Raw genomic sequence first — 72,089 nt, forward strand, 5'->3', positions numbered from 1 at the left:
TCATTCTTCTGTCTCTCAATTTATAATAGAAATTTTTACCACATTGGAATGTTGTGAGAATAAATACATTAATGATTCTTTTTTATTTTATTTTATTTTATTTTATTTTATTTTATTTTATTTTATTTTATTTTATTTTAATTTTATTTATTTTTTTTATTTTGGTAGTATTGTGTATATAAATGCCTACGTAAATATAAATCTTCATGAGCCGATATGTTATTTTGTTTGTTTATTATCACTGTAAGGGTATTAGATTTCAGCAATATAGGACCTAAACCCTTAAAATCAAAACTGTGCATCACATCAGCATGGTCTTCAGATGTGCATTTGTGTGCAAGAGACAGTTTTGCCACACCCTATGCCTTTTCGAGAAGCAAAGCTCATTGAAGCAAAGACAGGGTTTTGAGAGTCGATTATGCTGAGGCAAAGGCTGTCATGAAAGTAAACATCTTCTCCTCAAATAACTGGTAGCTGATATGATTATACTAGCACTTAAAGTTGTCAGAGATATTCATTAACCTTTACAATGAAGAGTGAGCACTCTCCAAAATAGGTATGTATCCTTGTATAGACAAACAAGTTACATCCTATCTCTGTCTGGACATAACAAATCAACTTGTTTTCAAGTTTTATCTCTAGATCAACCTTCATAATATTGTTTTGAGGGCTCTTTTGAGAACATGTAGTGAGATATATGGTGAAAAATGTTGTATTTCTGCAAAACTGAGATAACTGTGTATCACTGACTTGTGGTTTGGTGCCATTTATTTGTGCTACAATATAAATAAAAAATTGTTAGATGGTTGTATAAATATAGTTGGGGAAAGGAACGTGGCTTTTATAAAGGGAAGTCCTTCCTCGCAAGTCTCGGGCTTTCTAGAATGGGACACCAAGTATGTAAGTAAGGATAATCTAGTTAATATAGTCTTCCGTGGTTTGCAAGCAGATTTTGGCAATATTTCTCAGCAAAGGCTTTTAGGAAGGTGGCCGAGGCATAAGAATAATGGTAATTGGTTGCTTAAATAGTTGATTAAAAAAAGCAGGATTTCAGTAAATGGTCAGTTTTTGCAGTGGATGGAGATTACCAGTCGAGTTCTGCAGCAAAGCGGGCTGCAATCTGTATCATTCAACATGTAAATGACATGAAACATGAAGTGAAAAGATTGCTGATGACAAGTAGGGATGAGAGCTGATTTTGAACAACTGCAGAAGGAGTAAGGACTGAGTGGCTGGGGTATAGAATTATATCTAGACAAATATAAAGTGACATTTTCAAAAAATAATCTCAAAAAATAATATGATGATCTCTGAAGTAGCTGTTATTGCTGAGAATTGAAATCTTAGTGGTATGAAACTGTCAATTCAGTATGAAATAGCAGTCAAAAAAGAAAGTAAATTTTCAAAATTGTTAGGAAAGGAATACTGAAAAAAATGGGAAATATTATGATGCAGTTTAACATATCCTTGGTTTATTCATATATTGAATATGGCCTGTAGTTCTGGCTCTCATATCAAAAAATGTATAGGAGAACTGGAAGAAAAGTAGTTGTGATGGTCACAGGTCTGAAACCTCTTCCATTTAAGAAACAATTGTGCAATATTCGTACTATAAAGTTGTTTCTAGTCTGGAAAACAGACAACAGAGGAGGATTATGACAGAGGTCTATAAAATCAGACACGGTAGGAAAAGAATAGATAGTGATTAAATCTTCACTATTTCTGCAAGTACAGGAACAAGGAGTGTTAAGTTGAAGGTAGTAGGATCCTGGTTTATGAAAGAAAAAAACAAATACTTCACACTACAGGTAGCTGTGCTTGGGAATTCCCAGCCTTGTGAGTGCTGAAGTATAGGCTCAAAGATCTCAAAGACCAGAGTCTTCCCTAGGTATTCATTTATGACCACTTTTCTGACTGGTTGTCACCTTAGGCATAATTCTGTACCTAACACAATTGAAGGGTCTTCCTGATGGGAGGAGCCATAAAGGTGATCTGGTTATAATGGGAAAAATACTGACAGAAAATGTCTGCTAAAACACTGACAGAAGAAGATGCTTGCCAGCCTGGGAACTGCTAGAGAGCTGCTAGCCTGGGAACCCAGCCTGTGAACTAGAAGCATCCTTAAAAGTGCAGCTGGCATCTTTGAAGTGCAGCTGGGTACCTAAAAAACTAGAGAAATCCTGAGATACCATGGTTAAGAGGAAATACAAGAAACTTCAACAGCAACTTATAGAATCATAGAATGGTTTGGGTTGGAAGGGACCTTTAAAGGCCATCTAGTCCAAACCCCCTGCAATAAAGAGGGATATCTTCAACTAGATCAGGTTGCTCAGAGCCCCATCCAGCCTGACCTTGAATGTTTCCAGGGATGGGGCATCTACCATCTCTCTGGGCAATCCATTCCAATCTTTCATCACCCTCATTGTAAAAAATTTCTTCCTTATAGCTAGTCTAAATCTACCCCCACTTAGTTTAAAACCATTACCCCTTGTCCTATCACAACAGGCCCTGCTAAAGAGTTATCACCTGGAAAGTTGAAAAATAGTCTGGAAAAGGGGGAAAACATCCTGAGAAAGTGGGAATCGACAACTGCTATTGGCTATTCTAGCAGAAAGAACAGAGAAACGGTCTTGAAAAATAAAAATTGGTCTGAGAGAATAGAAAACATCTTCTATTACCTGTCCCGAGTGAAAAGTATAAATTAGCAACATCTATTGACTGCTCCAGGTGCTAGTGTCCTACATTCCTTTATGTCTCTGTGATAGAAAAATTACTAATTTTCTACCCAAAGTGAAGCCTCTCTCTCTCTTCAAGAACTCCCTCTGCACCAGCTTTTCTATGAGATCTCCTAGACAGATTGGACCCTCACCAGGGACACGTGGCTGACTCTAGACTCCATGATGTGGATCATCTTTAAAGTGAGACTTTGTCCATCATTGATTGGCTCCTCTTCAGGGAGGCATTTCAAGGCCCTGCTTCGGAGAGTGATTTTGAGGCCCCGCTCCTGGGAGTGTTTTGATTAGCACTGTACCTGTACCACTTTGAATAATATGTATATAGGCATGCATGTAAGTAGTTAATCATATTTCCTGCTTTACTGATGGTTGTCTTGTAGTAATTTGTAATATTGAAATATATACTTGGCTGCTACTATTGATTGCTGCTACTACTGACTGCATTTGCTATTGAAATATATATATATATATATACCTGCTTATTAATCACAAGTGTATTTGCTTTGCTAATAGTAATTTGTAGTAATCCGTAATAAAGAAGCTTAGGAAATAAAACCTCCACGTCCTTCTGTATTAGGAAATCCTGCAAACCCACTGTTGCAATCTTTGCACATACACAGGTCAGATACCTTTTATAGGTCATGACACCTCCTAAAGGAGAGAATAACCATGGAAACACCAAGTGATGATGGGAGGACAGGGGTTAGCAGTTCACTTATGGCCACTCTTCTTTTGCCTGAAATACAGGCATTTTTTAGACTTAACTGCAGACTAATTTTTTTTTTTTTTTCATCTGTAGCACAATTTATAATTCTGTTATATACAATTTTATCAAATCATTTACAGTATCATTGTCTATCAGTAGCTCTGGATCTGTAACACGTTTATTCCTTGATCCAGTTTTTGTCTTTGCTTTGTGGTTCAGGTTAGGTTTCCCTGTGGTTCAGTTTAGGTTTCCCTGTTTTGATTCCTGCCATCAAGAAGTTAGGCCATTATAATGATAGTCTCAACATCAATGAAGTCAAATAGTCCAGTCTGATTTATTGTTTTCAAGAAAAATGAGAGGAGAGTAATGACTCCTTTCAATCAGAGTGGGAAAAAAAGTTAAAAAACTGGTCTCACATCTCAGCTTTCAGATAGAGATCAACATTTATTTAGTTACTTCCCCAAGACACATTACAATTTATAACTGTTCCTCTCCTTACAGTGATGTCTCTGAATAGAACAAATAAAGAAAGCCAGAATGGAAAAAATTCTCACCTATCATTGTCAGATGCTATATTAGATATTTTCATTTATAATGCTAAGTTAATTTTTAGTTGTCACAAATTTCTAGTTAAGAATCCTTATAAGAAGATCATAATAATTTATAAGCCAATTTTCTATTGGCTTCAGTGAAATTTAGAATAGGATTTTCGTGTTGATAAAAAAATCAGTTCATTTTGCAAATGAAAACTTATTTTTACAAGATTGGTAGGTGGTTTTTTTTTGTTTGGTTGGTTTGGTTTGGTTTGGTTTTTTTACTTTGGTCTGCAACTCTTGTTTTTTTGAAAATTTGATGCTCTCTATTCATCTGACAGTGAGAGTGTATTAATTACCAATGTTTTAGACATGAACTACTCTTCCATACACAGGTCCAATCAGAAAGTGACATTTGAGCTGTTAATAAATTGAAATAGCTGGCCTTCCTTGATAGATCAACCATTTGCACTATTGTCTGTTTTAAATTTGTTTCTTAGTGGAGATCTATTGCTCTTCATCTGATTTTTATTTTTTCCCCACAAAATATGAAAAGAAGTGGCCACAAATTAGTGAAGGAAAAATTACAAGACACTATGTCAATATCTATTCAAACTTCCTTTCCCTTGAAAATGAAGTACAAACTTAAAAGTGATGTCTCAGGTTTTGTTTTCTGGTTTAAAATAAAACAGTAAATAGTTAAAACCAAGAAACATTTCCCACTGAAAGAACATTCTGGCATTTCTATTTCTTGTAACTGCTAGAAATAACGGCTAGAGACTAGTATGTGGGGAAAGTAAATCTGGATTTGAAGTTAGACTAAGATGAACCCCAGTCAGCAGACTACAGAAAATATAGGTTATTTGTCTCAACTCACAGAGCGGAACAGAGGTGTGACTGATCTTGGTTATCAGAAGAAATATGAAGACTAGGTAAGGTGCTGTACAAGTAGAATCTCTTTCAGATTGTATTTTGTCCAAATAAGTGAAAGAATCAATAAATATTGCTTAGTTTTAATGAACTTGCTCTTGAATTATTTCAGTCTTGTTTCTTAAAGGGAAACTCTTACAGTATGGCACATAGTGGGCTATGATGGAAGCCCTCCCCTAAGAAGAGCAAACAGGAGACTGCTGCCTTTGTGAAGTGAGTCCATAAGGCCTCAACAGCCAGCAACGATACCTCTGTCTGGATAGCCATGAGACCTGTTCCATCTCCATTTTCACCGTTATTTTCCATTTTAACCACTATTTTCCATTTTATTGTCTTCTCAGTTATTTTTAATTATTCTGTTTAGTTTTCTTGTAATCTCTTTTTACCCATGATCCTTCTTTCTCTTTTTTTTTTCATTGCTGTTTTAGGTATCTGTCATAATAATTTCTAGAAGCACTACTTTGAAAAAAGAAAAACATAGTAATGTTGATTTATCTCAGCAGGTGAAAGTCCTGTTAACTTTTCACATTCAGTAGCATTTAAGCAGTGATATAAATTTCTCCCACAATACTCTGTTTTGTTCTTAATTCAAATTCAAGCGGCCATCTATCTTTCTGAAAATTGGATGTGTGCAGTCACCCTATCTACAAAAAATTTGTGTATCTAACTGAATGCCTTTGAAATTCTATGAAAAATGGTGCATCTCTATTCCTCAAAATACAATCAAGTAAGATATTTTATGTTAGGTTATGTGCCAAAAGCTCATCCACAAAAGAACACAGAGAGACAATGACAGATGAGGGAGTCCTGGCTACTTGCAAGCCCATCACAAGGGCTATCAGCCCAACTCCACAAACCCAGAAAAGCACAGGAGCAAAAAGGAAGGCAGAAAACCCAAACTAAGGACTCAGAGGAAGGTACACCCTATCCGGACCCCTCCCAAGGAGGGCCAAGAAGAGCCTCAGCCCTTTGTAAAACAGATGTAAAACAGACCAAGATGAATTAATGCTGTAGCACCTCTTGGCTTGAGGGAGATTGCTGCCTAGGGGTATGGGACACATTATGGGGTACAGGGGAAGAGCGTTTGGGGATTGCACGAGATTTATTATAGGATGTTTAGGAGAGGAACCACGACCAGGAAAAGGAAGGGATTTAGGTGATTTCTGAAGGAACAAGAGCCAGAAAGGCCTACATTTTCATTAGCCTTGCTTTTGTCACCTATGTACTTGTAGGAGCCCTTCTTGTTGTTTTTGACATCCCTTGCCAAATGCAGTTCCAGCTGGACTTCGGCTTTCTTCATCCCTGCATGCTTGGACATTGTCTCTGTATTCCTTCCAGGTTATCTGCCCGCGTTTCCATCTTCTGTATACTTTCTTTTTGTGTTTCAGCTTGGTCAGAAGCTCCTTGTTCATCCACACAGGCCTCCTGGAATTTTTTCCTGACTTCCTGCCTGTTGGGATGGACTGCTCCTGAGCTTGGAGGAGATGATCCTTGAACATCAACCAACTTTCTTGGGCCCTCCTTCCCTCCAGGGCCTTATCCCATGGGACCCTTTCAAGCAGATCCATGAAGAGGCCAAAGTCTGGTCTCCTGAAGTCCAGTGTTGCTGGTGTCTCTAAAGGTGACTTCATGATGAGGGGTCAGCTACCAAGGAAGTTCCATCCAGCTCTGTGTGTGTGAGCGTGTATGTGTGTCCATGCCTGTGTGTGTATGAGTGAGAGGGTCTATACTAGCAGCTGGATTGGGGCTGCAGTCTCAGGGGCTTGTATATCCAGGTGCCAGGAGCTGGGAAGACTGGGCTACAGGGGCAGCTATTGGAAAAACTGAGTGCCTGGGCCCAGCTGCTGAAGCGATCCACATTTTACATACGTGTATACGTAAAAAATGCATATGTAGTCTCACTAGTGGACCTCTATTCTGCTTAGCCAAAGAGGGGAGCAGGATGAGGCCATTGGTGCTGTCTGTGTTCATGTGAGTGCCCTGTGTGTCTGTGATCCGTGTGGCTGGCTGTGTGTATATGTGCATAGGTGGTGTATATGTGTGTTCTCTGTGTGTGCGCCTACTGGGAATACATTTTTAACCTCGTTAATAATTGGACCTGGTGGCAGGGAGCTGCAGCAGCCTCACTTCTCTCAGGTTGTCCAATCCAGCTCAATATTTTCCCCTAACATGTTATAAGTACAGAAGTCACATCCTGCAAACTACCAGGCACATGTGGCCTACAAGAAAAGTTAGATAATAAATATGTTCCAACACCATTTTTTTTTTTTGCTAAAAATGCCACACCTGAAATGGTGATTTAAGTAGCATAAACGCTGCAGGATGCTTGCGCCCTGTGGAAAAAGATCATCTGGCTTCCTCTTCCTCAGTTAGCTAACTCATTGTATAAGAAAGATGTTACTTAGAGCTGTCAAACCTTGTTCATTCCTTTTAGTTTCAAAAGGCTTCAGCAAGGTGCGTGAATTAACAAGCTTTAGTCCAATGAATCGTAACTTAGACAGTAGATGGCCAAACTGACAAGTTAAGTTAAAATGGATAGACTTATGACATAATCATGATTGATGTTAAAGGAATTTACACAAAAAATACAATTTCTAAGTGTAGCTATTATATCAAGGAGGATATAAGACTAGACAAAATAGTCACTTAAACTGGAAATAACTTTATAAATATGAAAAAGAATTTTGCACTCTCCCCTCCTGCAAAAAAAAAAAAGCCAAAACCAACAACCACCCATACATCATTGCGAAGGATCCCACAATTAGAGTGATAAGGCCCAACATTGATCTATGAAAAAACTTTTGGATAAGGCTTAGGGAGAAAGGGGTAAGACAGAGAAAGAGGTTCTAGGGAGATTTTTAATGGGACTGAAATATTCAGAAACAGTTGACAGCTAAGAAACTGTTGTGAGTCTAGTTAGAATGGAGTTAACTTTCTTCATAGCAGCCCATAGGATGCTGTGTTTTGGATTTGTGACGAAAACAGTGTTGATAACACACCAATGTTTTGGCTATTGTTGAACAGCACTTGTGCAGCATCAAGGCCTTCTCTGTTTCTTACTCTGCTGCCCCAGCAAGTAGGCTAGGGTTGCGCAAGAGTTTGGGAGGGGCCACAGCCAGGACAAGTGACCTGAACTGACCAAAAAGGTGTTCCACATCATCTAACTGGGGGTTTGGTCTTCCAAAGTAGCCTTATCTTGGAGACTCGCTAAGAATCCAGCTGCTGGTGGGAGCTGGTGATTGATTGCTTTTGCAGAGAGATCCCAGCTCTGTATGGTTACCTACTCTAATGAAAAAGAGTATGAGATGGAGCAGGGGAGAAAATTACTCTAACAATTTGGAAAAATAAATATATACTCACAAGTTTAGATTCTGAGAATGCTGTCTCAAGAGCTTGCCGATGTTATATTCTTTATAATTCCACGTTATTAGTGTAGTTGTCACACTGATAGTTTATGTAAGTTTATTCCTTGTCTGGTTGAAGGAAATGTATTCTTTCTAAAATATATTTGAAAAACCTTCTGGTGATTTGATAGCATTATTAAAATAAAATAAACTACATTAGGAAAATATATGTCCTTTCCAGTTAGAATAGAATAGAATAGAATAGAATGGAATGGAATGGAATGGAATGGAATGGAATGGAATGGAATAGATTAGATTAGATTAGATTAGATTAGATTAGATTAGATTAGATTATTTCAGTTGGAAGGGACCTACAACAATAATCTAGTCCAACTGCCTGACCAATTCAGAGCTGACCAAAAGTTAAAGCATGTTAATAAGGGCATTGTCCAAATGCCTCTTAAACACTGACAGGCTTGGGACATCGACCACCTCTCTAGGAAGCCTGTTCCAGTGTTTGACCACCCTCTTGGTAAAGAAATGCTTCCTAATGTCCAGTCTAAACCTCCTCTGGCATAGCTTTGAAACATTACCATGTGTCTTATCACTGGATACCAGGGAGAAGAGCTCAGCACCTCCCTCTCCACTTCCCCTCCTCAGGAAACTGTAGAGAGCAATGAGGTCACCCGTCAACCTCTTTTTCTCCAAACTAGACAAGACCAAAGTCCTTAGCTGCTCCTCATAAGACATTCCTTCCAGCCTTTCACCAGCTTTGTTGTGTTCCTCTGGATGCATTCAGGGACCTTAAGTTGTGGTGCCCAGAACTGCACACAGTATTCAAGGTGAGGATGCACCAATGCTGAATACAGTGGGATAATCACCTCTTTTGACCAGCTGGTTATACTGTGTTTGATGCACCCTAGATGCAGTTTGCCCTCTTGGCTGCCAAGGCACACTGTTGACTCATCTTGAGCCTGCTGCCAACCAGCACCCCCAGATCCCTTTCTGTAGGGCTGTTCACCAGCCACTCCTCTCCCTATTTATACTTGTGCTCGGCATTACTCTGTTCCAGGTGCAGAGTCCGATATTTGCTCTTGTTAAATTTCATTCCATTAACCATAGTCCATTGCTCCAATCTATCTAGTTCCCTCTGCAAGGCCTCCTGTCCCTCAAGAGAGTCAGGAGCGTCTCCCAGTTTGGTATCATCAGCAAACTTGCTAAAGGTCCATCCAACTCCTGCATCCAGATCATTGAAAAATATATTGAACAGCATTGGCCCTAGAAATGAACGCCACTGGTGACCGGTCACCAGCCAGATGTAGCCCCATTCACTACAACCCTTTGATCCCTGACATTTAGCCAGTTCCTCACCCAATGCACTGTAAACATGCTCATCCCACAGTTGGGCAACTTGTCCAGAAGGATGCTGTGAGGGACAGTATCAAAAGCATTAGTTATCTCCTGGGTGGTTTCTAGTCAGGCCAAAGTTTATAAATCCCTCCCTTCTCCCAAGGCACACAAGAAGACAGTGTTCAGAAACCCAGACCTGGAGAAAGGATTATACAAGGATGAGTGGATGGCTAGTTTTCTGTTGTCTTACATTTATAATGAGTTTTATAATACATAAACTTTATTTCAGAACACTGTATTTCCATGAAGCTTTAAACAACTTCCTCTAGTAATTTTAAATGTGATTCATGTGACAACAAACCAAGAAACAGTTTCTTATTTCAAATCTCTTAAATAATCTGGTCTTCACCATTTTAAAATAAAACAGTAATTGTACCTCCCAAATTTGTATCCCCCAGACTTACAGGTGTGGAAGACATAGGAAACAGCAGTAGTATCGACTGAATTGAATAATACCAAGAGTGAATATTATTAACTGAATAAAGCATTCAGTTATTCCAGTCTCAATCTGGAGCAAAACAAAAATATGGAGTGTGTGTTTCTTCATGAAATTTTACTAATATCTCATTACGAAAAAAAAAAAGTTTGACCATATACATCCTCAGTTCAGCTTATTAGACTGTGAGTCAGTAGATTGGAAAATTCAGTGATTTTACACTTGTTGCATGAAGATTCAAGAACAGCTTTACATAAGACAGACTAAAACTTGCAGAACAAAATCTTCACTGAAAAATTCTTCTAAGCCAAGAAATACTGCAAATGACACAACCTAAGCTTTAAAAAAAATTGTGTTTCTCTCTGACTCACAGCAGAAGATAAAGGATAAGCTCCTTTTCAAAACTTATTGTACTTTAGTCCATTATAAAAAGAAGTTGAACTATTTTCTTATTTAATGAATGAAAACTGTTATTTGCTAGTTCCTTGAAAATCACACCTTAGTTGAAGATTAAACCTAAAGAGTTTATGGAGCTGTGAATTCTAAAAGGAAGAAAGTTTTCTTTTGCTCTCTGCAATTTAGAAGTTCCACCAAAAAGAATCATTAAGAATTCTAACCTTGTTACAAAACGCGGGAGAAAAATGATTCTTCTAGGGCCTGATTAGGTTCAGCACTTCATGTACATCTCACAAAACTCTTCATTCGCACAGGGTCATCATCTAATTTAGCTGATAGAAAAAGATCGAATATCTTTTGCTGTACTTCTGCACTTCTGATTATTTATCTTATTAATCAGAAGACTATCCCATATAAATGATCATTCAAAAAATATAAAGCTTTTTCTTCTATTTAATTTTAATTTTATTGTGTAGTTTCAGTTGTATTCTTATTCTACATTTCTTTAACTCTTTTATCACTGAAAGAAAATGATGGGGTTATGGATGTGCATGTGCTTGTGAATAACACTGTACTGTTGTTATTCTGCTGTTGCATATGAATGAATTGGAGCAGGCCAATCTGTTTCATTAAAACAGTGTCATGCTGGACTGGAACTTAATGGAAGAATGGCCAATATTATTTATTGCTCATATAAAGACACTTTCAAACCTCTGATGACCCTCTGTACAAAAACAAGTTTTTATTCAAGGATTTCACCATCTAAAAGACCAGTGAATACAATGCTGAGGGAAAAAAAAAACCAAACAACTACAAAGGAAGTGAACTGTTTTGATGCTTGGAGTGGAACATTAAATCTGCAATCAATCAGAAATAAGATTAAATTTGTTATACCTTGATTGAACATTAATGCCTAAGTCACTATTCTATTTCTCCTGTCTCCAGCATGAAAGATGTGGAGGACATGCAGGTTATATGTCACTCCAGCAACCAGAAATGAATGATGCAGGACAGGTACAGTTCCCCTCTTCTCTTCCAGACAAAGGAAATATATTGTACTAACAAACCCAGGATATGCAGTATTTGAAAAGTTACAAAGAAGTGCCCTTTGTCATACCAGTATTCTCCATGATACAAAAGTAATTGTTTCCTTAGGTTCTGGAGGAAGGATAGGATCTAATGTGCATTAGATAAGTCAGTTCAATCTACTCTTTTACAAAGATCTGCCTACAGCAAAATGGCCAGCCTACTATTAACACAATTCTGTAACCAGCTACCTTTTCCACTCAATGGAAACGATCAACCACCCATTATCATTGGGTCACCCAATACTTACCTTCAGCAAGTATCTATTAATCTGAGACACTTCCTTTCACATCTTACCTACTTTCTGCATACCTCATTCACAGGTATTGATGTATTCTCACAAAGTGTTGACACTCAGTAAAACACAGCAAACAACCCAAAATCAGCCAACCCCACAATGCTATTGAGATTATTACAATAAAGGACATTGTTCACATGCATCTTCCACTAGCTGATAGACAGTTCAGATGAATTGTACTTGTTGGGGACATTATTTTATTTTAATAATTATGAGATTCCCTCAGCTCCCTGTCCATTTAATTGATTAACGCAGACAGGTACCTGCACCAGGATGCCCTCTGGTCCAGTATAAGAAGTTATTTTCTTTTCAATACAACCTTTCTAAACATTCACCAGACAAACTTAAATGAGGTTAGGAAAATCAAAATAAAATCATAAAAGAGGAATATTTTCATCCTTAACAGCTTGTCTAAGTACTTTATGAATCTTTGTGTCACCCCAAAATCTACAGAAATTCTTGCAGTACAAAAGCAAGAAGAAATATTTATTGGATAAGAGTATGCAAAGATCAGCAAGGTAAAATATACATTTTCAATAGAAAAGAAACATTAACTTTTCATCAGATATTGACTGGAAGAGACAATAATCCCATTTGTACTACCATAGTTCCAAAAGCCTTCTGTATCAACTCACATAATTTCAAATCATTTAAGTTCAGAGAGATATTTTTGTTTTATTTCATATGCTAGTACTTTAGAATTACCTACAACTTTTTTCTACTTCTGTCACAAAAAAAACCATAAATTTGAAAAATGATCAGTATAGAGATTTCTGTGACCTTTCTGATTTAGTATTGAACCTCTGGCACAGAAGGGAATTTTATGATGGTTAGGATGAACTTTTGGTTTCAGCTACGGTAATTCCCTAGGTCTAAAGAAATTGTCAGAATAGTGAGAACAATGATGCAGAGCCCTCTCTTTAACTGATTTTGGCCAGCTTTCTAGACAAAAGCAGAAGCTAGAGCAAAATAAGTGTTAATTATGACAATTTTTAAATGACAAGTATACCTTATATTTTTGAGTTTTCCATTATTCCCCTGCCTTTTTTTTTTATATATTCTAAATGTGACTCCTGAAAAAAGTCTGATGCCTTTAAGACCTCCAAAGAAGTATTTGCTTGAATTAATTTTTCCTTTCTAAAATTATTTTCCCACCAATTATATACATAGGAGTAAATTTACGTTCTGGCTGTCACAATTGAATATATTACATTATTACTATTTTTAAAATTAAACTTAAACTCTTCTATCTTGGTCCTTAAAGATATATTCTTAAATCCACAGATAACTATAAAAATAACTGATCAGGCTTCTAAGAAAAAGCTTATAATAACTTATGCATAAATCATGAGGACTCAAAAATTTACACTGGAACGAAATTCTGACTGACTTTAGGCACTCATTTCCAAAACTTTCGATTTTTAAGCTTGTTCTCCACCTCCCTTCTCCTCCAGTCCTGCTGCCCTTGATCAGTCACTATTTAACTGCAGAGGAAATGTGAAATTAACAATTGTTCAGACTGAACAGTGAGTGCTGTAAGACTTAAAATTTATAATGAATTTCAGGTCAAAATAAAGCATGCAGTGAGCTTTGACAGCTCCTAAGAGGAAGAAAAGTAAAGAAAGGAGAATTATAAACTTGAAGTTGGACTCTTAATGTTTACTTAAATTTTGGATTAGGTATCTAATCTTTCTTTGTAAATAACCCTTCATAAGTATTTGCAGTTTTTCAGATTATGACAACTTTTCAACCTAAGAGTTGTTTTCAAGGTTGTTCAGGTTTTGCTCATTTAGTTTTTCTACCTATTATATGGCATTTTCTTTCTCTCCAGCAATAAATCTTTATGGCTGTATAGCTCTCCAAAAGGATGATTCAACAGTGAAACTAGAAGTGCTGAGTTTTAAATGTATCAGTAGCACTATTTTAGTCAATGCATAAAATTCAGCCTGTTCTGAAATATTGTCCTCTAGACATTAGACTTAAATTTTTGCTTATACCTCTCTAGCAAAGCTCAAATGATGTAATAATTACACTAGTAATAGAAATGATGAATGATAAATGTAAAGAAAAATAAATTCTGAAAATTTACATAAGCGTGACTAAAAGTCACAATGACATCTTATTCATCAGATGAGCAATAAAGAAGTAAAAATTCTATAATATGTCTGAATAATTATGACAATAAATACATTGACATAAATTGGGTTGTAATGTTTGTATCAGATGATAATTTATCGTTTAAAGGTATGCAGCTAATATTTCAGATTTAAGTTGTCACCCAGTAACCCTGACTTGTTTAACTAACTGAAGTCCAGTAAGACTAATTTGAAAGAGAATCTCATGCTTACTCAGAGCCATCTTTCAAATGTGTCAGTCTTCTGAATACATCAAAATAAATATTTTTGTCTTGTCATATGTAATTTTCAAAGCTTTTTTTTACTCATAACAGGATCTACAGGTGACAGTTTATTTTTCAGATGCAAATTTTCCATGTGCTTAACAACCATGTCTGTATTTGCCAAGCAGCACATTTGTAATCCAACAGCTAGACATCCTAAATGCAGACCAGTAATTAAAGCCTCTTATACGTATATCAAATTGGCCTGATAATCACAGGTGGGATAATGTAGATTATTATTAATGCAGGGCTCCATTGAAAACTAATATAATATCCTATTTTACATTTCCATCCCTTCTGTTTCTTTCTTTTTTCTTCTGTTACTAAAAAGAAGTCATCTTCTAGTCTCAGCCAGTGTCCTCTCTTCTCTAGGTGACTTAGACTGTAGTGTATAAAGATGCACACTTTTGTTTCCTGAAATTGGTAAAATTGGATACAAGATTTTCTACACTCAGGACAAAAATTTTTCTTTACTAGCAAAATTTTAGTTGGCAGTACAGTAAATGTTACACCATAATATTTGAAATAATATTGAATAATATCTGTTAAGAATATTTTGAAAATACGTTAGAGAAGTAGGCTTAATCTTATATTTCCATGACTTAATTTTCAATACTCTAGTAAAGTTTTCTTATTCACTTTTGCTTTTCGTTGCCAGATAATCTATCTAATGATCTTCAGGAAAAGCAGCTACCTAATTTATAGTGTGGTCTCAGTCTAATTATTGGCATCTTCCATGGAAGAGTTTCAGTGGTTGTTTGGGAGGCTAGTAGGAGGCTCATTACTTTTAGAAACTGTGCAATGTGATAAAAAAAAAAAAATTTTCTCTTGCATGTGAGCTGTCGTAAGAATATGGGTGTAATGAACTGAAATGTAATTCAAAAAAAAGTCCCAGGAACTATATATAACCTCAGCTTCCATTCAGAAAAAAAATCTGGCTAGTTTCATCTTTATCTAAATGACTATCATTCAAATACAAAGACCCTTCAGGTTTTTTATAATATACCTCATTTACATTAGTGGATGTTTTCTAATCAAAGTAACATTTGGATTTACATACATGTTTTTAGAAGGACTGGTCACTAAACAACAATCTCCAGCTGCACATTTTCTTTCTTGTAGCAGTTCACTTGCTGAAGTGCTAGTATTAGCCCAGTGTAGGAGCAAGCTTACTTTCATTCATGTCCATTTAGAATTTCAACCCTGAGGTGATACCATGCTGTTTTCATTAATTTTCATATTAATTTATGTTTTCCTTTAAAAATTAACTGGAATATCAGATACTTTAGATTAGTGTATAGTAAAAATACATCCTGTTCATGGATGCCTGCTTACTGTTTTAAAATATGAACAAGGGCCATAGAGCTGTAAAATTACTTACAGGATTATGAGCAAGTTATGTGCACTTTTTTATCCCTAATGAAATGATCAAATTTCTCGCACAGTTTTTAGCAATAGGAGTATATTTACTAGAGCTATAAGACAAAGCAGTAATAGTCATCAACACAGTTGTCAAGAGCAGACTATGCTATTTTTTCCTGCCAGACTGGATACCATGGCAACACCTGGTTAGGAGAAGCTGAAGAAATATTTGAAGGTTTGCAGTTGTTAAAGCCATTGGACTGTAACAGACACATATTAATTGCAAGTGAATATGACAGCATGTACCAGATTTCTGAAAGGGAAGAAAACATCAACATCATTCCAGACTAAGGAACTGGACAAGAGATGAATCAAATACTGTGATGTCTTCACATCACACTTCAAACCTGGTGTCATGCTTGTGTACTGATCATTTACAAAGTCTGTGGAAAAGGTGGAATTTTATTACTGTGGAAATATTTCCCAGAAGAACTTTAAAGAGATGGAAAAAAACCCCATTGCTTGACAGCTTAAAAGGGCAAAAATTATACATTTAGAAGTATCTCTAAAAACATTTCAGAGTTCCAATCAAGTGCAATCACAGTGATTTCGTATGAAAAAAAATTGTGGCAGCATGAAAGTTTCCTTGGATACTGCTGGCAAATTAGCTTCCAGAAAGAAGCAGTACTTAAACCTAGTATGTACTTTTAGGGGAGTTATGACAGAAAGCTATTTTTGTTTTGTCTATGCATACACGATTGGAAAAGATGTTAAATATACTCAGATGGGCAGCAAATATTTTAATATAGATTTTAAATTCTGTAACTATTGTATATGCAGGCAGCAAATTATAATCTTCTTCAGACATGTAAGAATGCTTGTAGCTGCTTTTATTTCAGTATTTCAAAGTGTGAATGTTTTCATGCATTATTGAAATGACATTACACTGGAAACAGGTATCATTGACAACAGTTTGACTGCTTTTTCAAGTCAAAGAAAAATGGTTTCTGTTCTTGGATCGAGCTGTTTATACTATGCTACGCCTTCTGTTATATGACAAATGCCAAATTTACTTCTGATTACATAATAAACAGAATATGAACTAAATTAAGTAAAGTTAATCGTGGTGCAGTAAACCTCTGAATAACTTCTACGCTTCTTAATTCCATGTTAAGAGGGAATGTGCCTGCTTGAATTAGGCATTGTGTTAATAGCAGAGAAGGTGAATGTTACAGAGAGAGGGAAGCTAGGCTGGAATTTGAGAAACTGATATAGGTCCTGTCCTCTGCCATAGACTTCTTGTGGGAAACTGATAAATTCTCTAACGCTAAATCTGCCAATGCCAAATCCAAAGATTAGGCTCCTGGCCATCACAGCAGAATTGACAGCCCTGGGCTGCTCGGTATTTAGACAGAGTGAGGATCTGAAGAATTTCTTCCAAGATATCTGAGCAGTTGTTCAGAGGACCAGAATATAGTACCTGAGAATGACTGCAGACCACAGATCCAGTTTTAATTGAATTTTAAAGTACTAATGGAAAACACATCTTTTTGGTATTTTTTTTTTTATACAAACCAGTCCATAAGAAGTTTTTCTGACATATTATTTGAGATATTACTCTTACACATGTGATATTTTAAAAGGCAGTTACAGTTTTGAAGTAAAACTGATTTTTGCAGGTTAGAGATGTCACAGACAGGCCTCATGTATTTGAATAGCCTCTGCAACGGAATTGGATGGCCAGAATATGTCCACATATGAAGCATAAACCTCAAGTTTTCTGCTTCTTCAAAATACACATTTAATACCAGGCATTTTAGGCCAAGAAAGTTATTGTAATTTTTTATTTAAAACAGAAAGTGAAGTATTTGATTGCAAACCTAAAGAGACAAATAAAGCAATAAGAACAGTTCCAGATTATATTCAGTACTGAAACTTTCTCAGCTAAGTGTTAAGTGAGTCTACGCCCTTAATTTGGTTTTGTACTAGATATCATAATGATATGTGGATTACTTCTCCTTCTTGTCTTTGGAATGAACTCCTTTTAATTACAATTCAGTTGATCAGTTTGCTAAAATTAGATGCTCAAGGGTTACTTAGCAGCAGCCAGGTGCCATTACTGATCCTCTTCTGGGTCTGCTTCTTCAGAAATCTTTAACTGGGCATATGGAGACTCTGCAAGCAGTATACATACAACTTCAAAGTATAAAGTAACTGCTTCTCGGCTCAGGCAGACAAAAGACAGCTAGGGTTTAGCTGTCAGGCTAGGAGCCTGCACAGTCACCAGCCCTGAGGCAGCACCCAGAGAGTCATGGCTGGGCAGGCAGGGTGGGTCAACAGGGTTAGGATCAGCCTCTGCACCCCAGGAGCGGACCCTCCATCTCGCAGAGCTGCCTTTGCTGCCAGCTCCATTGACACCTATGGCTGTTGCTCAGCCAACGACTCCAAGTGAGCCCTGCACCACACTGACCAGCTCAGCAAACATCCCTATTTTTTTCTTATTTTTATTTTTCCTGTAGGATCTTATGCCTACCTTTGTTGTTGTTTCTTCTCTTGACTTCCTGAGCTACTAATAGCCTTGTCTCAAAAACATCCTACCTCTCTCTGTAATTCTACCTTTCTTATCTCTCTGTACACTTCTCTCAGAGCTCTTTTTCAGCAGTCTGAGTAAGGTTACATGGCTGAGCCATGGCAGAGCTGGGCCTGGATCCTGAGTAGATGGACCACTAAAGCCCTTGCAGGGGTAGGAAAGCTCACTGTAGGGACTAATGGCTACAAATGGAGGGTTATTCTGTGGAGTGTCCTGGTTTCAGCTGGGATAGAGTTAATTTTCTTCTTGGTAGCTGGTATGGGGCTGTGTTTTGAGTTTAGGATAAGAACAATATCGATGATACACTGATGTTTTGGCTCTTGCTAAGTAGTGCTAAGTTGTTGCTAAATAGGTGCTAAGTGGCACTCACACTGGCCAAGGACTTTTCCAGCTTCCCCTGCTCTGCCGGGTGCAGGAGGGGGCTGGGAGGGGGCACAGCCAGGGGGAGTGCTGACCCAGACTGGCCAAAGGGCTATTCCATACCATATGATGTCATGCTCAGTATATAAGCTGGGGGAAGAAGAAGAAGGAAGGGGGGACATTGGGTATGATGGCGTTTGTCTTCCCAAGTAACCGTTACGCGTAATGGAGCCCTGCTTTCCTGGGGATGGCTGAACACCTGCCTGCCGATGGGAAGTAGTGAATGAATTCCTTGTTCTGTTTTGTTTGCGTGCACGGTTTTTGTTTTGCCTGTTTAACTGTTCTAATTTATTTTACTTTAATTATTAAACTGTTCTTATCTCAACCCACGAGTTTTCTCCCTTTTACCCTTCTGATTCTCTCCCCCATCCCACTGGTGGGGAGTGAGCGAGCGGCTGCGTGGTGCTTAGTTGCTGGCTGGGGTTAAACCACGACAAGGAGGAAGTTATCTTTCTTATTCAGAGCTTCTCGAGGACAGTTAGGGCAGGTATATAATTCGATATCTCAAGACTGATGTTTGTAGGAAATATCTAACTCCTAGCTAGCTACTTTTAAGATTATTTTGATCATCTTTAAATCACATATAAGAAAAAGAACCTTTACCATATGTTCTAGTATATTCACAGCGTTTACCACATTCCTCTCTCTCCAAGGAGGCCATACACATCAGCTACTTTGGTAGTCATCTTGCTAGCCAGGCATATGACTATGTATGTTAGCAGAGTCCAAATTACAAGCTTTGTTTTGCTGGTTTCAGGACTCCTAGCATCACAGGTTTTTTCCTTTCACTTAGCTGTTTCTAACTTACAGTTATTACATTTTTATTTATTATTCTTTTACTCTTCTTAGCATAAACAACAAAATAGTGAAATATCCTGTTTTCTTATGAGGGGAAAATAACATTGCACCATAGAGTCAGTTAGAGTTGTACACACTGTAGATATTGATTTATTTACAAAGGATCTGAGTCATTTAAACTGCAATTACATCACATGAAATTGAGGTGGATAGAATTCAGATACTTATCCCTGAACAGAACTAATTCTTTAATCTCAAATGTCTGAGATATGTGAAACTATCTGCTAAATGAGTAGGCTTTACTTGTTTACATAAGTAAGTGGGTATAGCAAAAAACATTCCGAATATTTTATTTGCTGATGTTCCTAGAAAAAGCTCATTGTTGTCTTCTACTAATAGCAGATATAGCTGAGGATAACATTTCACAGTTTCAGAGAGGATAATAGGAATAACTTTATCACTGACAAATGTAAAAATTTTAAATTGGTTTGAGAATGTAGTCCAACTTCTTTGTATTTTCATGTTATTCATGTTATGCACACCTTATTGGTGAGACAAAGTTTGTATTCCAGTGCTGCCAAATTTCTGTATGCATAAAATCTAGTAGGAATAACATTTCAAATTGAAATAATTTTTAAAAAAATAAAACAAGAACAGTTTTTTAGAATGCACTTAAATTCAGTTGCGTACATTTATTCATATAAGTAACCATTGAAACAAACCATTGAATTTATAAAAATACAGTATGTTTGGTGCACAGAATGTTTTTTTTTAAGATCTTCTAAAATGTTGGGACTCTTTCTCGGTCATTTTTACAGGAAGAAGTAATAAATTCTGATCAGCTCATATAATCAGACAAGCTTTTAAATAAACAAACCTGAAGCTTCTCTGTTATTTCCAGATCTATTAGTTGGCCTAATAAGAAATTAGGAATATTAACTTGCTATGCCAACTTAATTTTTCTTATTATATGAAGAGCAACTCCTGGCTCTTTACTCGTGCCTGTAATAACCACTACTAAAAGATGTGTGGCAAATGTTGAAGCTATTTTTAAAAAGGGCAAGAAAGACAATTCAGGGAGTTACAATCCAGTCTGCTTCACTTCAGTCCCTGGGAAACACATAACATAAGTCCTCCTGCTAACCATTCCTGGGCCTATGAAAAAGAAGAAAGTGGTTGGGAGTAGCCAGCTCGAATTTGCCAAGGGTAAGACCAGCAGTTGTCATCTACCTTGACTATTTGCCGCCTTTGCCTTAGTTGTTAATAGTAAGACTAGTTGTTCTCTGAGTACCCAACTGACTGAGCTGGAAGACAGGGATGGGGAGCAGAATGAAGCCCCCATAATCCAATGGGAAATGGTTAGTGACCTGCTACATCACTTAGACACACACAAGTCTATGGGGTTTGATGAAATCCACCCAAGGGTATGGGGCGAGCTGACAGAAGTGCTCACCCACCGCTTTGAATCCTTTATCATCAGTCCTGGCTAACAGGGGAGGTCCCAGGTGACTGGAGGTTAGCAAATGTGACATCCCTCTACCAGAAGGGCTGGAAGGAGGATCCAGGGAACTGCAGGGCTGTCAGTCTGACCTCAGTGCCAGGGAACGTTATGGTTCAGATCATCCTGAGTGCCATCACATGGCATGTACAGGACAACCAGGTGATCAGGCCCAGTCAACATGGGTTTATGAAAGGCAGGTCCTGCTTGGCTAACCTGATATCCTTCTATGACAAGGTGACGATCTTAAAGGTCTTTTCCCACCTAAATGATTCAATGATTCTATGCAACAGAACTTTTGTCACAGTCTCCTGCAGCATTCCTGTTTCCAAGTTTTGACATTACAATCAAGATTAGATTAGATGGGAAAGAGGTAGATGGACTAGTAAATGGAATGAAACTGGCTGGATTGTCAGGCTCAAAGAATAGTGGTTAATTTTTCATATTTCACATGAAATTTGGTTACAAGTGTAGTTCCTCTATCCTGCAGGGTAGCAAGCGTCTATTCTGTAACATCCTTTTTATCAGTGACCTGGAAGATGAGACACAACATGCCCTCATGAAGACTGCAGATGATGTCAGACTGGGCAGGGAGACGGGTGCACTTAATACGCTGGAGGGCAGGGGGCCTTTCAGAGGATCCTAAACTTGGTACAGAAATGGTCCAACAGGAACCTCATGTAATTCAACAGATGTCAAGTACTACATGAAGAGCAGACTAACTGCTCTGCATCAGCATGGTCTAGGGATTGACTGGAGCATAGGCAACAGATTAAGAGAAGTTATTAGTCCCCTCTATTCTGCCCTCATTAGATGATATCTGGGACACAGTGACCAGCTCTGGGCCTCCCAGTACCAGAAAGATGCTGATAAACTTGAGTGAGTTCAGCAAAGGGCCACCAAGATGGTCAGAGGATGGAGCCCAAAACCTGTGTGAGGAGAAACTGAGGGAACTGGGATTATTAGTGTGGAGACAATAAAACTTCTTGGGGGAGACTTAAGAGCTAACTTCCAGTACCCAGGAGGAGGTTGCCACAAGAAGACACAGCCAGACTTTTTACTGAAGTTGTACAGCATGCAAACAAGACACAATCATCAACCTATCATAAATTGAAATGGGAGTTTCCAATGGGATATAAGGAGAAAAGAAAATAAAATTCACTGATGGGATAATTAAGCACTGAAACAGGATACCCAAAGAGGCTGTGAAATCTTCCTCCTGGAAGGTTTTCAACACCCAGCTAGACAAAAGCCTGAGCAACCTGATCTGAATGCATTTTAAACAGTGCTTTGAGAATTTGACTAGAGATGTCCTGGGGTCCCTTCCAACCTGAATAATCCTGCAGTTCTGCAGAGATATTGCAATTCAATGAACAATAATAAATTGGAAACTTAGCAGATAAAGGAAATACATATTCTATCTTTCTAGCTCATTTAAGTTTATTATCTGTTCTGAAATATGAAGTCGATTTTATTCCTATAGACATCAAAAACTCTTAGGAAAATCTTTAACATTTCTCCCTTTATTATATTATCTTCTATGTGTTGTCCCTAACATCTTCATTGCTTCTACTCAATCTATTTGAAACACAGCAGCTAGGTTCATTTTTATAATTTTTCAAATTGTCAAGCATGTATCTGTGAATTCTGCCACTAGTCCTCTTCCTTTTTCTTATGTTCATGTTTGTTCCAGACACTTTCAGAATGAAGTACAGCTTTTAACTAAAACTGCAAAAAGGTCAGATAACAAGAGAAATTAAATTACAACCTATGCCTTCTTGTAGTATTGTAAAAAAACCCCACCATATATACCAGGTAAGAATAATCTTCCAATCTCAACATCTAGTAAAAGGCAAGAGGGAAAGAGAAAGAGAGAGAGAGAGAGAGCTTTGCACTTATGGAAGAATTATCTAACAGCTTTGTAAATGAGATAACTGAAAGTAAAAGCTGGAAGGTCTTTGTGGCCCTATAAAAGAAAAAACAGCATTCGCCAGATGGCTTTACAACACATTTTAATAAAAATGTATATAAATGACTCTGGCAGCCCCTAACCAGCATATAAAAAGTCTCTGTACAATCTGGTTCCTCCTCATTAGACTTTAATCTGCCCCAGATTTAACTAATAAGTACTGCAGAAACTAAATCCACAAAAATGTTCCTTAAGAAGGTGAATAGTTATGCTTAATGATAACCTTAATAAGTAGTGAAAACAAGTTAATAAATTAATTTCTGATCAGCTGGCTATACTTTTAAAAATACATTTCCACTTTTTTTGGGCTGGAGTATTGAAGAAGGTCTTTATCTCCCAAGGAAAAAAAAAAAAAACAAACTTGTTCCAAATGTTTCTTGAGGTCCAAGCCAGATATTTTCTGATGAGTGGAATATATATATACACACATATATATAAACACATATATATATATATATTTGTTATACTTCCTGTTACCAAGTACCAAGAAATTTCTGCCACCCAGAACTGCACTCTGTATGAAACATATATGAAAACAGAAGTTACATATTATCAGAAAAAATTATGTACATTTATTTTGTTCTATTTTTTCCCCAACAATATTTCTTGTCTATGCTGAATGAATTGACCACATTCACGATCAAAGGAAAGAGGTATTTTAGAGTGAAAACCATAAATCTGTTCTGGAGTATCCAAAACAAAATCTTGTCATTTTATTTCTTAAATTATACCAATCAAGCACAAAATAAAATAAACAGAAAGGCCAAGCAACTAGCAACAAAAATCCAAACAAAAAATACCCACTCACTTTCTGTGGAATGACAGTCTTTATAACTGAAAAAATTACTTCTGTGGAAGAAAAGGACTTTTATCAATTGCGATGTTATTCATAATGCAGTTCAAGAATGACCAGGAATGTATACCGAAAAATCATTCCTCTAACACAATGAAAAATTAAAACAATTTTATCTTAGGGGGAAAAAAAAAAACAAACCACAAACTCAAAATCAACAACAAGAACAAAATTAAAAACTAAAATCATTAGGGCTTTTTTTTTTTTTTTTTGTGAAACCCTTGTGCTGTCCAAATATGAGGAAGCTAATATAATTTCTTTCTTACTAATATCAACGTGGTTTAGCTACTATCAACCACTCTTTAAAGTGTTAGTTGGGTTCCTGATATTTGGTGTGCTAAACTTCCCAAACAGAATACTTCAAAATACTGCTTTGTAGACTATCTATTATACTAAAAATTATCTTTCACATCAAGTTTGTTTCTGGAAGCTGCAAGTATAGTCAGACTCTCACTGAAGGCAATCTTTCATTGTCCTTAGGTGCATTAGCTCCCACTTAGTTAACTGAATAATTTTTGTTAGGTTTTTGCAGAATCTGCCATGTAGCATTGAATCCATTGCATTGACTAGAAATATCCCCAAACATTCCGGAGGCTTATTTGGGAACAAAGCTTCTTTTTGTGAGCCATTAATCCAGCAGAAACTGATTAGAGTGGTGTTAAATTATACCTTTTGCTACTTGGGAAAGTAGTGCAGCCATGCCACTGTCTGTAGTGACTTTCTAAATCTTTTAGCTCCCACTGCAAGAAGTTATCTTTTCAGTAAAGGTTGTTTAAAACAGTTATTCAAGTCATTATGTTTATTTTTAGTATTATTATTTGAGGAACACCTTTATTATACAGTAAAGTCAGCTATAAACTCTTAAGAAAGTTCTGCTTTTCCTTTCCTTTCCTTTTTCTTCCCTTCTCTTTCCTTTTTCTTCCCTTCCCTTTCCTTTTTCTTCCCTTCCCTTCCTTTCCCTTCAAAAAAAAAGATTCTCTTTCAGCCAACTGTTAATGCCAAATGCCATTTTTAGTTATTCTTTAGTTCTTTCAGCTTCTGTGGTATGTTCTGCAACCACATCAAATGCCAGAATTGTTAAACTTGCATCTTTCTCATTTGCAATGAGAAGAAAAGCAAACAAAACAATATGCATTTCATGACATGTACACTGCTGTATATGGAACTGTGGATGTAATTCCAAGAGCCCTAAATTACATGATTATTCTAAAGGCCTTTACTAAGCTCAGCCAGTCTGTATTAATTAATTTCGTCATGTTAAGGCTCTTGATGATATGTGTTACATAAGTAAGCATCACCGAACAAATGAGTCTGGTTTAAAACCCAAGCACACATATTTACATTATCACGTGGATACCTGCATTAAGACATCATAAAAAATTTGGCCTTACACCTGAGTTTTTCTGTGTTTCCCAATCAATCTTCTTCTAAATGCACAGCTTATACAAAACCTTAAAACAGTCTGTTGTTCTGCCCTTTTGCATCTTGTTGGTAATTTCCCATATAAGTAACCACTTAAACCCAACAATATTATTTCTGATCTTACTCATAGGATGAACAAGTTCTATTTTGAGGGTAGTAACACAGAACTTATAACTCAGATACACATGTTCCAAGAAGCCACAACTGATTAAGTGCTCTGAGCACCAGGGGAATGTGACAAAAATATGATATTTGCTATGCTGATATTTTTTAAATTGTGTGATGGTTTGGAATCTTAATACAACAGAGTATTTTCAGAAAAATAAGGAAGACTTTTGGGACATGAAGGGATGATGTTCACAATTTCTTAGCAATAAATAAGGAAGAGTCAAAAGCAATAACTCAGAAATGGTTTTAGGAAAGAGTGGAAAAAATAGTTATTACTATAGAGTTGTTCTGAAAAAAAATAATGCAATTCTTATGTGTGTATATAGATAAGCATGGGTTTAAGAAAGGCTGGTCCTGCTTGACTAACCTGGTCTCCTTCTATGACAAGGTGACCCGCTTAGTGGATGAGGGGAAGGCTGTGGATGTTGTCTACTTGGACTTTAGTAAGGCCTTTGACACTGTCTCCCACAGCATTCTCCTGGAGAAACTGGCTGGTCATGGCTTGGACGGGTGTACTCTTTGCTGGGTAAAAAACTGGCTGGATGGCCGAGCCCAGAGAGTGGTGGTGAATGGAGTCAAGTCCAGTTGGCAGCCAGTCAAAAGTGGTGTTCCCCAGGATTCAGTACTGGGGCCAGTTCTGTTTAATATCTTTATCAATGATCTGGATGAGGAAATCAAGTGCACCCTCAGTAAGTTTGCAGATGACACCAAGTTGGGTGGAAGTGTCTATCTGCTGGAGGGTAGGAAGGCCCTGCAGAGGGATCTGGACAGGCTGGATCGATGGGCCGGGGCCAATTGTATAAGGTTCAACAAGGCTAAGTGCCAGGTTCTGCACTTGGGTCACAACAACCCCATGCAACGCTACAGGCTTGGGGAGGAGTGGCTGGAGAGCTGTCTGGCGGAAAAGGACCTGGGGCTATTGTTTGATAGTCAGCTGAATATGAGCCAGCAGTGTGCTCAGGTGGCCAAGATGGCCAATGGCATCCTGGCTTGTATCAGGAATAGTGTGGCCAGCAGGACCAGGAAGGGGATCGTACCCCTGTACTTGGCACTGGTGAGGCCACACCTCGAATACTGTGTTCGGTTTTGGGCCCCTCACTACAAGAAGGACATTGAGGTTCAGGAGCGCATGCAAAGAAGGGCAAGGAAGCTGGTGAAGGGTCTAGAGCACAAGTCTTATGAGGAGTGGCTGAGGGAGCTGGGGTTGTTTAGTCTGGAGAAATGGAGGCTGAGGGGAGACCTTACTGCTCTCTACAACTACCTGAAAGGAGGTTGTAGCAAGGCGGGGGTCGGTCTCTTCTCCCAAGTTAGAAGGCATTGGACAAGGGACTGGAAATGGGCTCAAGTTGCACCAGGAGAGGTTTAGATTGGATATTAGGAAAAACTTCTTCACCGAAAGGGTAGTCAGGCACTGGAACAGCCTGCCCAGGGAAATGCTTAAGTCATCATCCGTGGAGGTATTTAAAAGACATGTAGATGTGGTGCTTAGGGACATGGTTTAATGTTGGACTTGGCAGTGCTAGGTTGACGGTTGGACTTGATGATCTTAAAGGACTTTTCCAACATAAACAGTTCTATGATTCTCTGTTACACACACATACCCATACATACATAATACACACGGATACATAACCTAATACAGGATGTCAGTCTGAATGCTATGGTCTAGTCCAGGATAAGCTGTTAGACTCAGTTGATACTTCTTGCTGAGCAGGAGAAGAAAGGTGATTATTAAGTTGGAATATTGCAGCTGTGAGACTGATACTCCCGAGAGTGCATCTTACACATAATGAATTTGCTCCTCCATAGAGATGACACTAAAGATGAAAGGAGAAAACATAACGAAAACGATTGCAGAAAAAGGCTTCTCAAAATTTTCTTAAAATAAGGCACAATAACAGGAACAGACAGAAGAAAGGAGAAGGAACAAATGGAAGTACAGGCCAAACCAAAATAAAAGAGGCAAAGAGGGATGAGGAAGGAGTTTATTGTTGATGGAAAAAAAACTTCTCCGTTAAAGTTAATTTACTTCTAGTTGAAGCTCTCAGTGAAGTTACTTAGGTCAGATCCTGGTCACTAATCTCTAGGAAAATCTTTATCCTTTTCTAACACAAGTGTGGTGCTGCATAACCAAAGCTTTACCTGTGGTTTACCTTACCTGGCCAACACAGCAAAGACTTGTCAGAAAGGGAACATAGGGGAATGCTTGTCAAATTCTGTCATGGCAACGTTTCCCTGGAATTACCCACAGTATGGTTTTAGAACAGCTAAAGATATTTACAAAATTATGTCAGACTCAGACAAATAATACGAATTTCAGCAATATGCTTCATGGCTGAATTCCCATCCTTTTCTTCAGTGTTTCAATGCTGGATGGAGGAAAAGTCTTGTCTGTAACTCCCTCTGATATTTTTATTCCCTTAATTCCTGTCATAAAATACAGGCATTTTAGAAAGAAAAGGATTATAAGCAAGCATCATCTATAAATAATTAATCATCCCGTATTATTATTTATATACATCAAGATTCCCAAGCTCTATCCTTCCTTTACTTACAAAAGCTTCATTTACTCTGGAGATCCCTTTCCTCAGTTTTAACACGTGTATTCTTGTATATAACCCTATCCTGTTTCATGGTGATAGTGCCTATATAACCATAACTCATTAAAGCAATGATCTTACTATTCCCAATAAAGCTGTAATGTTTCTTTCCTATCCTGTGAGGAAAGAAATCAGGCCTAATTTTGAAATGGCAATGTATGTCTTAACACCTCAATGTCTTCACTCAGGGTGTGCTTCCAAAATATCCTAAACTAATTGAATTGCTGTCAGTCTTGGTCCTATTATCTCACTGCCTACAGTTTCCTTTTCCTGTCCTCTTTGAACGTGCTCTGGCTTTTTCTTGATTCTTCCTTAAGGTATTTCAAAGTTATTTTTGCCACTTTGAGTTGGAAAAAAGCTTAGCAAGACAAAAGAAGTGCAAAGATTTCAGCAAATACTCCAGTGAAGGGAAAAGTTGTTGCAGTGAAGAAAATAATGGTGGGGAGAAAGATTGATTTTGTATTATGATACTGAATTGAGTCACACTCATGAACAAGGATAACTTAAATTTTCTCACAGCACAAATTGGGGTGCAGAATTTATTGTTACATTTATAATGAGTAAGGTAACAAAAGAGAGGAGATATTTCTGTAATATTTTTATAAGAACTATTTTAAAGAATATTTTTATAAGAACTATTTTAAAGAATATTTTTGCATGGGATATGCACTTTCATTCTTCAGTATGCATGTCAGCTTCTTAAGGAGTTGGACTTGGAAGACCATCTTATTTCCTAGCCTCTGATGACAGGAGTGCTTATCATTGTTTGATTTCTATTTTTCCTGCTCCCTCTGAAGCAATGAGCAATGACCTTTGACAGAGTACTCATCTAATTGGACTTGCTATATGATCCATTACAACTGCCTCTGTTTCCTGATCCTTTTCTCCCACTTCCCAATGAAGGTTTCTTAGATAGTGAGAAATAATCAAATACAACTATTAAGATATTAAAAGGCAGAGAAAAGTCCTTTATCTTTCCATTTTGTTTTCTCATATATGATCACATAAATGACCATGAAATAAAAATATTCACTTTAAATTTCTCAAACCTTTTGCTTTGCACCTTCTGCAATATTTTCATAATTTGCTGTCAATCATTTTCGTTTCAATCAAAGTTTATACTGAACTCAGAACAGAAGGAGATCCCTTTCATATATGGAAAACATTATAAGGGAGTCATATTAGTTTCTAAACATAATATTCTAAGTGCATAAGCTATTTCAGCAAGTCAGCTTCTACTGTTATGTATTAAATTAAATTTAAGGAAAAATAACAAGTAGTTACATGGTGTCTGGAGTTCTTCAGGTAGCACTTGCTGTAGAAAAAACTAAACAGAGATATTACATTGTTTAATTCAATGAATATTCATTGTTTCATTCAACAAATGTATTCAGTAGTAGATCTATCATGAAGTCAGAACGATTTACAATGAGCACATATTCTGATTTCTGTGTGTTTCATGACCTGAATTGGTTTTGCTTTGCAACAGAACAATAGTTTTCTGCACTTTAAATCATGAACAAATAAAACATTTCCATCAGAGTTGAGGTGCGTTTGGAAATAGTGCATTCATAAACTTATATAACATTTATAAACTTAATCATATCTCCTTTTGCAGTCCCCAGAAAAATGTTCCCAAATTCCAAAACTTTCGGTGGTCCGCTGACCATCGTTTTAATATTATTAGGCTATGATGTATAATTATAGTCTTCTATAGTAATCAATATCATTTGTTTCATTGATCCATTAATGAATTAAAATAAAATTAATGTTACTATAAAAATGTTATTAAAAATCAAACAGATGTCTTAACATTATTGAAATGCTGGCTGAAGTAAATAATAATTTAATTTCAATGGAACTGTCAAAATCTAATATCTGTCCTAATAATGCAATGTGTTATGAACTTATACATATATGCCCTCAGATCCACCGTTTTGCCCTTTCAAAATTGTTTTTGACTTTTAGAACTCTACTTAAATCTTAGGCTAAGATCTTAAGAAGATATCAATAAACACAAGACAGAGCTATTAGCTGGCAGGGAGAGTTTTTGTTGTTTGTTTTTTTTTTTTCTTTTATAAATTGTTTAGCTTCTGGTTTTGAGTCACCTTGTCCATTACCAAAACAGTAAAAATTCTGTTTATAAATATTACTAATTAATGGTATGTGCAAAACATGTCTCCTGTCAGTTTGAAAACTGGCCACATCCAGCTCAGTTTATCTTCCATAATGTTTTTTACTTTAGAATTTGTAGACTTCAGAATGTATCAGTGAATTTTTGTGGGTTTTGTTTTTTGGTTTTTTTTTTTTAAGAATGCTAAAACTTAAAGTAGCATGAAATTAGATCAGAGAGATAGAGTTTGTGTAGAAAAGAAGGAAGATTAAAAACATGTGACACATGGAAGTACCAGACCAATTTGAGGACTTCCATGTCTCTGGTGCACTCAGTCAGATACTAAACACGGGTTAAGGACAGATACAAGACAGGCCTGAGATTAGACGGAGTTCAGCTGGAAAAAAAAACATTAATCCCAGTAGAGAACTGCAAGTCTATTCCACTTTAATCTCTCTCTCCCCCTGCCCCCACACTATGGTAGATGTCTCTCTCTCATGATCTCTTTTTTATGATTTCTGTCAGAATCCTTGAGTCAGAGATCCATTTTTTCTTCTCTGTGGCAGTCAGTCTAATCTTTTCTCTTCAACATCAGCTGTTTTCCTTGGTGGACGGCAGAATAAATCACTCAGTGGATGGATTTGTGCAGGTACATGTAAAGGTCTGTATAACTGGTCCTGAAGCAGCTGGAGGAAAGTTAGTGAGAAAAATGATGAGAGACATGAGAAAAGAGATCAGGGGAACATAAGATTGAGAAGATTTGTCTTGAACCATAGGGCAATAAAAAGGCAGAGGAAAATTAATGGAAGAGATCCACAGACAAACATAACAAATATTTGGAGCTGTGGAACAGGTAGGAGGAGGGGAAATGGAAAGAAGGTACGTTTAAAAGGAATTGTTCATAACGGACGTACCTAAATGAGTAGTCGGTAATAAGTAAAGACTAATTAATAGAATTAATTTATGGCAATTCTACTATGTTATGTACTTTCAAACACAATAGAATACATCTTTTAAAAAAAAAAAAAATCCCACAGTAAAGGCATGGGAAGGTGTCTTCTAGACAAAGATACATGCTGTCTTATGATTAGCTTTTCTTTAGAGTGTGGATAGTATGTGTGTAGTTCTCAGAGAAATTCTGAATTTTCCATTTTAAGTATGAAATTGTTTCTGGAAGAAGAGTGGAAAATAGCAAGACTGAATAATGTCACCGGTAATTATTTAGAATACATTCATTCAAATGCTGTCTTAAAACTTTATCAAAAGAGACTGAAACATCAACCTATATCTCTAGCACATTTGCCAGGAGGGAACAGTAATGACCACATGCTTTTGGAGAGATATCTGTTTACCAAACTCTTAAAATGTATACTTAGTCACATTCGAGTCAGTCAGAGTGCTTAAACAGCTAATATCATTCAAGTTACTGAGACTTGAAATGAAGCGTGTGCTTAAGCAAATTGGTTAGTTGAGGCTATAGGACTAAATTAATTCCCTGGGAACCCCTATTCAGGGAATTCATATGGTAAAATATTATTAATTATTTTGAACTTCCATAACCTGATGGCCTCATGAGGTGCATTGTAATCCTCATTAGACAGATGAGAAAATGTCTTTTACCAGAGTAAACATCAACTACTTGATTGACCAAGATCACATCGTAAATTTGTAACTGTAACCTCATAAAATCAAATCATCCCTGTCCTGGTTTCAGCTGGGATAGAGTTAATTTTCTTCTTAGTAGCTGGTAGAGTGCTCTATTTTGGATTTAGGATGAGAATAATGTTGATAACACACTGATGTTTTGGTTCTGGCTAAGTAGTGCTAAGTTGTTGCTAAGTAGTTGCTAAGTAGTGCTTACACTAGTCGAGGACTTTTCAGCTTCCCATGCTCTGCCAGGTGCACAAGAAGCTGGGAGGGGGCACAGCCAGAAGAGCTGACCCAAACTGGCCAAAGGGCTATGCCATACCATATGATGTCATGCTCAGTATATAAGCTGGGGGAAGAAGGAAGGGGGGGATGTTTGGTGTGATGGTGTTTGTCTTCCCAAGTAATCATTACATGTGATAGAGCCCTGCTTTCCTGGGGATGGCTGAACACCTGCCTGCCAGTGGGAAGTAGTGAATGAATGGCTTGCCTTGCTTTGTTTTGCTTTGCTTGTGTGTGTGGTTTTTGCTTTACCTATTAAACTGTCTTTATCTCAGCCATGAGTTTTATCACTTTTACTCTTCTGATCTCTCCCCCATCCCACCGGGGGGGAGTGAGCGAGCGACTGGGTGGTGCTTGTTCACATGTGTCACAATATTAATTTCCTGCACCTCGTGCTCAAGGCATACAAAGGTGTGGTGGGTTGACTCTGGCTCTAGCACTTTCTCTCCTCAACTGGACAGGGGGTAGAAAATATAACAAAAAACTCATGGGTTGAGATAAGGACAGGGAAAGATCATTCACCAATTACCATCATGGGCAAAACAGACTCAACTTGGGGAAATTAGGTTAATTTGTTACCAATCAAATCAAAGTAGGATAATGAGGAATAAAAAACTAAATCTTAAAACACTTTCCTCCCACCCCTCCTTTTTTCCCCAGGCTCTTGATGTCTCTGCCTCCTCCCCCTGAGCAGCACAGGGGGATGGGGAATGGGGGTTGCGGTCAGTTCATCACACATTGTTTCTGCCTCTCCTTCCTTCTCAGAGGGAGAACAGCTCACACTCTTCCCCTGCTCCAGCTTTGGGTCCTTCCCATGGGAGACAGTCCTTCACAAACTTCTCCATTGTGAGTCCTTCCCATGGGCTGCAGTTCTTAACGAACTGCTCCAGTGTATGTCCTTTCCATGGGGTCCAGTCCTTCAGGAACAGACTGCTCCAGTGTAAGTCCCCCACAGGGTCACAAGTCCTGCCAGCAAACCTGCTCCAGCATGGGCTTCTCTCTCTACAGGTCCACAGATCCTGCCAGGAGCCTGCTCCAGTGCAGGTTCTTCCCATGGGGTCACAGCCTCCTTCAGGTGCATCCACCTGCTCTGGCATGGGGTCCTCCATGGGCTGCAGGTGGATATCTGCTCCACCATTAACCTCCATGGGCTGCAGGGGGACAGCCTGCCTCACCATGGTCTTCACCAGGGGCTGCAGGGGAATCTCTGCGCCAGCACCTGGAGCACCTCCTCCCTCTCCTTCTTCACTGACCTTGGTGTCTGCAGAGTTGTTCCTCTCACGTATTCTCACTTCTTTCTTCCGGCTGCAATTGCACAAGGTTTTTTTCCCCCCCTGCTTAAATATGTTATCACGGAGGTGCTACCACCATTGCTGATTGGCTTGGCCTTGGCCAGCGATGGGTCCGTCTTGGAGCTGGCTGGCATTGGCTCTATCGGACATAGAGGAAGCTTCTAGCAGCTTCTCACAGAAGCCACTCCTATAACCCCCCCGCTACCAAGAAATACCAATACAAAAGGCATTCAAGGACTACTGAGAAGAGTTAGAGAATATAGCTGTATAGATACAAGGATTTTTCCCAAGGTAAATATGGTTGGATTTCAATAGAATTTTGCTTTGAATTTTTTACTGTATTCTTATAAATTTGAGATATTCTTTTACCAGTTTTTCATAGTGTAATTTCTCTTTTCCTTTTTATAAACAGCTTTTTAACTTCAGTTTTATAATTTCTAGCATAGTACTTAAAAGTTCCAAAAATAAAAATTGAAGAGAATATTTAATCTTCAAAATTTTGTTTTATAAAATTATTTTTACCTTGAATTGTTTGCTTTATTTCTTCATCTTTTTTGAAAAGTGGAAAAATTCAGTTCACAGTATACGTAACTAAAAGAAGATTCACTAACTATTAGATTTAATTAAAAACATGAAGTTTTATTACCACAGAGTCTTTGGTATAATAGGCAAAATACTGCAAAAAGCAAATTCTCAATTGGAGATGTGGTCAGATATGATTGTATCTAGTGTGCCTATTTATTTAAATAGAATTTAATGTTCATCTTATAACATGTTTTGTTAGAATAGATTTTTTTTCATAGTTAACAACAAAGGATGATAAATGAATGACTGCATTTCTTTGGAAATGGAAGTGTCATTTCTTTAGAAATGGCCACAGAGTTATCTCTCAACACTCTGATAATAAACCTAACAGTATCTTGCAAATGTTTTGTACTTAACATAGTTACTTGTATCCCACTTCAAGACGAACCTAATATTCTCCAGTCACTACAGAGCATGAATATTAACAAACATTATTTCATTTGCAGTAATCATCTTTAAAAGAAAGCCCTAGGAATTATTTGTAGACTACCCACAAATATTCACTTTTTAGTATCAAGACTTACTCTTATAAATGCTTTCTGTCAAATAAGCTAATAGCCAATGTAATTACATGGAGTTGGTTAAACATTATTCAGGTTCTACTTTGAAAGACATCACTTAGGAGATAGATATCGTGTTTGAACATCTTGAAAAATTGTATGTCTAATGTTTATTCTGATTCAGTGTAAAATGCAAGTCCCCAGACAAAGGATTTATACATAATGCAGAGTAAGAGACTGAGTAACGAGGAAAGACTTCCGTAAACCTTAATCTGAACCCTTCTCAAAGATCAGGAAACAGTGGTAATAAATGGAGGATGACAAGTTTCTTTATCTTTTGTAGGCCTAGATCTTTCAGTTTATTTGGCTGCAAAAGGCCTTTATCAAACCAACAGAGTGGAATGTTCAGCTTGGTTTGCCATAGTAGAATGGCTGATTTTTGTTTTCAACTTTCCATCTTTTCTAGCATGTCCTTGAAGCTTGACAACAACATTAATTTCCCAGCTGACTTTCTACTCTGTTTCACTCCGTTTTGTTGCTGTTACTTTTTTCTTCTTTTTCTCTCCACAAAACAGGTTTTTTTTATGTGTCCACTTTACAGCAATGAGAATATATATTTGATTAAGCCAATGTTTTCTGGATGATCACAAAGGTTTCTGTTTACAGATCCTTACTTGAAAAAAGAGACTTTATTTCTGGTGTTGTTTTTGTTGTTTGTTTGTTTGGTTTTTTTTAATGTTAGTTGTACTAGTTAATTGCAATTTTAGGAAACAAAGCACATGTCCACAAGAAAATAGTGGCATCTAAAACTATTATTTAAAACTTTCATTTTAATCAAACACATTTTTTTTCAAGAACCACAGAGAAGGGAGAGATTTTTATAAAGTTCTTCTGAAGCTCTGTTCTGAATGATTATATGAGTTACCTTGACAATTAAAAAAAGAAGGTCAGTGTTTTCCCCTCTTTCTTTTTCTTTAGAAAATCAAATACTAAATCCATTTGCTGGGTTTCAAAATTTTGCAATGTCTGAAACATATATAGTTAGTAATAGTAGTGAGTCTTTCCATTTCTCTGTAGACTTTTTCCAATCATTTGTTCTCTACTGTCAAACATTATTTTAATAAATATCCTCACTAAAATATATTAATCACAAATATGATTATCAGTTTTTGTTTTGATTTTTTCAAGTAAACTGTTTTAAGTAAAAAATGCCAGTTCATTGCAACAAAACCTGTTTTCTGAAATGTGTATGTTTTGGTAAAATTTATTTAGTTTGTTTTTTTTTTTTTTTAATTTGATTTAGTATGGTTTGTACTTTGTTGAGGCTGGAGGCTGGGGCAGAGTAGAGGCAGGCAGAAGAAAACAAAGAGCCTGATGATTCAGAAAATATGTATGGAATACACGTGAGTTGAGCCTTGATGTTTTGAATCAAATAGGGTAGGTTATAAGTGGTGCATTTTTATTCCTGATTTATTTGGGAAGGAGAGAAAACAAACAAACAAACAAACAAACCAATGCTGGGTCTGAATCTAGAAAAAAAAATGCTGAAACCACAGTCATGTTTTCTTTTTTCCAGCCAATTCAAGTAATTAATTAAAGGACTTTGGATAAAACTAGTAAATATAGCAAATAATGCATCATAATTTTCAATGAAAAATATCAAAAGAGTGGGCAACAATGATTTTGAATGAATTGCAATAGATCTCATAGCTGGAGTTATTCAACTAGTGAGTGTCATGGTTCATTCACTGTCTTGCTGGTCACCTAGCTAAGCTGGTGAGATCAGAGGAGACAGACCTGTTTATTTTAGTGTCTGTGAATATTCTGTGATTATGATCTGCCCTGCTGTTTGATATTGGTGAATGGTTAATCTCTTTCTGTTTGTTCAGAGCTTAACGCACACATCAGTTGTGTACACAGCTCAGCAGCTTCTGTACTTTAGATCAAGAAGACAAAACAAGGCAGTTTTGAAATGACTATGAGAAACTTTCTCTCCAGATAGATTTATAAATACTGTGATGACCAGCAAGAGAGCAGTAGTTGAGACCTGAAACAAATGTGTTAAAAATTATTTCATTATTGTAATTAAAATGAAGTTTCTTTGTATGAAATAAAAAATGGTGAATTCTTCGGCCTGAAGAAAATAGTGTTTGGAAAGTCATATACTGAAACTGTGCAGTATAAGACACACTAAGCAGTACTGAGATGAGATCTGGAAATCAGTCACAAATTTAGAAAAAAAAAGTTCCTTGAGCTGCAATGGTAAAATGAGATAAAGAATCCATACAGTTTGATGGGACACATAAAGGTAACCACTAAGCTAAGAAAGATAAATCACCATTCTAGGTGAAGTCATGCTAAAAAGAATCAAAAGAAAGTTCAGCAAAGGACAGTGAGATGGACGTAAGTAGTGACCACAAAATGGAATAAGTTTATAGTGTTCCAATTACTGGAAACAGTGTCGCAATGAATATATCAAAGGTGATGATATGATGTACAGTAATGCTACCAATATTTTAAAATCACAAAATAATCTCAGGTTCCTAAACTGATTGCAAGGGTCTGAAATTAGGAGCAATTACACCCCCTTGTCAAAGAAAAAAAAAAAAAAAAGGGTACAAAAATCCCCATATTAAAAGCAAAATGAAACACAAGACATAGTGAAACATTTTAAATGTTTAATACTGATTCACCGTTTCTATAAGCATAGCTCATGAACAATATCACCATCAGCAGAATTTTCATCTATTTGAAGTCCTTACACCAAATTGAGAAATATAGCTTGTGAATATCCCATTTTAATACAAACTTTAGTGTGAGCTTTACAATTAGCAACATAACCAGTTGATTTGGACACAGCCTTCCTAAGAAGAGATGAAAATATATCTTGTAATTTCTTTGAAGATCATCTGACAGAGCAAATACATTTCAGCCACCACCATATTGATAATTTATTTTCTACATAGTGACATAATTGGGGCAATTTACAAAATTCCTTACTTTGGTCATAGAGGCAAAGGCACAAAATGTAGGAGTTATTTCTTTAAGAGAAGAAAAATTAAGACCAGAAGATTAAGACCAGAAGAAAGATTTCTGGCCTAAGGATGGCTGCCAATATCATGAGCAGTGAGATCAGATAGAGCTTACCTCTTAAGGGATTGCACAGATTTTTTTTTTTTTTTTTTTTTTTTTTGAGTGATCTCGAACTTTCTTACCTTAGAACAATGTTTTCGTGATTTAAATCTCTGCTAAATATAGGTTGAATCCATATTCTTCTGTCTTCCTAACTCTCTATACTGAAAGATTATTTGAGGAAAAGTAAAATCCTATATTGATGTGAGCTTAAGCGGAAAAAAATCCAAGTAATTTCAGTAGAAGAAAAAAAAAAAATTTTTTCTCTACAAGGCTGGGGCTACTGCTAATGAAAAGTGTATTTGATCTAGAAGCTGCTCTGGCAATGTTCCTAACACAATCTTCAGGAACTGTTACAAGTGCCTCAGATTGAAAAGAATTAGGTGTCCATAATGTCTAGATATTCATATTGGTACTCACTTAGAGAAAGCATTGACTTAAGATGAAATACACTCATAGCAATAACAGGTTTGTTTTACTATGGAAAGTGAAAATGTTTTAAAGATTTTAAAGAATGCTGTTGTAATAAGATAAATTACAATTTTTGGAGTAAAACCAGGAGTAAGATTTGAATTTTGGTTTCATGCAGACAAAAACTTGCATTAAATTTTATCTCCAAGTATGTGCAACATAAACCTTTGCTGCAGGAAGAAAACCAGAATAATATAAAAAAATGTGGGTTTTCTTGGTCTTGTGGGTATCTTAGTAGATGGGAGTCATGATGTTTCCTCAGAATATGAATGTATTGCAAAGAATTGTACTTGTAGAAGGGAGCATACAGGAGCATACAGGCTAATTCATGATAATGTTTATTGTTAGAACCTGGTGTACAGGTGTGCAAGATAAGCCTTTTTAAAATAATTTTTTATAATCTAGATTGGGAAGTAGTCAGTAGTCAACGGGAAAAACATCAATAGCTCTTGTAAAAAATAATAATATTTATTTCATAGTTTTTGATGAACACCTATCAAATCCTAATTTTGCTATTGACTAATTATTTGCAGCAGCTATGATGCTGCAGGTAGAAATGAGAAAGATTCTTGGGCCTTGTTAATTATGAGCTTTTTTTGTTGGCATAGCAAAGATAGTGCTACAGTTTGAAGGCTGAAAGCATTTTCTTCTTTTGTTAATTGTCTAATGTAACAATATGAAGCCTTAAAATGTACTGTTACATGGGGTTCAAACTTATTAAAGTTAAGGAATTTATATCAGTTTGTGCAGAGGTTAGTGTAAGTTCTTCTGACATAAAGGATTTTGAGACAATGGTTTTAAAGTTACTATGAATTTAACGTTATTAAGATAAAATTATTGAAAGCGAAATGAATTGATGATTCCAATGAAATAGTGGTAACAAGTACACTGATGGATGTTTTATCATGTAAGTCTTTAGAGCAAAACTTTTAAAATTCTTCTGGATAAAAAGGTGGCATGTCTGAGAAATTTGTGCTTAGAAGTTTTCCCGACGTAATTCTTTTACTATGTATTAGGTTTTTAGTTTGGCAGGACAGAGACTGGGATTATAATTAAGAAAAAAATGCTAGCAAGAATACTACAAGAGAGCTTCTTTCTTTCTAGTCATAAAGGATGTTGGTCGTGTTTAATGATTTTACTTTAGTAATTCAGTGAGTTTTAATAACTTAAGTATGATTTTCTAGGGGAAAAAATCCATAACATAGCAATATAAGAAATGTTAATCTAATTTCACTCCAATCAGAAAATCAACAATTGTTACTGATGTTCTAACAAATCATAAAATGGTAGGTTGTGGTTTAACCCCAATCAGCAACTAAGCACCACACAGCCTCTTGTTCACCCTCCCGCTCACCCCAGTGGAATGGGGGAGAGAATGAAAAAAAAAAAGTATAACCCGTGGGTTGAGATAAAGACAGTTTAATAGGACAGCAGAGGAAGAGAAAATAATAATAATAATAATAATGATAAAATAATATACAAATCAAGTGATGCACAATGCAATTGCTCACCACCCGCTGACCGATGCCCAGCCTGTCCTTGAGCAGTGATCCCTGCCACCCAGTCAACACCCCCCAGTTTATATACTGAGCATGACGTCGTATGCCGCTTGGTGCCCTTTGGCCACTTTGGGTCAGCTGTTCCGGCTGTGCCCCCTCACAGCTTCTTGTGCATCTGGCAGAGCATGGGAAGCTGAAAAGTCCTTAACTTAGTGTAAACACTACTTAGCAACAACTAAAACATCAGTGTGTTATCAACATTATTCTCATCCTAAATCCAAAACACAGCACTATGCGAGCTACTACAAAGAAAATTAACTCTCAGCTGAACCCAGGACATGGTATAAAGGTAATGTCTGTTATGGATATCAAAAATAGAGAGCAATAAAACAGTCTTAAACAAATTGTGTCATTTATATTAGTGAATCTTGTTTTGTCACCTTTTCCTGAAAATAGGTAGGAATGTTGTTAAATTATAAATGTATTGGATTGTGGTATTACTTGTAAAGTTTACATTAAACTTTCAAGTACTGTTGGGAAAAGCACAAAAATCTCACATGCAGAGAGAATGTATGCAGTAGGCAAAAACTAGATTCTAATTATGATTTGACTATATTGCAATATATGGAAAGAAGAGTACAAGACAATTGCTAAAACCTTTTGAAAACTGAAGGAGAAACTGTTTCCCTCCTGACTAAAAATGGCGAAAATAATTTAAGCCAGATAGCAATAGCTATACGCTAACTGAAGGACCCATGCTAAATATGATCTTACTACTGTAATAAATTTCTCAAACTGGAGGAAACAAAAAGTAAAACAGAAATTAATGAACAATGGAAGAAGAAATCATGGGCTATTCATGGTCAAGCTAATAAAATTATAAATCTAATTTAATAATTAATTCAGAGTTATTTTTTTACTCTTGACATTCCTGAACTCAGGAATAATTTTGTGAACTTTTCAGTTTATTCTGTGATAAATTTGAGCAAAGCTAAATAATTTATTGGTTTATTACAGCTTATTTTGGAAAAGTTTTTTGCAGTTATTTTGATTTGTAGATAAATGCTTTAAACAACTTCATAAAATCTGTATGTCCTCAGAATTTTGGGAAGGAAAAAAAAAAAAAAAGAATTTGATTTTCTTAATTGGTTTGGAAAAGAAAATACCCCCAGAAAAAAAAAAAAAAAAATTAAAACCAGTCAAGTTCAACAAACCTATGCCCAGGAAACTGCATCATCAAGGTGCCTAAGTGGTATATGTGCCAGTTTTGAGCTGTCAGTACTCAAATGTGCTTGGCATAATGTATGCTAAAATTTCCTAACTCAGATTCTTGTATTCAACTCAAGAATTTCTTATTGGACCTTGACAGATGAAAATGGATTGACTTCAGTATTAAAAGCTATGTGTGACTGGCCACAACTGGATTACACTTTTAAATGCAAACAGAATAACAAAATAGTCAGTGTGTTGGTATTCCAAAAGGAACAGTTTTATAAAAGTGGAGGTAAAAAAGATCAGAGACAAAATGCAAACCGAATGTCAATGCCAGCCAGGAATTAATTAAGCCAAGTCCCCACCATAGTGTTTACATACATATTAGCCAAGAGAATGTGGGGCCTGTATCTCCCTCATTAGTAACAGTCCAAACAGCACATATCCACGCTCAGTGGAGTTCATCTCAGTTTAATGAAACATCTGAAATGTTGGGTTTTGTGCCCAAATTAGCCACCTGGCTCTACAAGACAGAAAGAATCAGCTTAGATAGATAGGATTTCTTTGACTAATATCTGCAACATGTTCATCAACATCACAGCTCACAGAGCTGGTCAGTGTAGGTTATAACAATAGTCACTGAAAGAGATAAGGCTTTACAATGTGCTTCATCTAATTTTAAAATACACATCAGCGGGTGAAGGGTCTAGAGAACAAGTCTTATAAAGAATAGCTGAGAAAAGGAGCCTCAAGGGAGACCTTATCACTCTCTACAACTACCTGAAAGGAGGTTGTAGCAAGGTGGGGGTTGGTCTCTTCTCCCAAGTAACAAGGGACAAGACAAGAGGAAATGGCCTCAAGTTGTGACAGGTGAGGTTTAGATTGGATATTAGGAAAAATTTCTTCACTGAAAGGGTTGTCAAACATTGGAACAGCCTGCCCAGGGAAGTGGTTGAGTCCCTGTCCCTGGAGGTATTTAAAAGACGTGTGCATGCGGTGCTTAGGGACGTGGTTTAGTTTTGGACTTGGCAGTGTTAGGTTGACGGTTGGACTTGACGATCTTAAAAGTCTTTTCCAACCTAAACAATTCTATGATTCTATGATCTGAAATAGTCAACAGAAACATGCCATAATTGCTTGTCCTCTGACTGTGAAGGTAGTTGAGGGCAATTAATTTGCATGTAGATATTTGCATTTTACATTCCTAAAGTTAAGCTGGATGAATTATACTTTTCAGGGCATTAATTCATGTCATCTAAAATAGTTGCCTGGGAGAGGTGAGATGGCTCTTTGAAGACACCTCTTTCTCTCCAGATCCCTGGAATAGGTCATGAGCCGAGAGACAGTGTATTTATTTTGAGAGATGGCTTCTATTCATTATCAATGTCTGTACAATTGTGTAGTTTGATATATTCACCTTGTGGCTGCACATGACCCTACTGCCACAGCTTCACAGTACGTGCTTACTTACAAACTTTCGCAGAAGGAGGTAGTCTGAAAGTAAGTTTAAATAGTAAGAAGATGTGGGTAAAGGAAGAAAAAGTAGAGCTTCAAATAATACAAGAAGGAAAAAGTAAGACTATGGTGCCTGTGTATTGACTGATCAGAATCCCAGTGGTCTAAAACTGGAAAAAGAAATCTCTAAGGATTAGAAAGGGATTAGAGGAAGCAGATTCTATAAAATATAATTCATAAGGTACTGGAGATGGAAATACAGCTAAAGTGGGCTTGGTTCCATGATTGTAAGTCTCAGCTATCGTTTTCCAGGTATTGATCACTGGAAATTCAGAAGTTAATCTGAGTATCATTGCACATGTCAGCAGAGATGACTTTATGTGTTTTCTGTGAAGCACTTCCCTGAAGAATTTGTTTGACCAAATGTCAGTGTAATCTTTTTGGACTTAAGTACAGCCTTCGATACTGTCTCTCAACAGTATCCTCCTGGACAAAATGTCCAGCATACAGCTGGATAAACACATAATGCAGTGGGTGAACAACTGGCTGACAGGTCCGGCTCAAAGGGTTATAGTAAATGGGGTTACATTGGGCTAGCGACCAGTCACTACCAGGGTTCCACAGGGATCCATCTTGGGGCCAGTGTTCTTCAATATCTTCATAAATTACTTGGATGCAGGACTTGAAGTTTTGTTATCAAAGTTTGCCGATGACACAAAATTGAGAGGAGCCGTTGACACTCTTGCGGGCAGAAAGGCTCTGCAGAGAGATCTAGACAAATTAGAGAGCTGGGCAATCACCAACCGTATGAAGTTTAACAAGGGCAAGTGCCGGATTTTGCACCTGGGACATGGAAACCCTGGATGTACATACAGACTGGGGAACAAGAGGCTGCAGAGCAGCCCTGCAGAGAGGGATCTGGGGGTTCTGGTTGACGGTAAGTTGAACATGAGCCAACAGTGTGCCCCAGCAGCCAAGAGGGCTAACTGTGTCCTGGAGTGCATCTAGCACTGTATTGCTAGCCGGTTGAGGGAGGTGATTGTCCCGCTCTACTCTGCAGTGGTGCAGCCTCATCTTGAGTACTGTGTGCAGTTTTGGGCCCCACAATATAAAAAGGATACGAAGCTACTAGAGAGTGTCCAGAGGAGAGCCACAAAGATGGTGAAGGGTTTAGAGGGGAAGCCATTTGAGGAGCGGCTGAAGTCACTTGGGCTGTTCAGCCTGGAGAAGAGGAGACTGACGGGAGACCTCATTGCAGACTACAGCTTCCTCACAAAGGGAAGGAAGAGGGGCAGGCACTGGTCTCTTCTCCCTGGAGACCAATGATAGAACCCGAGGGAAAAGCAGGAAGATATGCCAGGGGAGGCTTAGGTTGGATATTAGGAAAAGGTTCTTTAGCCAGAGGGTGGTGGAGCACTGGAAGAGGCTCCCCCGGGAGGTAGTCACAGTGCCAAGCCTGACAACATTTAAGAAGCATTTGGACAATGCCCTCAGACATATGGTGTGAGTTTTGGGGTTGTCCTATGCAGGGGCAGGAGTTGGACTCGATGATCCTTGTGGATCCCTTCCAATTCAGGACATTCTGTGATTCCATGATTCTATGACCCAAAATAACAGCCTCATCTCAGAGAGCACTGCAGAAGCTGAAAACAAAATATTCAAAACATGCAACATGTTAGAACTTTGATATGCCAACAAATCGATAAGACTGTGGTTCATAAACTGCTTCAGACACAGTATTGGCAGAGCTTTGGATAGAGCATCTGTGATAGTCAAGACCTAAACTATTAACAAGGCATGGACATGCTGGCAATGGAAAATAAATTATGATGAGAGAATTTTGACTGGAATAGGGGTATGTTAGAACAGAACTTAAAACCACTCTTGAAAAGCTATGCAATGGCAACACTGTCAGTGAGGAAAGTGTCCAGGAAACAGGGTAAGTTTCATGTGTTTTAGCTACATAAGTGTCCATCTAAGGCTACTCTCAGAGGCAGTAGAAAGAAATGGACATTCTCCAGGCATGAGTCATCCAACCTATTTTAAATGTTGGCTTTAGGATGAAATGAATCAGCTTCTAAATGCACTTTAATAATGAATACTTGCTCAAATTAATCTTTCATAGAGTATCTGTGAAGAGTATAGGAACATTCCCTTAAGAATGTATGAGCAAGAAACTTCTAAATATTAATAGTAATTCTGCTGTAGCAGGTGTCTCAGAAAAGTGGTTGGCATTATTAAAATTATCCTAAAGAATTAAGAGGCCTGTATGAGCTTCTGAAAAGGGGCTACTTGCCCAATATGAGAGATCTGTTGTGGAGGAAGAAAAAGAAACTTTCCTTAGGTACAGGAAAGAAAACTGAGAAATGCTGAATCTAAAGGAATACCTCAGGGAAGCAAAACTTGCCTGACTAGAATAGACACAAAAGGGGAAGGAATATTTTCATAAGATTAGGGTTGTGAAGATATTATTCCCTGAACACAAAACCAAAACGAATGTAAGAAAATGCTTTTTTCACAGTATTCTAAAATAACACTGCAGTTAAGACAAGTTGCTCAGTGTTTTTTTGCTAAATAGTATAAATTTAAAGAAGTTACTAATTTTATAAACATTCATATACAAATAAGTACTTTAATTACTAAGATTCAGATAAAATTGAGTTAGAAAGTAATGAGTATAAATCAGAAACTGGGAACTCTCCACAATAAAATAGGAACTGCAAAAGAAATCCTAGCACTGATATTTATATATTAATATAAGAAAACTATATAAATATAAATATGCCAATAATAATGTAGAAGAAGCAGAAATATACTCATGATCTCTTTTTGTATTTAGAAAAAGTCAAGATGGTATAGTCATATCCGATGATGATAATGAAATACCTCCCACTCCCACAGTAACTTTGGAGGTTGTTAAGTGACAACTACTAAAACTAGATATTTTTAAATCAGTCTTGCATTCAATAATTTTAAAAGAGCTGGCCAGAGAGCTCTCTAGACAATTGACATTGATTTTTCAATAAGTCTTGGAACACTAGGGAAGCTCCAGAGGACTGGAAGAAAGCTAATGGGTCAATACTTCAAAAAAGCAAGAAGTATGAGCCATGTAATTATATGTCCATAACCTGGCTTTGGTCCCAGGAATACACTGGAACATTTCATGCAGGGCTTAAAGGATTCAAAACAGATAACATGGAAAATGTAAATCACTACTAATTCATCAAAAACAGAAGTTATCAAGTTTCTACAGTTTTTCATCAGATTACATGACCGATGTATGTCATAGCTCTGACGCAATACTTAGATGTACATAAGTATTTTATTTCATATGATGAGACGTTTTAGAAGCAAAGGACTGGAAGGGACTTCCGGTGCTGCTGAAATCATTCATCAACTCATTTTTCATATATGACCTTCAGGAACAGAGAAAGAGACATCTTAAAAGTAACTAAAGTTTTTGCCCTTTTCTCCTAGAAGGTCAGCCTACAGTACCATTAAACCTATTTAATTTCTTCCCAGAAAGTACTATGTTTTTATAATTATTTATACCTTTTTTTTTTTTATTTTGCTGTGGATTTTATCCTGTGGATTTAATAGGTTTTGACTTGGGATTTTTCTTGTTTTGGTTTTGAATTAGTGTTCAGTAGGGCATACAAAACTGATATCTTTCCAGCGGTGTCACCTCATTCACCAAGTTTTTCAGTCGCTTTTCATACAGTGGACTCCCATTTTCACAGAAAGCTTTAGTGGCCTCTTTCTAATCACCTTCTATTCATAATTCACCTTCATACCATACATGAGTGACTAGATCTACACAAAAGTGGTGGTATGCATAATGTGTATGGCAGGAATGTAAGAGCTACAAATTACCCTTTATAAGAACTTGCACATACACCTTTTAATGTCAATCTATTACTCAACCTTTCAAGGTCATCCAAATCTTTCCATATGCTATTTTAATCTTTTGCATTAATAGCATCTCACATCACCATATAATTAGAATATTTCATTAGCAAACTCTTACTTTTTTTGAGCCAGTCACTAATATCAGTCACCTTAAAATGATCAAAGACAAATTCTTAAGGAACTCCATAAACAAATTCCAGCAAGTCTTATAGTCTTCTTTGAGAACAATTTTGTTGCCATCTCTCCTTTAGCCAGTTACAGAATTTACAGCTCTATGTCTCATCTTCTTCAGCTTCACTAATCATTTCCCCTGTGGTGCTAAACTAAAATGTTTTACTGAAATCTAGGTAGATTGGATATATCACAATTCTCTTGACTAAAGAAAGCTATCAGATTACTCTGGTAGAAACTACCTTTGGAAAAACTATTTAAATTTATTTCTCATGTCCCTATATGTTTAATAGCTGTTTGTTTTCTTTAAAATTGGCATTGTATGATATCTAGGTCAAGTTAATAATTTTTACTCCTCTTCTTCACATAAGTACAATATTTTTTCACTTTTTCACTTTTCCAGTGAAATAGTATCCACCATAAACTGGTATTTTTAATTAAAAACCTTTGTCACTTGGTTGATGACATCATACACAAGTTGATTCGATGATCTGAGAGGGAGATGATAGAGAAATCCTAAATGTTGTTTATAAAACTGTTAGGTTTCAGTTCTAATTCCCCTGAGGTAATTTTTTTTCCTGCAAATTTATTCTCATTATCTGCTGTGCTTTTGCTCCATTCTTACTGAGAACTGCAGCAAAATATTAATTTTATTTTGGGTCATATCCTAGCTACAGTCTCTATCCATATGTCTGCCTTTGTTTTCTTTTATATCAAAGAACTTTTGATATTTTGTTTATTTAAATTTACTTTGTAAAGTTTAACTTGATTTATGTTTGTTACTCACTAATTGCTAAGACAATTTTCTTTGACGATCAGCAATTTTTCCACTGTTTGTGGGATTTCTGAGTACCCTCAATTTACTGGTTATTTTTCCTGTGAGATTTACAGATCTTTTCTACAAGCTGCTTCAGTACAAGTACTTATGTACTCCCTTAGGAAACAACATGAAAATTTTGACAACTGTGAGTGATATAAATTTTGGACCTCTCTCTGCTTTCAAGTTCTTCTGACTAAATTGCTTCAATAAATGTTTTTGTTAGTTTTTCAGAGTATTCCTCTTTGATAGAAGCAACAAACAATAACTATGATCTTGTTTTTAATTTAACTTTCCAGGAAAGAAAGTCAGAAATATCAGGGCTTTGCCATTATTTGTGAAACATAATGGTGCAGTAAAGCTCACATATTGTCATTACTTCCTCTATACGTACTTAAAAGATACTTTGTTCAGAAAACTCCACAAAGCATCTGTTTCACATACCATAACAGGGAAAGCCATAAGGTGCTTCCTGACTCTCAGGAACACAATCTGTATTAAAAAAAAAAAAAAAAAATGTTCAGAATTACAACAATGTCAAGCTGAGAGAACAGAAGCATCATCAATGTCCTAGGTTCCTGCATTTAAAAGCAATTTCTAAGTGAAATTCTTGGAAAATGCACTGTGTTATAAAGGAAAAATTAATAATAAACAAACAAAAACATTCTTTGCCAATAAGATTAAGGGAATATTACTCTCTAAACCCCAAATTCGACAGTCAATTTAATTTCATGAATAAGGTGCACTAGTCATGTCCTCTTTCCTCACTTGTCTTTATCCATGACTATTAGCAATTATTTCAGTGGCAAGTAAACCCACCTCTGTCCTTATCATTACCAGGAGCAGTAAAGTTATATACCAAAGGAGGAAAATAATCATTATGATCCTGTTGGTGATAAACAAATGCCATGAAACAGGGACTTAATATCAATATACTGCAAAGAAATAGAGGCAATACATATCAGTCATGTTACCATAATCATTACTGAGTTTTATTTTCAAATCAAACTCTTTACTGAAGAAATTAAAACAATACAAAATCAAAATGCATATTATATTATTAATGGGGAATTATTATCAAGCAGTTCTGTTTTCAGAACCTTTCACTGACAAAATCCACTTTTTCTTCCTAAACTATGTTAGAAATGACCTGGGAAAAAATACTTGAAGTACTGGAGTTCTTGGTAAACTGAGTTCTACCAAGGAGCCTGTCTTTCATAAAGACAACTATAAGGTTATATCTTAAAAAGAAAGGCATGTTTAAAAGTATAGGTCACTCATCTCTTACTATTTTGCCCTGAAAAATTTGGTGACTGTGGTGATTCATTTGCAAAAGATACGACTCTGCTTCAATGTTGTTGTCAGAAAGGCTAAGCAAAGCTTAAGCAAACAAAAAAAGAAATATGGACTTTATACTACCTCTGTAGCTGACACTGGTAACATTGCTTGATTTCCAACAATCGTCCCTTAGCTGCATTCCACTATTCACACTACCATAATGCAGTATCCATTTTCAGTGTTCACTAACAAAAAGAGTAGCTGAAATACCTAAATTATTGGAAGGGGTTCAACATGGAATCATGAGAATGATTAAGGGAAAAGAATTTCAATGTTGTGATGGACATTCAACCTATTTAGTTTATTAAGAGAAGATTAAGAAGTGACTTAAACACTGTATATACTGCCCATGTGGTGAGTAGAATTGTTAGATTTTCAGATTAACAATGGAAATGATTATGAATACAAGCAAGATAATATAGGCTGTAGATGTAAAACGTACTAAGTATTCCATGTGTAACAGACATATATATACTTTGACACTGCGGCAAATGTAAAGTTTCTAACATTTCATTAAGTATAAAAAAGTTTGGAGCCTGACATCTGGAAATTTATGCCAAGCTAATCTAATTTAATAAGGTAACTGATTACTGAAATAATTTTTGCAACCTAATAGAATTTTCCTGTCTCTAATGAATTTTAAAAAATCAAGTTAGTATTTTTTGGGGTTGTGTTTAGGAATGACACTCCTAAAGTCCTCTTCCAGAGTTACACTTTCCTCAGTGAACAACTTTGATCAATACGGGTTGAGATGGGCAAAATAACGCTTTGCAATAGAACTGTCAGCATGGCTGATTGTTTACTTGTGCTTGGTCCAAGCTACATAATTCTTCTACAATTCAGGAAAACTTGCAGATTAATTACTGAGGATGAAACTCAAATAATTCTAGTATCGATCTCTTTGTAATCTTGCTGGGGATTGACAACCCTCTGATCTTGTATTATTGATGGTATTTGAATCAACCAACTGATATTTACAGCATATCAATGGTTCTTTTTTATTCATGAGCATACAGGAGTTTTTTGTTTTGTTTTGTTTTGTTTTGTTTTTTAATACAGGTAAAAGTACTGTCAAGAGAGACTAACTGTGGAAGAAAAAGAATAGTACTTCCATTTGACTGGTAAACCACTGATCCATTCATAGTTTTTATATATGCCACAGTAGCTACTTCTCAATTTGGGCTGCAGCCTCACTCTGGACAGAGAACTCTTAAGACCCAATCTGCTTGAGAACAGTAGAATACATCCTGTTACCAGAACAAACACAACTGACAAGCTATAATTTTGTATACACAGTTGGCTTCGCTCTTATGGTGTCTTACTAGAAATCACTGATCTCTGTTAAAGACGACAACTGTGCTGTCCTTTACTTTTCCTAATGTAGAGACAGGGAAATTTCCTGTGTTGGCAATTCTTTTCATTTTCTTAAAAAGAGATACATAGTGTTCAAATAATTAAGATCTTGAGGATCCTCATTCTTTATAATTAGAATTCAACACTACTAGAAGGAATCTTACATGGAAATAGAAAAACCCAATGCATTATCTAAAAATGCAATTAGACAGCTATATAAGCCGGGTGAAATGGGTCACTTCAATGTCCATATTCTGATTTTGACTGCATCCTTGTCTTTGTTACTGTACAGGTATTCCCCTCACAAACCATTGATTTCCAAACAGATTGGTGATATATTCCATACACTGGGAAAAAAAAATTATATCATTATTTTGGTTGGAGTTAGATTATATTCGGCAAGGATGTAGCTGTTTCAACTATTGATGAGATGAGATAATTTTATTGTTAAAGATGGTAAAAAATGACTTAGAGCTTTTTGGTAATAAATATTATCATTGTTATTGCTAATATTATTTTAAGGGGAGAGTTTATTATACTTTTCATGCTGACTTCTTGGGTCATTAAGTGGGCAATGTTCTGTTTTTATGGACAGTAAATAAACCAATTTGACAATGAACTATCTTGTATGAGAGCTGGTAGTTGGCCAGACCAAAATAATCCTAGAATAGTCATTCTCATAAGCACAGAGTCCCTTCCATATTGGCTGAAGTAGAGTACAGAAATACTGAAAGTGATTAATCGTCTTGGTTAGTCTGGGTCTGTGACCTGGAGTTCCAAAGAAATGACTGCAGCCAAAAGACTAAGTATAATGCTGTCTTCAAAAGCAATGCTGAAGACCAAAGGGACAGGAACACAGCATTTTCACTCTACTGATAGGCAAGGGTAAGATTCAATCAACATTTTAAGACCTCCATTTACGTTTGTGGGGACAGAACATAACTAAAATCCCTGGCAGTCAAAGAAATCAGTGGAGACTAAGGAAAATTTGGAATGTCATAAAACAGAGAGAAAGGATTAAGTTCTTATCCACAGGTACCTAATCTCATTTGAAACAGTTTACTTGTATGCATATCTGCACTGGGACAGCAGATATGGCACAGAACTTGCAGGATATCTGTAGCCTCTGCTGCCTCTTGGAGTGACAGCTGAAGGCCAGGTGGGATTTTCCACAGTGTGTCAACTACCTCCCTAGGCCAGTAAAATAGTCTGATTATTATCCACTATTGGTTGTTCAGGTTGGCAGTGATGAGGTAGCTGATAGAGGCACAAAGATGATCAAAAGGGACTTTAGAGAACTGGGGCGATTACTTGAAGGATCAAGAGCACAGGTAGTGTTTTCCTCCATCCCATCAGTAGCCAGGAGGCATACGGAAAGGAACAGGAAGACCCATCTCATTAACACGTGGCTCAGAGGCTGGTGCCAGAGGTGAAATTTTGAGTTTTTCAGTCATGGGGCAGTTTACATGGCACCAGGCCTGCTGCCAACAGACGGGGTTCACCTGTCGCAAAGGGGGAAAAGGATTCTGGCTCAGGAGTTAGCAGGCCTCATTGAGAGAGCTTTAAACTAGATGTGAAGGGGAAAGGGATAAAATCAGCCTTGCTAGGGATGAGCCTAGGGGTGGCATGCCTGTGTTGGAGAAGAGATCTATAGACCAACTGAAGTGCATTTACACCAATGCACGCAGCATGGGCAATAAGCAGGAGGAGCTGGAAGCCATTGCATGGCAGGAAAACTATGATGTGGTTGCCGTCACGGAACCATGGTGGGATGACTCACACAACTGGAGTGCTGCAATGGACAGCTACAAGCTCTTTAGAAGGGACAGGCAAGGAAGGAGAGGTGGTGGGGTAGCCTTGTACATTAGAGAGTGTTTTGACTGTCTAGAGCTCAACGAAGGTAACGATAAAGTTGAGTGCTTATCAGTAAAGATCAGGGGGAAGGCTAACAAGGCAGATATCCTGTTGGGAGTCTGTTATAGACCACCCAACCAGGATGAGGAAACAGACAAAATATTCTACAACTCGTCGGCTGAAGTCTCACAATCTCTAGCCCTTGTTCTCGTGGGAGACTTCAACTTACCAGATATCTGCTGGAAATACAACACAGCAGAGAGAAAGCAGTCTCGGAGGTTCCTGGAGTGCGTGGAAGATAACTTCCTGACGCAGCTGGTAAGCGAGCCAACCAGGGGAGGTGCCCCACTGGACCTGCTGTTTACAAACAGAGAGGGCCTGGTGGGCGATGTGGTGGTCAGAGGCTGTCTTGGGCTCAGCAACCATGACATGATAGAGTTCTCAATTCTTGGAGAAGTAAGGAAGGTGGTCAGCAAAACCACCACCCTGAACTTTAGAAGGGCAGACTTTGGATTGTTTAGGAGTCTGGTTAACAGAGTCCCTTGGGAGGCAGTCTGGAAGGGCAAAGGAGTCCAGGAAGGCTGGATGTTATTCAAGAAGGAAGTCTTAAAGGCACAGGAGCAGGCCGTCCCCATGTGCTATAAGACGAGCAGGCCGGGGAGAAGACTGGCCTGGCTGAACAGAGAGCTTTGGCTGGAACTCAGGAAAAAAAGGAGAGCCTACCACCTTTGGAAGAAGGGGCATGTGACTCAGGAGGACTACAAGGGTGTTGTGAGGTTATGCAGGGAGAAGATTAGAAAAGCGAAGGCCCACCTAGAACTTAAACTGGCCACCACCGTTAAAGATAACAAAAAATGTTTTTAGAAATATATCAGCAACAAAAGGAGGGCCAGGGAGAATCTCCCTCCTTTGTTGGATGCAAAGGGATACATTGCCACGAAGGATGAGGAGAAGGCAGAGGTACTTAATGCCTTCTTTGCCTCAGTCTTTAATAGTCAGACTGGTCATCCTCAGGGTTTTCAGGCCCCTGAGCTAGGACATGGAGATAGGATGCAGAATTAAGCCCCAGTTGTCAAAGAGGTGGCAGTCACCGACCTGCTGGATGCTCACAAGTCCATGGGGCCAGAGGGGATCCACCCGAGGATACTGAGGGAGCTGGCAGAGGAGCTTGCCAAGCCACTCTCCATCATTTATCAGCAGTCCTGGTCAACCGAGGAGGTCCCAGATGACTGGAAACTAGCAAACGTGACGCCCCTCTACAAGAAGGGTCGGAAAGAGGATCCGGGGAACTACAGGCCTGTCAGCCTGACCTCGGTGCCGGGAAAGGTCATGGAACAGATCATCTTGAGTGCCATTATGCAGCACGTGTGGGACAACCGGGGGATCAGGCTCAGCCAGCATGGGTTTATGAAAGGGAGGTCCTGCTTCACTCACCTGGTCTCCTTCTATGACAAGGTGACCCGCTTAGTGGATGAGGGGAAGGCTGTGGATGTTGTCTACTTGGACTTTAATAAGGCCTCTGACACTGTCTCCCACAGCATGCTCCTGGAGAAACTGGCTGGTCATGGCTTGGACGGGTGTACTCTTTGCTGGGTAAAAAACTGGCTGGATGGCCGAGCCCAGAGAGTGGTGGTGAATGGAGTCAAGTCCAGTTGGCAGCCAGTCAAAAGTGGTGTTCCCCAGGATTCAGTACTGGGGCCAGTTCTGTTTAATATCTTTATCAATGATCTGGATGAGGAAATCAAGTGCACCCTCAGTAAGTTTGCAGATGACACCAAGTTGGGTGGAAGTGTCTATCTGCTGGAGAGTAGGAAGGCCCTACAGAGGGACCTGGACAGGCTGGATCGTTGGGACAGGACCAACTGTATGAGATTCAACAAGGCTCAGTGCCAGGTCCTGCACTTGGTTCGCAACAACCCCATGCAACATGAGCCAGCAGTGTGCTCAGGTGGCCAAGAAGGCCAATGGCATCCTGGCTTGTATCAGGAATAGTGTGGCCAGCAGGACCAGGGAAGTGATAGTGCCCTTGTACTCAGCACTGGTGAGGCCGCACCTTGAGTTCTGTGTGCAGTTTTGGGCCCCTCACTACAAGAAGGACATCGAGGTGCTGGAGCGTGTCCAAAGAGGGGCAACGAAGTTGGTGAAGGGTTTAGAGAACAAGTCTTGAGGAGCGGCTGAGGGAGCTGGGGTTGTTTAGTCTGGAGAAGAGTAGGCTGAGGGGAGACCTTATTGCTCTCTATGACTACCTGAAAGGAGGTTGTATCAAGGTGGCGGTCAGTCTTTTCTCCCATGTAACAAGTGATAGGACGAGAGGAAATGGCCTCAAGCTGCGCCAAGGGAAGTTTAGGTTGCATATTAGGAAAAACTTCTTCACCGAAAGGGTAGTCAGGCATTGGAACAGGCTGCGCAGGGAAGTGGTTGAGTCTCCATCCCTGGAGGTATTTAAAAGAAGGGTAGATGTGGTGCTTGAGGACATGGTTTAGTGGTGGACTTGGTAGTGCTACGTTAATGGTTGGACTTGATGATTTTAAGGGTCTTTTCCAATCTTAACAATTCTATGATTCTATGATTCTATACATTAGAAATCTTTTCTCAGGTGAGTGCCCCAACAGAATTCAGGTATGCAAATAATTCTTCATGGCCCAGTGACTGAAATGATGGCCTTAAATCATTTCTACCCATTTAGGTGTCTTGTGCCATCTGAGCTCTCCTAGGATATCTAAAACATGTACATCTTTAGGATATCTAAAACATGTACCTGTGTGCTGGTTTCAGCTGGGATAGAGTTAATTTTCTTCATAGTAGCTAGTGTGGGGCTATGTTTTGGATTTGTGCTGGAAACAGTGTTGGTAATACAGGGATGTTCTAATTATTGCTGAGCTGTGCTTACAGAGAATCAAGGCCTTCACTGCCTCTCACAGCACCCCAGCAGCAAGTAGGCTGGGAGTGCACAAGAAGCTGGGAGGGGACACAGCCAGGACAGCTGACCCCAACTGACCAAAGCGATATTCCACACCATAAGACATCATACTCAGCATATAAAGCTGGGGGAAGAAGGAAGGACGGACATTCGGAGTTATGGTGTTTGTCTTCCCAAGTAACCATTACGTGCGATGGCGCCCTGCTTCCTTGGAGATGGCTGAACACCTGCCTGCTGATGGAAAATAGTGAATGAGTTGCTTGTCTTGCTTTGCTTGTGAGTGGTGCCTTTTGCCTTACCTATTAAACTGTCTTTATGTTAACCCACAAGTTTTCTCACTTTTACTCTTCTGATTCTCTCCCCCATCCCACCGGCGGGGAGTGAGTGAGCAGCTGTGTGGTGCTTAGTTGCCAGCTGGAGTTAAACCATGACAACATGGTACTGTTAGATATGACAGTGGGACAGTGGGAGACCTGCAAAATGGTGAAGCAGTAGCTGGAGGCTTGAGCAGATATCGTGGAAGATCTCATACGATAGTGATCATTTGAGTCCAACCTAGCAAGTGAGTTGTAGATAGCTGAATTGAACTGAATGTCTCCACAGAAGCATGCAGATACCCACATACAACACCTAAGCTTAGATATCTTCAGGTTGATCTGGAACAGAAATCCACTACCAATTAAATCTTATTGTCTTATATTGCTTGCAAAAGAGCAGCATGAATATAGCATATAAAGAACCATAAGACCTGAGAGTTCCCCAACAGCAGGATCCAACTTCATTTATCCTTACAGGGGATGAATTTGTTTACCTCCTATAAAAACTGGATACCTGCATATGTGAATTTCATATGGAAAGTAGTTAGCAGAGTCTTTTAGGAATATCAAAAGCCCAGATCAGTCTCTCAGATTTTACAAGTCTTTACAATTAAAGAACTTGGACTCTCAAATGTAACAATTCTTTGTTGATAGTAGTTTGACTCACTGTAGTAATCTCTTTAAACCAACCACATAATTTAGTTATCCTTAGAAAAATCTGAATAACAACACAAGTAATCTTGATCGGTTTAGTTAATTCATTAAAAAAAAAATTGTGGAACTTCGTCATGAAATACAATAAAATGATTTAAAATAAAGCTGATTTGCAGAACAAATAACCACAGGACCAGAAGCATCACAGAAGTAATTTATCTGAATTAATGTAGAAAACAAAAGAGTTTGAGAATTTCTTCCTTAGGGAAACAGATTGAGAATAGAAACTATAACAAAAAGGAAGATACATTTTGCTTTCTGATCATTTTAGAGAATTGCAGCAAGTGTTCAAGGTAGAAGATATTAGAAAAGGCAAATTGTATATCCTGAAAGTAGTATTGAATTATTTTGTTAGAGGTATTAGACTGTGTTTTATTATTGGGTACTGCATTATACAATACAGTATACAGTACTATTTCTAAATTTTAGTAGAAGATTTTTTTATTATATTTGATCCCTATAAATAACAGACAAAACACTTCTGTTTGTAAGGAACAGCCTAGCACATGGATTTCAGAGATTTCTATTATTTACAGATATTTTCTATTTATCTATTATTATTATTTCTAATAATAGAAATAATTTTCTATACTTCTATTTTGTTATTCTATTACATTCTATTATTCTATTTATATTTCATTTATATGTAATAATGGAAATAATAACATGATAATAAGATAATAAAAATAATACATAATATAATAATATCAGTCATCTGTAAGGTGAAATGAATGAAGAAATAGGAAGAAAAAATACTCAAGTCTGAAAAGAAGAATATTCCAAGTGTGTTTTAGATGGTAAGTTACTTTACAGTAATAGTGTTTCCTCTAACATCCTGTTTCTCCTTAAACGTATTGATTGATTCATTAAAAGAAAAACTTGAAATATCTGCTCTATGAGGAATGCCAAGTCTTTAAACTTGGTGTAGAATTAAAGTTTATAATGACAAATTGCATTATAAAGTTTAAAACGGTGGAATGTTTATATGTTTAGAATATGTATATATCTAAAATAAAGGTGAAACTGCCAATTTTGAAAACAACATGAAACCACCCTGTCTAAAAAATTTAACTTCAAATAATGTTCAAGCCAATTTTTTAAAACAGCTCTAATGTTATTCCTGTAAAAAGAAATAAGCAATGCCTAGGCTGAGAGAGTTGAGATAAAACAGCTTTTCCATTTCCCAAATATTTTCCCTGTCTTAGCTGATCTTCAGGCATTTAAGAGCATTTAATGTTTACAGAATTTTGTTTGCAAAATGCTCTGCACTAATATCTGTTTGGACATTTTACAAAACAACCTCCTTTTATGATATTGAAATGGAATTGCAAAACACACAAATTCAGGACACTATAGCAACGAACATTTCTTAAATGTCTTGAGAATATATCAAAGAAAATTACTAGTTTGATGTGAACCTATATACTTTATTTTTTTTAGAAACCTTTTAAAGACCTTTAAAATTTTTCTTTAAAAATGCAGAAAACATACACAAGATGACTTTATCATCATGTCCCTTTATTTGAAGGTTAGTCTGAAAAAAGGCATCATTGGAAATCCTTAAGATGCTGAATAGGATTTAATGAACTATAATTCACAGATGTGGGTACATCCCCAGACATACTGTGTCAGTAATGGTGTTAGTTCTTTAATTTGTATAATTTCATTCTAACTAACTCATGAAACAAAAAACAATTATACTATATGTTGTAAAATCAAAAAATCAAAAGGGCTGTCATTGACTCAAAGTATTTGCAGGGTAAGAAATACCAGGTAGGCAAAGGCAGGGCAATGAGTGTGAACAATGTGATTGTTTAGCTCAATTTAGGCTGCTAACTTTAGCAAATCTAGTAGAGAGGTCAGGTCTATACTATGTAAATGATGTCTGTATCCTGCAGACACTAAATCCCCCCTCCCCCCAATAAATTTTATAGTCATAAATTTTGCACATGCCCACACCTTTTAGGAATAGCAACTGAGTTGGTAAGATTTGCAACCAGATACTTTAGAGTGTCTTGTCTTTAAGAGGAACTCTTTATGGAGTGAGGATAACAGCATCTGCCCATCAATAATTAGCTGCTGGTTTTAGGGAGTATATTTAATCAGCTGGCAAAATTAGGACACCTGCAAGATCTAGAACTCCTAGATGGTTCTTAGGCTGTACTGGTACTGTCACTTGCAATCTGCATATTCATAGTAGAGCAGCATTTACTGCTTTGTGCAAGCTATTCATTATGAGAAAAGGCTTCTAAATAGCTGTGAGCATGTTTGTTTGGGAAAACAGCCAGATAGGAGAGGAAAAGATCTTTACTGATGCTGTGAAAACATGACAAGAAATTGTACACCTGGAAGTGCAGCATGTGTCTTTCAGAATCTCAGATCGCAGGCATTGACTTTTATCTTTATTTTATGCTGATCAAAAAGGTAATTAGTTATATAAACGGACACAGAACGGGAATTCAGTTATTACTGCTTGTTCCTGTATTCTGCATTCTTTTTTTTCTCTCCACTTCACTTCATTCCTTAAAATACAGAGCAGTGGACACATGTAAAGCTTTCATTAATGAAAGAAAATAGTTTGTAGCTTGAAAACAAGCATTGTTAGATGATAGAGGAAAACCTGCAAGTCCTTGAATGGAGGTTCTGCAGCAGTTTGGTAACCAACTCACCTCAACAGCTTCACAAATTTCAGAGTCCTTTTCCAGGGTTAGGAATAAGATTAAGCTTACATCTTAATTTACTTTAAAAACAATATTGAGAATTTTACTCATAAAAGCTAGCTTCAACTATTAAGGATATTTCACATACAACTATCAACCTGTTCTGAGACTCAGTGGATGGCCACTTATCAATTTTAATCATCAAGTTATTAAGAAAACTTAGGGGAGCATGCTAAAGATGGCGGGGGTGGGAAATAAGGACCATATCTTCTGTGTTGTATCAATTTTCACAGGGTACTGTGAAAAAAATATTGCCCGATGGAGCAGGAAATACAGGGAGAGAACGATTCACAAGGAGGTGGAGGTAAATGAAGAAAAGAGAAGAAAAAAGATTCCACATGCATGTCTCTTAACGAACACAGGAATTCAAGATTCCTCACCTCCTGAGGAAACAACAGGCCAGTTCAGCAGTACTCCTTTATTCCTAACTGATAGTTAGCAACAATAGCAAAGCATCATTATTTTTTTTCTGGCAGAAAGGTATGAATGCTTCTTCACTGACAGCTATTCTTGAAACTTTATATATGGCAAGGTAGTATAGTGGATGTAATTGACTATTCTTACTTTATGTGTGATAAAGACAAGGAAAATCCCAGTCACAGGAAAGCTGTCTTACAGACTTCTGGAAGAGTCTGAAAGGTCATGCAGTCAACAGATCTGGAGATGCAATGAAATGAAGCACAAGGCAGAGTGTTTTGCTTTGCATCCTACATGTGCCCCTGTTGTATGTTATTTTGTGCAAACACCCATAAGAAATGACTGAGATTGTATAGGGTGAACTGAAATTAGCATAGAAGTGGATTTGCATCTCAGGAACATTACTATGTGAGAGGACTGGTGCTGGAGTGAAAATGGTTGAAGCTATTTGGTGTGAAATATAGCAATGAAAACATACATGAAAACAGAGAGCATTAAAAGTTAATCAAATGTATTTGTAAAAATTACCTTGTTACTGGCACATATTTTATTGAGATTTTTTAATTACTGAACTATTACCTTGAAATTCTTCCTTATGTATTTATCTATTTATTTAGTAAGTCACAAATCACTCCATAATTTTGGCAAAAAGAAGAGAAGAGTCCAGGAAGCCTAGCAGGTTATTAACTCTGGCACTGAAGCAATTTAATAGAGGTAGTATATAGTTTATAGAACTCGATTTTGGTCCTGCAGCAACGTTAGTCTCATGAACTTGTTTGCTTCAGTGAATTGATTTCTGTTCAAGAATAAAATAAAGTCTTCAGGAGTTTTCCTTAAACAAATAAGATTAAAAATAAGTTACATATCTCATAGGATACAAAAGCATTAGGGTATTGTTTTTCCATAGAGCAAAGCCAAAAATCCACAAAAATATTCCTTGTCATTGGTATTCGACTGTCTGTTGACTTGAAATTTTCCTTATCCAAAGGAAAAAAAACAAAAAAAATCTAATATTATATCCTAATTTTTAGCATAATTTCCAGTATAAACTATGACTAAAATTTCATTTCAAAGTGTTTTATTAAAAAGACCAGAAGAAACTATAACAAAAATGAAATCCTATTTCACTTTTCCCACCTGAATATCTGATAAATTCCACTTAATGAAAAATGTGATTATATCAAAAAGTCATTTTTTTAGTGAACAGTTTGCATAACATAGTGCTTTCCTCTCATTGCATGAGATAGAATAAATATAGTTTCAGTTTAAAATCAGCTTTTTCATGTAAAATTCTTTTTTTTTTTTTTTACTTTTTAATATAGGATTTTAATATATTATGACTGGATATGGTCTAAATCTCAGATATTAGAATCTAGTTATACAGTTCTTTAAAGCAGTTAATAAGCAGTTCACAAGACAAAGGCTCCAAAAGCTGAAATGAAATTTGATAGAATTGCTTATGGAATTCTTAGAATTCAAATCACTGTTAAGGTTTCATACTGTAGTTTGTAGGTTACCTACAAGCTTTAAAGTGATCTGTAGTATAACACTTCATACACACTGGGTTTTATTTCCAACAGCTACAAGTTTACTACTTTTGGGCTTGTTACTTTGCCATGTGGTCTCTCCTGAAGAGTCTTAAAGCTGTTACTTCCACTACTGCTGAAATTAGTCTTGAGGGGGAGGAACAAGGCTCAAGAAAGCTAAGGCTGTTAAGCATAACTGGGACTAAGGTGAATTTTAGACATCTGTTTCCAAAATTGCAACCTTCAAAACCCTTGCTCTCTTCTATCTTAACTACAGAGCCCCTTCAATTCCTCAGATGCTTCAGTTTGAGATTCACATTTTCCAGGTGCACATGAAGTTCTTCTGTACATAATTAGAAATATTACAGTTTTGTCACGGCTCATTGACTTTCATGCTGAGTCTTTACGAGGAAGCATCAGAGGCAGGAAACACAAGCAGTTCAGTACAATAGACAGTCCACTTCAATATTGCAATTAAAAATAGCTACCTAGCAATTTTTTGAAGTTACTTGTTCCAAACAGCAGAAAGCCAAGATGAAAACAGTAACTCAAAAATCAGCTGAACCTCACCCAAATGTGAAAGCCAGTCATTCCTTAGCTAACATGTCCTGATCTATGGAAAAGTGACTGCACATAAATTTTCATACTGTTTCTGTCTGAAAACACCACTTTCTAAGAATACACAGTACATTTCCAAATAAATGGATCTGTTTACCACAGTTACTACATTCATAGAATAATTCTAATGTGTTAATTTTCAGGCTATTTAAGACTATACATCCCCAGCCCTTAGAGGTACCACAGCTGGGTCCATTTTTCTGCATGAACGATAATCCACTGCAAGACTGTACTTTCACTAGGTCTCAGAAATACTCATATGTAAGCACCAAATTGGCTGTATAGATAAAAATTTCTATATGTTGCAGTATATTAAACTGAAACACCCCATTGTAATTAGAAATTACACTTGAAGTCAAATGTAAGACAGAGTAACAGAGAGATCTGTCTTGCTTTAAAAAGTTAAACACCAAAGTGTTAGAACTAAAGTATCAAAACCAAATCAAGCCATATGTGGAATTTGAAATCAGGAACAATCAAAAGTAAGTAAAAGTGGCTTACAAATTAAAATAGTGGATATCCCATGAGGGGGAAAAAAAAAAAGAGCAAAGCAGCAGAAATACTGTAAATGGATTTTTAAAAAAGTTATTTCATTTAAATCCAATTATCCAGAACACATTTTTAAGTCCTTTTGACAAAAAAAAACTTTTGTTTTTACAAATCAGAGCACAGCACTGTCTCTGTTCCCTGAAAATACAAATTCCTGATGATACTAAAGAGAGCTTCATAAAGTATTGTAAAGAATGGCTTATCAGAAATGTTTAGGCATCTAGTTTTTCACACTGACCAGTTTGAAGGGTGTAGTCTGTCTCCCCATCTGTTTGCTTTGGTTTTTGTTGTTGTTTCGGTTTAGCTTAGTTTTTGGTTTGTTTGGTTGGTTGCTTGCTTGCTTTTTTTCCCTTGTGACTTATAATCTGGTACAATGACAGTAAGGTTTTAGGTGACAGATCTGTGTTCTACAATTCTTCCATGATGAGCAAATTTGGGTTCTCATCTTGAAATATTACAGAAAAGAATTATTTAGTCACTAGGTAGAATCAGCTCTGTGTTAGTAAGCTCATTGGTCTTTTCAGACATACCCTATTCTGAGTCTTCTCTCTGCCATTATCCCAGTCCTATGTAGGGAATTTCTCTGTAGGGTCAGAGAAATATTAAAATTTACCTCCAGAAAATAAAAGATAATGAAAAAGTACACGGGGGCAGTGAGAAAGTAGGATACCCACCTTTTACTTTAAGGACTCTGTTTCCAAGAAGAGCATGGACCATTTCTTAATCTTTTTATAAATTTAAGCTTACTTCAACAAATAGCTTGATGGGAAAGAGGGGAAAAAAAGAAATTTAGAAAAGTAAAATGTTTTTATCATTATATTTTCCCATTTTTTCATGAAAAATAATAATTTGTTTTGAAAGATAGGATCTTTCAGTTTGAAAAATTTTCAAAAAGTTCAGATTCAAGTTTGGTATTTCAAAGATCCATTGCAGAAAGAGAAATTTGTCAACTTAAAAAAAAAAATTGTCTAAGGCTTTTCTATGTAAACATTAAGAAAGTCACTTCTTCTACCCAGTTCCTTTAAGGGTCTAATCTCATTAAGTAGAAGTGAGTAAATGTTTTATAAAATTATATGTCACTGCTCATTTCCAGAAAGGTGCATGACCCTTTCTTTTTGAATCATCGGGAAATTTAGGGTCAAATGCTCCTTATTTCTCAACTACTGGAGACAGAACATCAGCATTGCTGTTGTACTGATGAGAATGAGAATGGGAGGCAGTTTGCAGCAAAGGATTTTTGTAAAAGTTAAGAATTTAAGAGGAAGTGGTCATGTTTTGCAAAATTGTCCTATTTCAGAGCAGTTTTCAGCTTGATTAAACACCTAAAATTTAAATGTTTCCCTGAATTAAAATAATTTCAGTATTTACTATTGTTTGTAAACCTCAGCTCTAAAGTAACTTGTGCTCAAAAAGAAAGTAGAGAATAGCAGATGACTGTGCCAGTTAGAAAATATCTATTACTAAATAAAAGTTTTGAAGCCTGATTACCACTTAAGTGTGGCCAGCTGAGAATATTATGACATGTTTCTGTTTATGGTTAATCTTAAATACTAGCCCAATTAAATCCTTTACTTAAAGCTGCTCAGGTACTAGTACTAGATGATTTACTTTTAACTTCCTAGGAATCTACCATGTCACTAATGTCAAGGTCCCTGTTTATAATTCCTACTAAAACAGACGCTTTACAAACAAGGATAATCCTTTATTTGATGTTTACTTACTCAGTTCCCTTTTTATCTTCAGATTTTACACAGCAGATTTTGCAGTCAATAAGTATTTTTGGCATGACAGACATATGTGGTAGCTGGATTTCTTAATGTATGTTGTTTTACTTTGCTCATCCATAAAATGTTGAAACAGATGTTATTATTTTGCAATCATAATGAAAAGTAAGGCATTGAAATCAGCTGCATTAAGACCGTTAAGATTTTAAAATTTTTACATATCTTTTCCAACAACTTCCTTTCACCTTTTAAATCTACCTGTGCCTTGTACTAGTACTGCAAGTCTACGAAATTATATAGCCTAAATCCTAAATTAAAGCAAGGTCTGAATACCAAGTAAAGAATAGTGAATATTATACCTTTAAGTAATTTCTCCCAGAGCCATTCCTAAAATAAATCAGCTTGTGTATCAACTGTTAATTTAGACTGCATCTAATTTTATCATCAGGTAACAACCTGCCAATGTGTTTATGGTTTACATTTCTGCGAGCATGCTGACTTTGTTCTCTCAGAGTACCCAATTTTCATACAAAGTCAATGGAAAGAAGTGCCTTTGGAAGCTTCTGGAGGAATACACTCTCCACTAAAGTAAAGTATTTATGCAGACTCCAGAGGAAGATTTTCAAAGGCACCTGTCTCTCTCTGTCTATGGAAAGGGTGAGATGGTGATGCAGGGGGACAGGTTTATGAGACAACCTAAAAGGTATATACAAGCTAGCAGACAAAGCAATGTGAGCCAGACCCTCTCCACTCCCCAAAATGCTTCTCCATATGTCACCTCATTTACAAGTTCTGCTATAACATTTGCCAGACAAGATATAACAGAATGTGCATGAGATCTGGGTGACTAATATCAGTTACCCAAAGTATTGATCATGCCCAGAAGACAGAAGGCCTCTCCATTTTTTGGCAACTGGGTTATCAAGTTACTTTCAGGTACCTACTTACTACAATATCTTACCCATGGAGCAACCTAACAATATATAAAGTTAAAGTCAACTCAAGTGATGCAGAGAACTTATCCTTTTTTAATACATATACAATGTGGAGTGACATTATAAGTAAACCTGCAGTCTCTTTGAGTATCAACAACTGTAAAACCAAGGCAGACATTCATCCCAGTAAGACTAAGTTTTTCCATAATGTATTTGCATTTAGATTTTTATTTAAAATTGGGTCATAACAACCCCATGCAGCACTACAGACTTGGGGAAGAGTGGCTGGAAAGCTGCCTGGTAGAAAAGGACCTGGGGGTGTTCATTGACAGCAGGCTGAATATGAGCCAACAGTGTGCCCAGGTGGCCAAGAAAGCCAATAGCATCCTGGCTTGTATCAAGAATAGTGTGGCCAGCAGGACTAAGGAAGTCATCGTCCCCCTGTACTTGGCACTCGTGAGGCCACACCTTGAATACTGTGTTCAGTTTTGGGTCCTTCACTAGAAGAAGGACATCGAGGTGCTGGAGCATGTCCAAAGAAGGACAATGAGGCTGGTGAAGGGCCTAGAGCACAAGTCTTCTGAGGAGCAGCTGAGGGAACTGGGGTTCTTTAGCCTGGAGAAAAGAAGCCTCAGGGGAGACCTTATTGCTCTCTACAACTACCTGAAAGGAGGTTGTAGCGAGGTGGGGGTCGGTCTCTTCTCCCAAGTAACAAGTGATAGGATGAGAGGAAATGGCCTCAAGTTGTGCCAGGGGAGGTTTAGATCGGATATTAGGAAAAAATTCTTCACTGAAAGAGTTGTCAATCATTGGAACACGCATGGTTGAGTGGCTGAGTCTCCATCCCTGGAGGTATTTAAAATACATGTAGACATGTCACTTAGGGGCATGGTTTTGTGGTGGACTTGGCAGGGTTAGGTTAACAGTTGGATTCAATGATCTTAAAGGTCTTTTCCAACCTAAATGTTTCTATGATTCTATTAAATCTCTTTCACAACCAAAATGTTGTCTTTATCATCATTTTCAGTATTTTTGGCATAGTTACACTTTTGGTTTTGCGTTACAGCTATCACTGTTACCTGCATGCCTTGAAATAAAAATAAGTAAAGGTTCATTTATGCAGGATATCATACTTCCCTGTACTAACCAAAGGGCCAGGTATCTAATATATACATAATAGCTATTAATAGCTTACTAAACTTGCGTAGTAGAGTGTGATGATCTCCACATCCTAGACCCTCACAGGTTGCTTCTAACCCTGCCAAAAGTTGTCTGCCACAGTTTCTGTTAGTGACCTGAATAAAAATAAGTCATGGCTTCCTGGACTGTGCCCCCAATTTTCTTCTTCATGGACATCATGGTCTGGTTTCTTTCTTCCTCCCCCTTTCATTACAGAATTGACTTAGAAATGTTTGGGTTCTTCAATTTTAAACACATCCAGTGAAGTCTCTGAGTTACAACCATAGCTATCCATTTTATATTTCCTGTGTAATTTTTAATCTGAAGAAGTGCCTTTCTAACTTCAGGTTTCTACTTCAACTTAAATTACAATGCAAAACAATGGGTAGGAATGTTTTTCTCTATATAAAAAAATTACCGCTGAAATTAATTGACTGCAAATTCTTCCCTATTCTTATTAGATTAGACTGCTTTATTTTTGGTTTTGTTTTTTTACTTTCAAGAAAAAGGATTTGAACATAGGGCTTTCTCTTCTGCTGCCTACTGACTTCCCCGATAACTTTTCACAGAAAGCAAGAGTTGTGGGACATAGGTAATCAGAATGAGTTTTGAAAACAAGGACAGATTGTCAGTGACATATTTACCTATTTTAAGAGTCTGGTTTACTAATTCATAAAATCCATATAAACCAAAGGACTTTAAATCTCTTATATTCTTTCACTGTGTCATCAACTTATAAAGTGATTTGAGGAATCACTTATTTACATCTTTCTTTCCTTTTCGGCATTACACTAGACTCAGAGATGCAAGATGATTTTTTCCCCTACACTCCTATATATATTTGTAGTTGACATTCTAAAGAATAAAAAGTAGGAAGACATTTATATTATGCCTATAGAAAGACATTTATATGATATATCTCAAAAGACAAATAATCATGTTTGGTCAGAGGGAAGGATAGCTGATTATTTTTTGTTTGCTTTCATGAGTTCTCCACATTTGTTTTTCATGAGTACATAGTAAAAAGTAGTGTCCAGGTGTCCCATCACCTGTATGAGTTCTCAAAAGGCATGTTCCAGGATAAATACAGTGTATTAAATTACTTTTTATGTTCCAGGAAGGAATCGTGGCAGCCATTACGCATAAAAATATATAGATAGTTGAAAAAGCACAGCTGACAATTCTGTAAAGTTGAAAAGAATGAGTCATCTTTTGACTACTATAGAACTGCTAAGTCATCATAAAGCCAATTTCTGCTTTCTTTCAAATGAGGGTCTCATTCTACTAGACCTAAGAATCAGGGCCAATGAGGCTTTACATGAGCAAATTCAGAATACTCAGTACTTCAGACAATACTGAATAATTTGCTGTCAGTCTATAGGCTGAGACTACAATGCAGAATACATCTGAGTAATTTAGAATGATGAATATATTTTTCAAAATCACTGTCTGTTTTAAAATGAGCCATCAACAGAAAAAGGCCTATATGTTACTACTATAGCTGAGAATAATTCAATCAGCTTTCACAATAATGTCAGTTCCCTGATTCTGCAGTTTTAGAAAAAGAACCATTCCTCTTAAATCCTCTATTAATACATACTCATGCAAAATATTGATCCTTCTTGTTGAACAGCACCCCGCAGGCCTAAAGCAATTTCACTGAGTGGATGGCTAAGGATAGAGAAAGCTGCTGAAAAGTATCTGCAACTTACACTACAGAGCAGAAATTTAAAATAGCTACAGCTCTAAACATACATAGTAGGATTTGAAGAAATGGGGCAAAGCCAGTCTGCTTAAGAAGTATATCCATCTATGAAATACAGTATTGCCATTGCTGGTGACAGGCAACAGGCTCCACACTAACTTTACACAGTTTTGAGACTGAATGGCCATTTCTTCTAACTTGTTTAGCTAGAGCAGCAGTTGTCTAATGAGTAGGTGTCTATTACCAAATTTATTTTAATTTGCTTAGCTTTTTACAATTTTGTTCCTTGCACATGTTTTCCTCTACCCTATTTGTGCAATTATACCATAAGGCTGCTCCACAGGTGAAGAGAAGCCAGGAACCAAGGTGATCACAGCACAGTGACTGCACCAGCCACACAGGGGCAGTGATCATAACAGGTTCTCTCAACAATCTGGTGACAACTGAACAAAGCAAGGTAACAAGTCAAGTCCAGGATCCCTCCAGGAAGCCCAACGACAATGTCCGGATGAGCAGAGGACAACACACTTAGAGCAGGAATGAATTTAAATGGATTTTGTGGGATGTAGGCAGAGGGTGTCAGTGAAGGTCCCAGATAAGGCCAGTTGGGAGAATTAAAGCCTATTGATGCATTTGCATCCCATACTTTTACAATAATAGATATATGAATATATAGGCATATTATTGTGATTATATATTTATATGTTGATATATTTATACACTCAGAGAGTTAGAATCATTGTAAATGAAAGAACAATAACAATTCATTGTATTTTGGTTAAAGGGTCAAAAATTTCAATTAAAATGACAACGACTTCCTGGCTCCACATATAAGGTGTGCTACCCTTTTTGCCCATAACAAAACTTTGAGTATAATATAAAGAGGGCTGTGTTTTAGCACAAACCCCTTTCTTTTCATTATTCTCCTCCCCTCTCTTTCCATTATTTTCCACAACAGTTAACATAATCTCACGCATATGCACATATGGTTGTGTGTGTATTTTTCTTCTTAATTCTTTAACATGTCTGCATTGAATATGTCAAAACCAAGGCTGGAGTAGCAGTAAGACTTTTCTCGCACAATGGAACTGAGCTGGAGAAGAGAGAAAGGGCCAGGGAGTCCCCCTGTGCTCTCAGTGCACACCATGCTCATGTCTATAGTATTGGGAAAGCTGCCCTCTTTAATTCAGAAGCTGCAAATATGCACTGGGTTTGGCTGGAATAGAGATAATTTGGTTCTGTATTTTAGATTTGTAACCAAATAGTGTTGATAACACACCAATGCTTTGGCTGCTGCTGAACCATGCTTACACAGCATCAAGGTTTTCTCTGTTTCTCACTCTGCTGCCCCCATGAGTACGCTGGGAGTGGGCAAGAGGCTGGGAGGGGACACAGGCAAGACAGCTGACCCAAAATCACTAAAGTGATATTCCATACCATGTAACATAATGTTCAGCAATAAAACTGGGTGGGAATTTTTTCAAAGTAGCCATTTTTTAGAGACTGGCTGGGCATCAGTCTGCTCATGGCAAGTTATTGCTTTTGCAACACTTGTTTCTTTTTCTTTTCTTTTTTTTTTTTTTTTCCTTCATTTATTAAAACCTCTTTATCTCAACTTATGAGATTTTTTTTCTTGCTTTTGGCCTTCCAGTTCTTTCCCCCATCCCACTGGAGGGAGGAGGGAGGAGGGAGGGAGGGAGGGACCAGGCAGGGTCTTACCTGCCAGCCAATATCAACTCATCACAAAATACTAGACCTTGAGCTAGAAACAACGGTAGGCTCAGCTGAGAGAAAGACAGAGGACCCGAAAGAATTAGTGTGGAAAAGGTTAGAAGAAGTAAAAAAGCATTATATGAGTTAGAATCTTGGAGAGGAAAAATATAGCTGCATAAAAAATGTAGGCTGAGGCAAGAATTAGAAGCCTGGAGAGAGGAAACAGGCGTAAGATAGGAAACAAAAGGTTGGAGGAACTTCCAATTTGAAGGAGATCAATCTGGGACAGTTATAGTTCAGAAGAGGAAAAAAATCAAAACTGGTGATAATGGCAAGGAGGAATGGGAAACAAGCAAGTTTCTTACCAGCAGGAAAACCTGCCAGTCTGCGGTAAGAAAGGATCACTGAAATCCATTTTTCAGCTCTCTGGAGAAAGTTGTGAAAAGTTGGCAAGATTTTCACAGTTAATCTTCCCTCTCCAGCTTCCCTCCCTTCAGTTGGTAGCCACTTCTATTCATATGACTTCCTCTACTATCTCATGTAGTACAGACCTACGCAATGCATCTGACCATCTCGATGATCCATGAATGTAAAGATGGGAAGTCCATAGTTTTGTTTGCAGTTTTAAATGTGAAACCTTTCTAAGAAGGGGATTCTGAAGGTTTTAAAGTCAAGCATTTAAAGGTCTCTAAGGCATTAATTCAACACCCTTTTATATAAACACTATCAATATGCAGTTTAATGACGCAATCATTATTTTTTGCCACATAGCCCGTACATCATTCAGTCTACAGGATAGAGCTGCATTAGGTATCAGTGAGGGTTATGTAGGTTCTTGCTTATGCAGTTATTCCTACAAACTCAAAATGTCTGCATCTTCACAAAGTACTTCCATGGATCCTTCAAAACTACTACCATTTAATTCACATAATTTGTTCATATTTAGAAACCAGTATTGAGGCTGTCTAATTATTTAATACTGCACTGGTTTAGCTGTTTTGTAAACCTTTAGATAGAGTTTCTTTGCTCTACACTCTGCGTACATGCTGAAACACAGAATGTGCCACTTCTCTCTCCATTTCTGAAACTAAAATTATAACAATTTTATATAAATATATAAATAAAATTTCCTTATAAGCAAGTGGGCTAGAGCTATTTTCCTAACTTCCATAGAACCACGAAATTAAATTGAGATGTTATTTGATTAATTGATTCAGTATTGTTTCTGATAATTAGTTACATTCAGTAATGGTTTCACTATACAAATAATAATTGTTAGTTTATATCAGATCTAATAGAATTAGGTGTGCAAGTACTGTACATCAAGTCTTATTGTGATCTTGTGATTAAAAGTATGCAGTCTGAACTCAGTTGTAAATGAATACATTTGTACATTCTGTGATGTCAAGTTCTCTCATTTGCTTACAATGAAGTATATATCCCTGAGAAATGCATACAATCAAGACTTGTTTCTCTTTTCAGTTTTGTTAAATCAATCCTTGGTTTTTTGCTGTTGTTTTATTTAAGCTTAGGAATAGTGTCATCTGAGTTGATGTGGTAGATTAGCTGGCATTTTCATGATCCCTAACCTGTCCTCCTGAGAATTTTATTATACGTATTATTGTCTATGGAAACAAACATAGTATATTCAGTCTGAGTTTTACAGCAAATATTTCCCAAACATTTAATTAGTAAATCTTGGCTAAGTTTCAGTTACAGAAATGTCAGATTTTTCTGTGGCTGGACTTATTCTATTCTGGTAGAATTCCAGTGGTTTCATCTTTTTTAAAAATTGAATTTGGAATGTTATTAACTTTTAATGGATGCTATCTTCTGCCTTCTTTTTCCCTTTAGCTTACATGGTAAAGCAATATTTTATAACATGTATTTCCAGAATACTCCACAAAACTCTGGCAAAAATGGGAGATTTTTTCCCTTCTAATTCTGCCTGTTAAGTACAAATGGTATAATAGAAATTAAAAGCCTGCCTATATATGTTTTTGTAGATATGTGTAAATTCTGTATATACTTTTTGCAGACAGGCATGCATTTTGTAGCTATGTATACTTATACACATATCTAATTATACCTACAAGTACAAATAGAATTATACAGAAATAAATTGTATATAGGGCAACAGCATACATACACTTGTTCTTTCATACACGTGTGTGCATGGAGTCTGACATAGAACCTCTCTCCTTATATAGTTACAGGTTTCTTAATAGGACTAGGATTAGAATACCTGTAGGGAATTTCCCAAAGAGAAATTTATCTCAGTGTAAATACTTGAATGTTACAAAAATTATATTTTTCCTACAAATACTGGTCTTTCTTTCAAAAGGCTTCTCCTTGGAATGAGTATATGTAGACTAACTTTTTAAAATTAAATTGTTTAGAGACAATGTTATCCAAAGTTATAATCTAGTGAAGGTGTCTTAATTCTGGAAATTTATGTTTGCCCCTATCTGTAAAGTCAGTACCATTCAGAAATACTCGTATTTTATTGCCTATGGGAATCTAACCTGCTTGAAGCCCACAGGAAGTGCAGAGGTGTTTGTATTAGGTCACGAATACTGACCACCAAAGAATTGCTCTGAACAGGAGAATACTTTGCTTGCATAACGATGGAGCTATTGGCAGCCTTTGTCTTGTCCAGCCATCCCTTAACATCAACAAACCTGACAGAGGTCCACTTCATTCACTGTTCCGTTCATGCTGATCAATATCAAATAAAACAAGTCTTTCATAACAATTGGTTCCAACTTATTTAAAGTGCATAGTCTGCGAAAATACATTTTCCTTCCTTCACACCTACAGTAGAAATTATACTAGCTGTTAGAAGGCATTTACCTGAAAAAAGGAAAATGCATAGTTAAAATTCTTATCCAAACATACACATGTTAATTGGTATAAGGCATTGCTTTCTGTAATATAAATTAGAGTTGCTCTTCAGTGTTTTTCTTTTTTCCACGGGCTGGTGAAATCAAGAAAATAAAACACATTATTTTCCTAAACTTTTCTCTTCTTTACCCTTGGAGAGAATGGGGACCACATATATGGGGTTTTTTTTCCTTTTTTCTTTACAATAAGGTTGGTAATATTTTTACCTTCCATAAATATAAAAATTCCGAGTATAAAATTTGCCTTTTATGTTATGCTTATGCATATCTCTTCTAATTATTTATGTTTATGCTGGTATTAAACATTTTCTATAACCAATAGCTGGCAGGGGATATTTTGTGCTCCATTCTAATACAAGCTAACCCTTAACTTGCAACCGCTCCAGCTGTGCTCAAGTCTTGTGCTTTACAGCCTAAAATGAATGCTTGGATGATGACTGTCATGCTTTGCACCCTAACTTGTAATTGGATTCTCTACTATTGGTAAGTTATTAATCAAAAGGACCACAATCACTATGATGCACCTGAAACAGGGATTTGAAATGGAAAACAACAGCTTTGTTCTTG

This window comes from Platalea leucorodia (assembly GCF_965183815.1).
Source record: "Platalea leucorodia genome assembly, chromosome: 3".
Taxonomy (NCBI): domain Eukaryota; kingdom Metazoa; phylum Chordata; class Aves; order Pelecaniformes; family Threskiornithidae; genus Platalea; species Platalea leucorodia.